Here is a 72,089-nt window from a genome sequence, read left to right as displayed (position 1 = left end):
CCCCACTGATAGCTCCAGTTTGTCTGGAAGAGGTTACACTTTGTGATAGTCTGGCAGAATCATAGATTTGTCTCCTCAGACCAGTTGGAATCTGTACAATGTATCAGGTTTTAGCAGCATGTGGTTTAAATTTAATCCCTCACAAAACTGCTTTCATTTCTCTTGATCAATGTCAAACACTACTGATGCTATTATTCTATGCGTTATCAAAGTAACAACAGATGATAAAAGTGGTTGACTTCCAGCCGAGCGCACGCCTGTGAGTTGAATGTGCATGGATAATGCCGCATCACATTCTGGCTCTCTGACTGTTTTCGTGCTGCTATCTTTTTGTCTGCACCACATTTGAAGACATTCATCATTTTCACATATAATAACAGAAAGCATTGAATTTCCCTTTCTTATTTTTACAAAGCTACCCCTGAGCTTAGTGCACAGTAGGCATCAGTCTACACGTCCATCTCACCAACTGCGGTGCTGATGGCTGGTCTAATTCAAGCAATATTTTGAGTTTCCAAAAAGCTGTGGGGGAGAGTCTGTGGCTGATGGCTCCACCCTGGGCTGATCACCATCCATCTCCCCCCCTTACCGTCGCCCGACGCCCCTCTGCCGAGCGCCGCCCCACTTGAGATCCATTCAGAGAGCATATTTGCCAGATGACAGCGCGCTCTGTATACCATTCATTATGGCTAAGGCAGATACATTGTCATTGGGAGCCTCTCATGCTGGCATAAATCCATGGTCAACAGTAAGTCTAGGTCAAGTGATTTATACACAGGGGCACGAACGTACATACACTCGCTCCTCTCTTCTACAGACATATACATAGAAGCATGTTCAAACACACATCTGCCATGCACTGCCCAAGGCAAACTATGGAAACCTGTTACTGTACTCACTAGGGCTGTAATGGGAGTCTTGTTTAAAGTACAGAGGAATCTGGTCAAAGTCTGGCGGAGGTCACTTTTTGAGGAAATGCAGAACCCGACGGAGTGAGTGCTAGCAGTTCTCCTCCTCCCTACTCCTCTTCACAGAGGAGTCGGAGGTGGAACAGTGTGAATCGCACAGAGACACTTATACTCACACATTTAACACTTGCATGTAGTGTGGAAGCAGAGAGCTGTGCATGGACAGGGGGAGATGAAGTGCTAAGCACATTGACTGTACTTGACCGTAATCTCTGGATGAGAATTGAGTAGATGCAGTGTGTGTCCCAAAGGCTCACTTGTAACATGTCTGTAGAGGCCCCGGTAATACTTGTGCATTATAATATTCCAGAGAGGGACATCTCACTTAAGTCAATTGGTTTGTGCTCAAGGCCACAGGCGTGTTAGATGAGCACAAAACCACTGTAACAACATGCTTGAAGAATTGATACAACACTCAAGTCAATAAAAGGGTGTACTCCTGTGTCATAATTCACATATGAATCTTATCAACTAAAATAACAGCACAGAATGTTAGCGCTGTAGCCTAAATGTGGATTTAAAGGGGTTTCTAAAATAGCAAAATAACTTCATTTCCATCATACCAAAGAGACAAGTGGTATGGCAGAACTATTGGCGCTCTGTCAAAGTCACACCACAGCAGGAGGATGGACTGATCCTTCTGATATTGCCCACTGTCTGGTCTTTGAAAAATACAACTGACAGTTGCTTGTCTTAGCCCTAGTCCTCACAACCCCGCTGTTGTACATCATCAGACTTCAACAATATTGACTTCTGTTGAAGAGATTAGCTGTCAAGCTTTTATTTTGTTAAGGGATCAAAGTCCTTCATGTTCTTACCTAAATATAACTTTACTCCGTTGCAGGTTTGAAATTGCTGCTGCAGGTGGTATTTCATTTATGGGAGCGCTCGAGACCCAGAATGCCTCGGCTTGACCGCTGGGCTTTGGAGGGATTATCTGTTGAATTCGTGTTTTACAGCAGCTGTTAGTGAGAAGTCACCAGGGGTCTAAAAGTGGATGCGAAAGCCCTCCACCAATTGTGCCGTATGGTCACTTTCATTTTTCACTTGTCTGAAAACTAGCCATTACCCCATTCATTTTAGAGTGTTGCATTGCCTGCTTGATATATCCATTGGAAAAAAAAACACGTGACACCAGCGCAGCACTGTGTGATATGGGTCATATCAAACTACACCCAAAATTAAACGTCCTTAACCCTGTCTCTGAGAGCATCAAGTTAATCTTGTGCATGTCTACATTGATAAGGATCTCCTCAAGACAACTATGCAGCACCTCTTAGGTCATTGGAGATTTTGATTTATGAGGCAGGAGGGGCCATGACTGACGACCTGCTAATGCCCACTCGGATACTTGGATTGCCATTGCCATTCAGAAGAGGCCAGCTGACCAAAACTAAATGAGACCGGGCTGGAAATGTCACCTGCGTGCACAACCTTTTACACCCCAGAGTCCTTCTTAGAACTGTAAACTCTATCTTACACACCTCTGACCACTTCCATTGATGGCTTATGGCAGAATCCCACTAGCGACACCAGCCTTCCTCCACTTCACTGTAAATCAAACTGCTATCTAAAGCAACAGGACTCAGCCTTACACCGCTGGACAGTGACAAATGGGAAATCTCCAGTGCTGCAATATACCACAGGAGGTCAACAAGACCATAAAGGTCACAGGCTACACTTGGCAAAATGTGTTTGGATTTTTGTTACATGGTGTGCAAGCAAAGAGAAAGCCAAGTACCAGTCCCCATTCAGCAAGAAAGGCCTTGTTGACAGAGTTTGAATAATTGAAAGCCAATCAGCTCTGTAAATGAATATTGGGTTTAACAAAGAATAAACCCAAGTATATCAGAAACCCTGCTTCCAATCATACTTCCGAAATTGCTTAACCTGTAAATCAATTGTGTTTAGTGCCCTTAATCCAATGTAAGATGAATCGAATTGATAACTGGCCTATACTACAAGAAAATAAAAGCTCATTAGCTCATTGGTATTAGGTGTATTATATATAGAGATTTAAGTATTTATACATTTGTGATTTACATTGTAAAATATCTTAGCCAGCTCAAACTGCTTTCTCAAAAGGAATCAAAAGTTCTGTAGGAATTTCAAAAGACTTGTCTATTGTATCTCTTATCTTTTGTGCTGGGACACCAAGGCGGCCCTGGTTTTTGGTTTAATGTGAAGTTTATGTTGATGGATATCACTGTCTCTTACTGACTTCAAGGCATTTTTGTGTCTGGAGTTGCTGGCTTTATACTCTGCTTTGGCTCACCACAGGCTAATGTATCTCCAGACTACTGCATCTTTTAAATGATCTGTTACCATTTTCACAGAAAAATGCCAAAAGTACAACTCTTCACACAGTGTCCATGGCTATTGAGTGCACAGCTTATGTAGAGTGCTGCCTGAGCCTTGTGACCAATGTGCTCCTGATTTTGTGTTAAATGTGTGAAGCCAAACAATATATATATATATATATATATATATATATGTAATATATAAGACAAACATTATATTTGTATCTATCATAAATCACCTGCACTCTTGTCTTCAAACCTTAACTTATCACTCTATGAACACAATTTCAAGATATTAAACTGAAAAGATCAGATGGCACACTGGTGTTAGGGTGTGGTGATGGGACAGTGGATAAGATGCCTGCCTTTGGTTGGAGAGACATGGGTTCAGTTCCCCACAGTAACACATCCACCATTCTGTCCCTGAGCAAAATGCTTAACCCCTCCTTGCTGCAGAGGCGTGCAGGCTCTCACATAGATAGCAATTGTAAGTCACTAAATAAAAGCATTAGCTAAATGAGGAAATGTATTACTTCAGTATTTTGTGTTGAGAAAACATGTCTGTTGTATCTCTTTCCTCAAATTATTATTAAAATTAGTAACATTATGCGATATGATATTGATAATTGTTTCAATTTCAGACCATAATAAGCTGTACAAGAGACCTCTCAGTGCTGCTGCACGTTATCTGTATTTTCAGCCTACAGCAGTGATGTGTCTGCAGCAGCTGGCCTCTGTACTGTGCCTGGCTTGTCACATGCAAACTGTTCCACCACCATCACCACACACACACTCCCCCAGGAAAGCTCCCTCTAAGTAATGAGACATATCTGGGCCTATGTTCAACGTCCCATCACTTAATGTGACATGAATCTTGCTTGCTATGTGTGATCGATCTATTTATTACCCTATTTATGTAAAGCCAAGTAAAGTCTCCTGACGCGGGATTTCTTCAGTCTGAAATATCAATGGCCATCACTCACTTTTTATTGCTTTTTCCTTGTCCTTTCTGGTCTTGTGGCATTTGTTTTGTGGTGTATTGGGGAAAGGATATAAGATATAGAACAACACTGCCGAAGATCTACAGGTATATGTGCATGTATAGCTATTAAATTCATGGAATTTGCAGAAAGCAAACAATAGAAGTGTCATAATTGGAGCATTTTGGTATAAGCCACAAGACGAGAATATACAGCTAATGAATCCTGGTGACCACATAGCACATCAAGAATCTAAAAGACCTGTAAAAACTGTCATGTAGTGTTTGATCTAATGAAGTAGTTTTTGTCAAATTAAACCTGAAAAAGTTTTAAATAGCAATAAATGACCACTTGCTTCACTTGATTTGATTTAACTTGATTCATATTTCTTAAGAAAAGTAATTTGTACTTGATTATTTTAGGCTCATAAGTTCTTGTTGCAAATGTATGGAAACAGGTAGATGTTTATAGTTTTGTAGTCTCAATACCGTACATGTAGAAAAGAAGCAAATTCTTTGCTTTGTCTAACATGCGGTCTTTCTAGCCCAGATCATCTTCAGAGGGGTGCTGTGTGCTTCAGTCCAAACCAACCTCCAGACCTGCCGTGTGCAACTGTTGTGTGAGCGCCGGGGCTTTTGCTATCGTGCAGATGCCGGGCCTTTCTAAGAGGGCTTCTCGGGGCAATCCCATTTACAAGCTCTGGTGTTAACCCGCTGGAGGACTCTTATCAGCCACATGTCATGTTCGCATTTTCCCCGCAGTTCCGCCAACTCACTCAACATCATCTCAACACTCTCCTAAGCTCCACCCTTGAAGGCCACTTTTATCTGAAGCGCAAAAGTGGCAAACATATTTGTCCACAGCTTTCCCACAGTCTCTGGAGTTGGGAAGTGGATGCATCAACCGACTTGTAACACAGAACAGGAGTCAGTATTTCCACATGGAAACCTAGGTTTCAAGTGTGCCCATGGGCCCCTTAGTGTTGATGCCCCAGTTTCTTTATAGGACCATATAGATAGTTCTGCATGTTTTAGCACATTAAAGTGCAGTCTACTTTACAGTTCTCCAGAATATTTTCCATTAGATACATTTTCATATTAGTTTAGATTCTACCTTCCAGATTGCTTTCCATTCACTGTAGAACAATACAAGAATCCATCACAGTGAACACTGAATCAAATTTTAAGACACTTTATTGTTGTATGGTTTCAGTTGCTTTTGTGCAGTGAACATTCTTCTCAAATGAGACATAACTGTTTTGTTTTTTTGATATTGAGACACCATGAAATTTTTGGCATCTACATGGTATTTTATAAAAGAACATGTTTTATTCTTGGTTGCGTACAAGAAACAATTTGATTAATGTATAATTTTATCTAGAAATCTACTGATAATGCTTGATGGACACAGACAAAGTGGGGTTTTGACTTTTTTCCTCTGTTGTTAACAACAAACCCAGACCCCCACCCACTACAGGCACCCCCCAGAATGTGCTTATTACTGGGAACAATTAAAGAGAGGGAGGGGGAAAAAAACCCATGCTGGTAAAGTTTTATTACTTGTGTTGTCATGTCCACTCACAAGTTCTGGAAACTTTCGTTTTTTTTGATGATGAGGGTGGGGGGTTTAGTTCGCCTCCCTTTTCCTTTGACTACTGTCAGGCCTTTTATGTTCTTCCTGTGGATTTTGGGTCACTGTCAGAGAGACCGAGAGAGGGTGTGAGGGAAATTTAAATGTGGCTCTCCAAAGGCTGGGAGAGAATATTGAGTAGCTGGTTGTCTTTTGGGGAAAATACAGAATTTGTGTCCTAATTACTGGAGATCAACCCATCCTTTCATGCTTCTGGAAAGCACGTGAGTATCTATTTTTGGTATGCATGTTTACTCCATTATTTACTTTAAAAATATTTATTTTTCCTCCTAGTTGTTAAATTGTAATTTCCTATCCTGGGAAAAGTAGTGAGTTTTATTGGTCTTATGAGATATTTTGAAATATCTTGAGTAATAAGATGCAGTAGTGTAGTTTCCCCCAATTTCTACTATTTCATGTCATGCAAAACTCCCCTGGTGGCTCTAGTTTGCTATTGTAGGGATACCCATCTCTGGCTCATGTTGGCACCTTTTTCCCTCCTTGGGGATTAGGAGCTGTCAATGGGCCCCTCTGCGCCACCTACACACTCATACCCTGCAAACACACTGCAGTAGCTGCTCAAATCTCTAGTTCTTAGGGTACTGTGTATGATAGTGACTGGGCGAGCTTGGGGCTTGATTAGTGCAGTTAGCCCTTCTAAGGCTCTTGCTGTTTACAGTGGATTACAGGGAGGGAGGCAGGGGTTAAGTCTACCCAGGCACCATGTCTCCCCCTCCTCCTCCCCCCCCCAACCCACAGGAGTCACTGCAGCAGGGCTGGCAGCTCGTCTGGGCTCCCCATCGCAAGGCCAGGCTGACAGGTAGCAGGATTTGGCAGAGCAGTTTGCATGAGAGCCAACAAGAAAAACTGAACATGGCGGATTAGTTCGGGATTATGTTGTCAGAGTTAGCCTTGACGGACAAACTGCAGAGGAATAAATTGCAATCTGTTTGAGGAGCGCGCTGCCACGCAAACAGGAGAGGCATCGGCTCGTCTCACAGCCTGTCCAAAATGACAGGGAGAGGAGAAAATCATTAATTATTTATAAACAAAGTCCACGGCCATAACTGACGTCTGCCCACTCTGGCTGGACAAGATGTCTGGTTGTCTAACCCCTAACATCAGGGGCTGGTTCATGTTAAATCTTTAAACCAAGAGTGACAGGGCATGTATAGAGATAAGACAAGGTTATACTGGGAAGGGCTGGTAAAAAACATATTGGCCACTTCTGTGATTTAAAGTCTATCATCCTATTTCTGATAAGGCAGTGAGTAAGTAGCTGGCAGGAAGGTCTAGATCTACCTGTGGCATTTTTTTAACTGTTAAACTGATATTCATTAGCTTACAGTTGTTACTAATTTTAGCACCTGCCATCTTAGAATGAGATTTTAGTAAAGCACCGGAAATTGCTTAAGCTTTTATGAAGCCAGAGTAAACAAAGACCAGTGTTTAAGTTGTGGTCTCTTATTACAAGGAACACTGTAGCGTACTGTGTTTGGTGAAAATGTAAATCTCAAAGTTTCTAGGCAGCTCATAGTTTCTGTGTAGGGCTGGTTTATGTTCTATTTTACAGTATTTTTACTTATATTATGATCAAGTTCATTTGGTGTGTGCTCAAGCACTGTTAATGGTCAACTGTAGACTGTTGAAGCATCATTTCACAAGCAGGATCCTTATACCAGCTTTATTTGTATTTACTATATTCATTCAGTGCCATGCAGATATCCAGAATAAAAACAGAAGTATTTTCACCCCAGGTAAACCACGAGATTAACCATATATTAAATAGCAACGCCATCTTGACATAGTGCTGTTTTTTCAAAAATGTCCTTACTTACATCAAACATTCAACCTTGATTCATATGCTTAAAATGTCAAATAACTTAGGGCTTTCAAAAAGATTTTGGGACCTTTGAATCAAATATCAGGTTAGTTGGAAATCGGTGAAAGGGCAAAATGTCTGATTGTTAATGTCTCAGGAGAAGAGTAAAGGAAGTAATAGCTTTTAATATGAGAAATCTCGCCTACATCCACAGTAAATTAATAATAAAAAAGTACATATTCCCTACTGAAAGAGTAAACACAGTGCACCAGCTACATTTAATTTCTCTCTGTTTTCATCTCACATTTGAGTTGTTGGAGAATTGAATAAGCTTGATTTGCCGCCGTGCAGCAGCATGCTTATACCGAGGACTGACTGGCATGGTAAAATGTATTAATGAGCTTTATTGCATTCTATCCTCTCCCACATCATTATAATGCATGTCTGTATGTTAAACATATGAATATGCATCGGCATAGACCATTTGCTCTCAGAGTTAGCAGTGAGCCAGCGTTGTGCCTTGAATAATAATCTGGCAGAGAAATGAACTGCATTTTCTTTGCCTTCATCTTGTTAATGAAAAAAGATAATGAGACCACTTTTTTTTTTTGTTTTTATTTTATCACACTATTACAATTTTATCACACACTATTCAGAATTGATTCTGAATGTCTAATTGTGTTCTGATTGAGGGAATACATAATTTTATATAAGGTGAAATTTGTTTAAATGATAAAAAAAACTTCAGTGTTACATGTTTAGATTAATTTAATTATGTGTGTTTGTGATCACAGTAGGCATACTTTATCTTGTAATACATTATTGTATATTGTATATTGTAAAACAGTAGACAGAATTAGCCAATTTTAGTGTGTTGATTAAAAATATAAGTTAGAGCAAATACATTAAACCGAGATATATTTAATTTCTGTCTGTTTTCCTGAACAAACCCAGTCCATTGTTTCCAGTCACACTGTCAGACTGAGGTCAGCAGGGCACTGGAGAAAGGTTAACAAATTACCACGAGGCCTCTCACACACCTGATTGATGATGAGTGGGGGAGGGAAATGTGTACAGAGGGTTAGGTCAAGATAAGGTAAGCTTGGAAATAAGGTGTTTCTGTAAAAAATAAAGACAAAAAATTTAAAAACATTTATAAATCCAGACTTTTCTGTGTGTAAATGTGTGTAGTTGTATATATGTGCACTGCAGCAACTTCTACACAGCCTTCTGACCAAGTGCATTCAAGCTCAAAAGAAAAACTGGAAGTGCAACCCTCCCAAACAAGTAGCCAATGTCTGTTAGCTACATTGTAACTGCTTTTTTTCTAAATAATTAAGAAGGAAGTAACATATAGATAGATGTTGTATATAGCCGTAGTATATTTATTTGTATTATGTAAATGAGACATCAATACCCACAAGTGAAAACCGCAGCACTGTCTATTTCTAATTTAATTGGTACCCTCCTGCTTTTGGCCTGCAGAAGACTTGCTATTCATTCACCATACACAAGTCGCCAACCAAAACAGCCAGCGCTCCTCAAGAACAAAGACACAATCTGCACACATTAGGCAGCTATGTTAAAAGACCGGGTGACATGGAACAGTGAAGCGAGGCTACTGATTTACTGACAGGACAATTAGAGGGAACAAATCTGCTATCAGGGCTAAATATTCTAGATAGGGTGGGCATGCAGCAAGGTGACGGATGCACCAGGGGCTTGGAGAGAAGGGAACACTCCCCCAGTGGGGCGCCATGGGAGCGTTCATGCTGATGATTTATCTAGGTGAAGGTGAGAGACTTAAATGGGTGTGACTTCTTACTCTGGTTTCTATGGAGCTGTTGCTACTCATTATGATCCAAGAAATGACAACATATGAATATGAGTAAATTGTTTAATTCCAAAGGGAGATGTCTCCTGTATTGAAAAAAAGATGACAAAATATATATTCACAAGTATTTGCACCAAAAATATCAACAATAGCGAGGGTCAGCCAATCCATTTTTTTTAAATCCAGAGATAAGAATGATAAACTCCAGAAACCAAATATTTCCAGGACAGACATTGAGTATTTTAGAAGAAAACTAAAACCCCAGGATCATGTTATATTCATATTCCATACATATTCCATCCTCTCTCAGTTCCCATTGCAAATTTTAAAAAAACCCAGCAATGTCCATACACTCAACTTTTGACCTGTAGTGACTTCCCTCACTGGAAATTTACAGTTTCCACTTTCCCTTTGATTTCCAAATGGTATTATCTTTGCTCTCCAGTGGAGGGAGGGTAAACAGTAGCAGGGGAGAGTCATATGTCTCTTTAAATATACTGCATTGTCTGATGATGTTTTAATGGGCAAACCTCCATCCCCTGGGCATTGACCTTTTCTGAGTGTGCTTCAGCTATGTACTCTGCACAGGGTGCTGAGATGTAATTGCTATGTACATACCAGGCAATTCTCTGGTTTCTACACTGCAAGAAATGTCCAACTGAATGACGCTACTGTAATGTATAGAGAGTTTTAAGCACTTTGTCCTTCAATACATTGAAGAAGGACAAAATACATGTCCTTCAAAAAATTGTCAAATTTATTTTTCCTCTTCTTACTCATTTCAGGAATATTTACAAAGCAGATCAAGATCTTGCTTCACCGCAGGTTTTGACAGCGGTGTTGCTTGCAGTGTTGTCCCACATCCCATATTAGTGTTGCTTGACTTTTTGGTTCTGAGTAACCATACTGTAATTGTATTGATTCAGGATCTGTGGGCGGGCATTAGAAATAGTCGTCTTTAATATCAGTTCAGTTGCAACAGCCACACAGGCAGTCAACCAGTTGGGAGGCTCACATTAGACTTGGTTTAATAGTCCCGTCTGTCATTTGAGCACTCCCTGTGTTTCTCCATGAATCTGCAGTTACTCTGACATAACTGGGCTAACTGTTGCTGTGAGTCTCATCATTTGTCATCACCGCATGGAAGAGAGACAGCTAATGCTAGCAAGACCCCCTCTGTTGTTCAATGTACGACAAACAACACAGAGAGGGAGCTGCCAATGACTCAACAGGTTTTAAAATAACTTTAACAAAAAGTTACATCAAGCTGTAATCAGTGCAACAGTTAACAAGCTAGGCTAGCTTACACTAAGTGAAATACAACTTTAAATGTAACAGATGTATTAAATGGTACATAGCCAACACTATGCAGGTTTGTTGAAGGGGGGGGGGGTCTTTTATCAATGTTTATAGCACGTACAGGACTAAGACATGCCCCAGTCAGTTAATGCAACACAGAAAACGTGTCCTAGCAACTGTGCAAATGTCAGTCAGCCATTGCCATGGTAAATGCCCTTACAAAGCTTTTAACCTGACAGCATTTGCTGGTTTTGTCCTCTCATGAAAAAAGGAAAATAAACACAATAGCTGCAGTATTATCGTTAATATTAGTTGGGAGAATTCAAGTTTCGGTTTGAGTCGAACTGTTCGACTAATGGTACTTGTTGAAGTGAATATTTTTTGCAGTGGATGTGTGCCTATGGCGTTCTTCCCACATGGGGTCCATTTCCAGTCAAAACAGAGAGGGTGTCAACAGAACAATTCAATTTCAATTAAATTGTATTTATATAGCGCCAATTCATAATTGAACAGACAACACAGTTGATTTTTTTTCACCAGAGACTCCCACACTCTGTGTTTCACTGATGTTTCCCTGGAAAGAATCAAAGACATGCGCAGGAATGAGGGGACCACAAAGAGGACAAGAAACTTTAAGAGGAAAAAGAACAGAGGATGTTATCAGATGGAAGGAATGAGTAGGAGAGGGAAAAAATGAGTAACTCAACTCAATATGTGCATGACTCCCACGTTTTCCTTTTCTAACTGAAACTAATGAATTTTTGTGGGAAGAGGAAATGCTTTGGGAATAGGTAAAATTTTCATCAAACACCGGATGTGTGCACTTGATTAGTAATTCAGACCAAAGCTAACTTTGGTAAGACAATATTACAAGAGGGCTCAAGGAAATGGCTAATGAGCAGCTAAGTTAACTTTTATCTTGCTCCAGAGCATACAGTCATCTGATTTTCTAGGAATCGAATCCTAATTGGATTGTGGAGAAGTGAAGAGGACAAAGAACATTTATCTTTTACAATTATCAGGAATTCATATCTTGGGCAAATTTACTAGCTTGCATTACAATTGGATTGAATTAACTATTGATGAGCAGCAGAAACCAATATCATTTCAATCTTCCGACCCTTAGCAGTAAATAGATTATTCTGATTCTGATTATTCTGGATATTACAGAAGAAACTTTAAAAACCTTTTGTGATTTTTTACCATCTTTTTAGTCATCTGTAATTTTTGGTCTCAGTCTCTCTCTCCCTCTCAACACCTGTCTTTCGTTAGGCTTTGGTACCAGCTTTGTGCAATGCACAGGATGTGATGCAGTGACGCACTAGACAGGCTCGAATCATTCACAAGCTGACACTGAGGGCGCGGCCTGATGAAAATGTAAAGTAATATCCCAGCAGAGCATGAGGTCAGTCATCCCCTTTTTACAGGCATGAAAAGAGGTTCGAGTGCCGGTCACGAGACAGGGCTGTGTCCTTTTGTCTCAAGGGCTCATCAGTACAGGGCGAGGTGGTTGCTGCAGGACATTTCTAATATACTGATGTAATTAGATAATATTGCATGCATTCTTTGAGATTTGCAGACATAAACAACTTTCACAGGTGAGAGATATATCATGGGTTCTATGTGAAATCTCACTAGCATTTCAGGAATTAAAACCTTCATTTAAAATTGACCATAAAGCATTTTTGATATTGTCGACGGGTCATGAAAGGCTTTTTATAAGGCTAGAAGTTCAAGTAGTTTTCTCAGACTGCAGACCTTGGGATCTAAACCATTTTCATCTTGGCATTTTTTCTAGCTGTTTATTTATGTTTTATATCTTTCACAGGTGAAGTTCAGTGGTCACAGTGATGTTTTGTCTACCCTCAAAGTAGAAAAAAACTTATAAATTGAGATTTTGTTTTCTTTCTGTTTTTTTGACATTGTCCACTGGTTAGGGTGCCAATTAACCCCAGATGGATGGAGTCGCCCATACGAGAGGTGACGTGAGGTGATTCGCCATCATTTTGGTATTAGTCCCATATTGCAAGATGACTGTGGGGATTTCAGAAGCAGGGGAGGGAAAGTGGGGGGTCCAGAGGGTTCGTGTTCAGGCCTCTTCTGTGAATCATTCAGCCTAGCGTGCGATCGGCACACTGCCCTCCTCTTGACTCCCTCATAAGCTTTGTTACAATAACACACTTGCCTTTCACTCCGGCCCCAACCCGAACCTCCCCCGTCCAAAACTCCCCCCCACCCACCACCACCAACGCTGCACTTCTCTGAAAAACATAAGAGGAAAAAGAAACTGCCCTGTACCTACAGTTTTCTGTAAGATAAAAGCAGGAGGGTATTTATTTCAGCCGCTGGCTCCCCTCAAATCTCCATTACTATTGGCATAACTGTGATGACGAAGATAATCTATGTTATTATTATTGTTATTCATCCCCACTTTAATTAATTTCTCCCCGGGGCTCAAAGCGGTAATAAGGAGCAGACGCCGACTGTCTCTATGTACCCCACTCTACTTCCTCAACACTGAAGTCCCAACCAAGTGCAAGTTAAGGTTAACAGTGCCATCTACAGTAGAGAGAAAACTAGTCCATCATGTGCTTTGATGATATTGATGATATGAGAGGCACAGACGTCGACATATCTGAGGTATCAACTATCTTGTATTGATGGATTTTTACCTCTGGTATTAGGGTGATTTCAACAAAGAACATTTTGGCAAATGCTAAAGGGTGCTATAACAAAAATTATTCAGTCAGACCAATCATGCTCTTGTGAAATAGTACAACCACTTAACATTCTCATGTAACATTTTGAAATAAGTAATTCAAATGTAAAGACTAAGTAGAAGAGCAATTCATTTAAAATGTTGACATCTGTCATTCTGACATGATCAGACTAACAAACCCTAAATTAGAGTACAAAAGCTTAAACAACATGAACCACTTCATCGTTCTTGTCCAATATTGAATAAAAATGTATAATATTGCAGGAATGCTGCTTAGAAAAGAGTCGGACTATTTGAACACACAGTACCAGTTTTGCTAACAGCTTAAGCAAACATAGGACAGTGCTAAAATATTTATATGGCTAATGTGATAATTATTTTAAAATGTGAGCAGTGACAACGTGACTTTATTAAAATATAGTGTTAGCAATAACTGGTCAGTTTATGGCATATTTACCCAAAGCCCCTATCTCTTTGAATTTCAACCATGCCACCCATGATTATGTTACAAAAATACAAATAAAACTGCAAATCTTTGAGTGTTTGGCAAGATTTTCTGCTGATGCCCCACTGTTGCTGTACCCACCCTAAAATCAAGGAGTTACAGTTTAAACCCTGATGCTGTCTAATCTATAATATATTTATCTCATTTACAAAGACATACAGTAGATATTGAATATTTTATTTCATAGGTCTGGGATTTAACTAGAGTTGTTCAATGATGGATAGCATGTCAGAAGTGCAGTCTGTTTAAGAGGCCTTTTCTTTCTATTTGTAAGATCAGACATTTCAATCCCTATGACAATCTGACACCGAGTCTAATTGTAAACACTCTTCAACATAAAGATGATTCCAAAGTTGTTTTGCAACAAAACTCCAAGTGTGCTTCAAATGTCTCATGGGATTCATCATTGTATTGTTTAAAATATCACAAAATATACAGAGAAATCCATTCCATTCTTAAGCAGGAATAAGGCTAGGTGAGTGACATGAACTAATTCACAGCTGACTAATTTAGCACATCAATGTCAGAGACTAAACACAGGGATTCAGAGATTTAACCATTTGTCTTGACAAGGAGAGAAAAAAAGGCTAAAGACGGACCATTACTGTTTATCCTCAGCCTTATCACTACTGGCAATGGGTTTGTAAATATTATCCCATTGTCCTTAATCCACTGCACAACGCCATGCTCACCCACTTACCGGAAGCTCCGACATTTACCTCGGGATTTGCCGGGGCTTGGGCTAGAGTGGTTGCGAGTCGGAAAGTGCTAATCTACAAGGCAGATTTAGGATTAGTTTGGTGAGCCAGGTGACCTGAGGGCCTGAGATCTTTTTGGCCGGAGGAGATGCAGGCCTGTGGTCCTTGGCGGGGGGTGACTGAAAAAAGAAAACTATAGGCAAGGGGGGTAACCCCAATTCTGTTTTTTTGTTGTTTCTTCCATTCTCCTTTTTTCTCTCTTTCTCTCCCCTTTCTCTCTTCCACACTCTCTCTTGCTCTCTCTGAAGGAGCCCTGATGAGAATTCCACTAATCAGCTGAGGATTAACAGGGACTCAGACAACACTACATCTAATTCCCCCTTCACCGCCACTGGTGCAACAAGAGGCCCCGCACAGCACACCAGCACTGAACAGATCATGTTCATGTGTATGTGCGTGTGTATGCAACCGTTTCTATTAGACTCAGATAGGAGGTAGAAATTCACTTGTTGATTTTGTTGTATAATTGATGACTATGATCCAAATGTACTCATTAAGTTGATCCATCATGCCAACCCTGCCTAAACACTATGTTTATATACTGCTTATGTGTTTTGGCAAATGCACTGTGAGGTAAATGTAAATTGTGCCTGGATTACAGTCAGCGTCATCATTTTGTTGAATGAATGAAGTGCTAAGTTTTTGTATCACTTAAAAGTCATAGGGATATGGTTGGGTTGTGTAGTGCATACAAGTGCAAGATTTTGACACTTGAAATAATATATAATATATTAGCTCATAATGTAAACAGTTCTGACATTTGGCAATATGGCAGTATTGACAAGTTGTAATTATGTTGATAAAACTATGTTTTCCTCAAAACTTATTTGCATTTGCAAATTAAAATGTATCATTATTATTATTGTTGTTGTTGTTGTTGTTGTTGTCGTTGTTATCTTGGTTTTACCTCCAAAAAAATTTTTGGGCATTTACACACATGAAGAGACAGAGAGGGATATGACACGTGACCCCCATGGCAAAGAATTTATCAAAACATCTATAATGAAACAAACATTAATTTGAAGTATTTTAAGTGACTAAGTCATTCCTTGTGTGAATGTTTGCAGCTGCACTATTACGTTGATGCAGAAATATGTGTGAAAAAAAAATTTACAAAGAAAAAGATAAAAACATGTGCCTGAATAAATGACTCAATTTGGCTAAAATACCCAAATTGGCAAAGAATGTGGCGTTGAAACACAGTTGGAGGCCTTAATGTTTTGGCCTCCATTTTTTCATTTCTATTTTCTCCCTTTCTTATTTTTCTGTCCGAGATGAGTGCATAAGTCTACATGACTGCTCTGAGTGTAATCCTGTGTGCTTGAATAAGAACACGATGGTCAGCTCGTGTTTTTCAAAGTGACGTTGGCATCAGGAACTCATTCATTTTAATGCAAAGGCTCATTCACTTGCCTGGTCATGCTGGGCCACCCACAAAGCAAAACTATTTCTAAAAACATCAAGAGTGTGCAGTTTCACACAATGTGATGTTGGATATGTGATATTTTAAAGTCAGTATTTCAGCATCTGGCTAATATTAATGCAAACCGTACATTATGCCCGGTGCACAATTCATGATAATATATTAGAGACATCAAGGGTAAGTGGGTTGCATTTTCAGACTGGTTAAGTACATTTTGGCAGTAGTCCCGTGCTATCTCGGAGACAGGTTGGCTTCCCAGCCTCCCACAGTTTTGCAGTAATGAAGGAGCTGTCTTACCCAAACAAACAGGCTCTCTGGAGATGTACCTCAACCACCTCCTTAATCCAGGAAGTCTCTCTTATCTCCCCACAAATGGCCCTATAGTGAGGCACAGAACACTGCAGTGTCATTCATCAGCTAAACCCCAGAACGATGAGCAGGTACAATTGCTTCATGTTGGGAAAGTGAAAAGTGACAGCAGGCACACTGGTGGCGTAGATTAGGGCTCCAGGCTCGGTTTTGTCCATCAGACATCAGTCTATGTGTTACAATGCTGAATCCACACAGAATGATGTGCCTTTTTTTATTGGCAGATATCAATACTTCTATTACTCAAGTCCCCCTGGTGTGGCGGTGCTGTTATGTTGGTCATTGGGGATTTTAAGCTTATTCTAATGTGGCATTTGTCATAAATCTTTCAACACAAGAGTCTTGGTCAATACAGTTAAAATATTTTGAAGCATGCTGTTGTCAGATTTTATCTATCACCAAAAATCACATTTTTGGATACTTGTATTTCTCATCACAAGTCTTGGCAGGCCAGTTCTGTCTCATAATATTTTTCTGCACGTTCCAGCTTCATTTTTTTTTTAGATTTATTTGTTTTTTTCCCCATTTATTAATTATTTAAGTTTGCTAGGAATCAGTTAAAAACTTAAAATCCCATGTTTGTAACTATTTTCTAATTGTCCTTTATGTCTTTTAAAAACTCAATTAAAAGTTGAAGGTAAAATAAACTACAAACAGCCAAAGTAATATATAAATATATAATTATATTTCTGTTGACCAGTACTCTTTGCCCACACTTTCCTCGTTTTGTTTTTAAGTATATTTGACCTAATCTTTCCTCCACCACCACTGAGGTGGTCATAAAATTTCCCAACACCACATTTCTTCATCATGTATGCAGCATACACAATAAAATGTGTACGTCTATGAATGTACAGTTTGATGACTTGTCCAAAGAGGAAGTGCCTGAAGGTGTTGACAAGAAGAAAATAGGGGCAAAATAGTAGGGGAGTGAGGACTGGCATCAGAGAAAAGTAATTTGCGGAGGAGTTGTGACACCCGGCACCACTCATTAGACAACTTCACAGAGAGCTAAAAGCTTTGCTTCTCCCACTGAAGACACTCCCACACAAAGCTGACTGGACCATGTCAGACACAGTGCTGTTGAATGAAAACCAGGATTCCACAAAAGAAAGTTTTTCAAAAATGGAAAAACAATGTTTATATTGTGCACATGTGTATTTTTTAAGATAATGCTGTTAGAATTTTAAAGGAGTAAGAGTGAGCAAATTACAGCTTAGTAACAATGATGTGAATTGTAGACTTTTGATAATATACAATAAATACTACTACTACTACTGCTACTACTACTGCTACTACTACTACTAATACTTTTAATGATAATTATTGAAAATGTCATACCAGCCAGAAAACACACCCACACTTCCACAATGTGAAATTTGTCAGGAAAAACAACAACATAACTTTATGTTTATGAGATACATGCATGTCTGCAAAGACAAATATGGTATTTTAGGTCTTAGTTACACAGTTATAAAGTAATTAATTAACTAATCTATAAAATAAACAAGAATGTAAAATAATATAACTAACTGACTATTACTAACCTGTAGAACTGTTTTTCTACTTTTTTCTAAGGCTTGTACTTTGTTATTATTCAACATTTAAATATTTTTCTTTTGCTGCTACACATATTTCCTGTGGGTAACAGTTGTCACTTATATGTCTAGAATGTTAATTAAATGTAAAAGATTTAGGGTTTACATTGCTGTGATACTTTACATGCAAGAATAAAGCATTTCATTTATTTGATCATTTTTAAATATTAATGCCAAACCAAACTAGTCATTTTCTAAATATGTACTCTTCTGTGTTTTAAAGTTGTTTTGTCATTTGTTTCTGTGCTATATTATGTATTATACTATAGTATACTTTAATATCTTTATAAAATACCTGTTTTCCTTTAGCTCAGCAATGACTGTATTGTTCTTTCCCATACCGTGTTAATATGCTTGTGTGTTAAATAGCCGAGAAGTTTCCCATTACTATCAGTTACTCTGAGGCAGGTTTTGACCCAATTGCTAAGAGCTTTCATCCAAAAGTGTTGATCGTTAATACTTATCTGTACATTTTTTCCAACTAAAGCTCTTATAAAGAGCTAAGACCATAAGACTGTGTTTGCGAGTTTAGTGACTACGCCAACAAGGCAACAAGGAGCTGGAGAGAATTGGAAACCGAGTGCACAGCCGGTTCAGAAAGCTGAAAACAGCTGTGTTTTTACAACCACTGAAACACAACGCTAGAAAGGACTTTTTTTCTCGCCACTGGCTACCCATACTGCACCTGCCATTTCCATCACAGCCATGTGGTCACAAAGGGAGCAGTATATCTGTCAACAGGATCAAGTGCTCAATAGACCCTGTGAGCCACTCAATCCTACAAGACACCCTCTCCACTGGCCTCAACAAAGCCCCAAAAAACCCTCAACCTGGTCATTTCAGCCCAATTGATTTAGGATATCCTTCCTTTCTGTAAGGAAGATACTTTCTTCACCTGTCCAAACTGTCTAATCTACATAGGGAGCAGACTGTTAACCAATACAGAGGCCATCTAGTAGTTGTTCTCCAAAATTGGACATTGTAGACTGCATTTGAACCTCACACTGAGACGTACATTTTAGAAAACTTCAAATAAACGTCATGCTTCTTGACATGACAACAACATTTGTAAGTGTCATTTCATGGAGGAGGAACACGGAAAATAAAAACTCACTGCCCTGCCCTGTCATCGTGGCTCATCTCTAAACTCAACGTGAGCATTAAATAGCCCAGGTCTTATATGGTCCTCAGGTCCGACATGAGTGTTAGTATGTGGTAGGTGCCCTCCTGGTAAAAACCCAAAAGAAGAGGGAAGGAAACTGAGAGACTGGCTCAACCCTCCGAGGATTAAGGAGGGGTCACAGTGGTTCAGCTGGGTCTTCCTCTCCCACAGAGGAGGGAAAACAAATATTAATCACCTCTAGCACTTCACACACAAAGGGCCGCGAGACGCAAGGGCAAGAGGGCCGACGGAGAAGCCGACACAAGCCTCAATAACTAATGAAAAACCCCTGCAGGGGCTGTGCTGTTGTGAGGCCTGACGCTCTCAGGACACCTTAGTGTGAATGTATGTCTCTAGTGTTTACAAATTCTGTTGCACTTATACATACATGTGATGTTGGGTACATTAGAGCTCTACTGATTAATGTAGAGTTGATAAGTCTGCATTAAGGGCATGTTTACATTTATTAAGTGTATATGTTTATAATTATGTGTGAAAGGCAAAGAGTTATCGAGAAAAACAATTCAGTGAAAATGTGTGTATGTGTGTATGTCTGTGTATGTGTTTGTGTGTGTGTGTGTGTGTGTGTGTGTGTGTGTGCGTGTGTGTGCAACAGTGAAGGTAACTGCAATGTGTGTTTGTTTAGTCTCTTCCTTGTTGGCAACATGCTCCATCCATGCTCCTCTTCCTCTCAAACCGCCCCCCATCCTTCGTCCATGAGGCGTCTCACGAGTGGCAACGACGAACCCCACCTGGCATACTGGTGACAGCGCCATCTGGTCGTGGCCAAGGCTCGCCATCGGGCCCTCAGTCAGTACCCACACTGCCAGTGTGTTGTTGTTTAATGAGTGCATATGAGCAAACATTTGACTGCCAGGTGGCGTTGCCACCACGCCATGCCGACCAGGCAGGGATCTGCCATTGCTGTTCAAACCCGGGGGCATCAAAGGGGGGCCTTGGATTTCCAAAGTAACTAAGCCATAATCCACCCCCTTATTGGTCCCATTCATATTGAAATACATGATCAGAGGAGCTGAGGAGGCCCTAATCTTGCCAATGAGCGGTCCGGCACAGCTGCAGGGATAAAGTCAGAGTATGAGACCACCAGTATATTAGAAAAACTCTGGCCTTGCTGATTGGATTAGGGGAGACGGAGGGGGGGGGTCTTGGAGGTGAGGAAATGTCATCTTCCAGTGTTATGTGTGGCGTGGTGGTCTCAGTGTTGGCGTCCGCGGATCAGAAGGTGGGGCAGACACATTTTGTCCCAGGGTTCTGTGACCCACAAAAGAGAAATTGGAGGGCGTGAGATGTGGAATGGCGACAACAAAATGGAAAGCAAAGGCAAAGGCTGAGTGTGTGGAGGCCTTGATAGTACTTCCCAGCCACCCAGCATGAGCTCGTCTCGTATTAAGTTGTAGCATAGCAGTTTTGTGGTTGGAAAGAAAGAGAAAGAGAGAGAAAGAGAGAGAGAGAGGACTAAACCGGGCATTAGCTGTCGACTTAAAGGTTTGTGCTGGTTCCTCTGGTAGGAAGAGCCGCCCCGTTTAAGTGTGATTGAGCGTGGCTTAGATGGGGATCAATGGTTATCCTCTCGACTGTTTTGTTTTGAGGTTTCTTTTCTGTATTTACTGTGAGGAAAAGAAGAAGTCATTTTGTTTCACAAAGCAGGAGCCAAATATTTCCATAGTTATATGTCTGGCACTGGCAATGTGATTTATTGATTTAGACTGACAAGTACGTCTCAAACACGAGCTTCACTATCTATTACTATAACACACTTTAGTTTCACCTTTAACAACATAAAAACATTTAAACTTAAAATACTGTAAAATCTGACTGGATCATCCCATGGTGATTTTTTGGAAGTGGTTGTGTACATAGCAATGAATGATAAAAGAAAATATCATACATACCTCCTATCAAGTTGGACTGAAGTCAGTACAAAGCTACATACTATTCATGTTACTTTTTTACAGGATGTTTTAAGACCAAATATGCTTTAAAATGTTCTGTCAGTAAGATGTTCTGTTAAAATAACATTAAGTTTGTTGTCTCATAGAACACACATATCTCTTAAAAAGTGCTGATAATTAATTTGAGTAGAAATTATCAGTGCTGAACTTGATTCCTTTCTCTTTTTTATGTCACGTTTATGTTAGCAATCTGCTCAAAGGAGTCTGGGCTGTTTTTGTGGGGAGAGTTAGCACTTGACCCCAGCCTATCTGCACTCTGCAGTATATTTAATGACTTTTAATGACATAAAGTAACTTTTCCTGTCTTCACTTTCTATCAGATTTCTACAAATGTATGTTTTTGTATACAATCAAAATTCAACAAAAAATCGCTTCTGGTTGATATAAAGTTATCATTAAAATAAATTGTGATTGTGGGTATTCCAGAAAGTTTGTTTTTTTACTAAACAAAATGGATAGAATTGCTAATATTTTCTACTACACTTCTCTGACCTCTCTGCTCTTTGCAGTAATGCCTCCAAGACAAATTCATCTTGGCCATTTACAAAAATAAAAATATGTAAAAAGGTTTTTAAATTGAAATAATTTTATATATATATATATATATGTGTGTGTGTGTTGTATATATAAATAATTTTATTTGTTGTAACATGTACAATTATGTCCTTTGTGTATGAACAAAGACTGATATTTATACATTTTTAATAGATACTGAAGGACACTTATATATAGTGTATACTTTACACTTAAATATAGTGTATTAATCAAACACACACTAAATATATACCCATGTATATTGTACAGTATTACGTCAAAACAAATAAATACAAACAAAATATATTTTTGTATAATATCCATATCTTACAACAATATGTTCATTTTATTCTCTGGGCACTTTGTGATTCCGCCTCCATTTCTCTTCCAGACTCTACAGTTGAGTAGCAGTGCAGAGCCACACAGCCTCCGCTGAGCTGACAATGGATTTTTGGCTCTTGGTACACCTGCCCAAGATGTTTACTCTGAACTGACACTTGGATTGAGCCTGCTGTTAGGATAGAGTTATAGAGAGACTTGAGTCTATTTCACATTCCCACATCTTAGCTGAAGATATAAAAATTTAGATAATGGAAGATAGTTTGTCTTAGCCGACATAAAATACAAAATATTAATATTATCAGTGTTAGTATACATTTCAAATATTATAAACAAAAGTGTTCCATTTATTTTAGGCAGGCCATTAAAAATTATTTAAAACACAAATTATGCATAGACACGTGTATATGCCTCCACAGACAGATCTGCACAAATGTGCGCATGTGCACATACACTTACATACACACAAACACACACTCACACACACACACACAGGTGGGATGTCTCATCTCAGTCATTCTTTCAGATTGTAGACAGCAGACTTTCATGGAATCCATCTGTAAATTCATACTGCCGCACTGGAAAAACTTCACCACTTCTGCATTCGACTCTGTATGGTATGCCAAGCACATTTCTCTGTAACATGTTAAAGATAAACTATTAGATCCAGGAAGACAACATTTTAATCTGACAGACCCACCACAAATAGAAACTTTTATTCCAGTGGAATCAAGGTACATTGTATCTTTGATTTAGTTTTAGAGACTCATTTTGAAACCATCTCTTAGCTAGAGAGTCCAAAGTTTGAACTCCTCTTTCCCCAAATTCCCCACTGGGTCCAAATGGACTGTTGTGTAGCTGACCTTAACCTAGAAAATAATGCAGTCCACAGTACAAATAATTAGTTTTATATTTTTTCAATTCAAAATTGATTCCCATGTATAAAATGTGACATGTACATTTTTTTCTTGTATAGCAACTACCAAATAATAATAAAATAGTTATAATAAAAATAGTTTTAATGTAAATACAGTATTGAGACACAGTTTAGGAATTAGAATTGTTCCCTTTTGTGTTTGGTGTTTCTTATAATCTTACAAATTATACATTGCCTTTTTATTTTTGCACATACCAGTAAATTAAAACAGACTAAAACATGGTAATTAATTGATCCTTTCAATACACTAATGGATCTTTATAGAGAATATGTATACAGTGGTTATGGTTATGCCTAAAAGACTAACTGAATATTTCAAATTTTGAGTCAGAGGCTTTTCCCGGTTACAAAAAACATAAACGCAAAATAAAACAAACAAAAGACATTGGTAAGTATTTGAATACTCGCCTTCAAAAAATAACATTATTAGAGGGCTACATAACTGCAGGATCTATCATCTCATATTATCTCTGTAAGTGTGCTGTAAGGGTCACTCCAGTCTAAAACAAATGTCAATTTTGGTCCCTGTGGACTACCAGAGCTAGCTCAACAATGCTATTGTTCCTCATAGGGATCTACAGTTGACTAAGTACCCCGTTGAGAGAGTGGAGCAGTTGCCGAGCAAATACTAAAATGTCCAGAGCAACAATGGTTGGTCAAGTGCCAGAGCTCATTATCCACCGTGCAGAGCATTACATTTAAAATTTTAAAAATTAACATTTACAGGAAGCATTTTAAAATGTGTTCATCAAGTTACCTACAAGTCATGCAGTGATCCAAGATGTGTGTTACATGCAGGCTGTAATACAGTAAATTCACTGTGAACTGTTGTTCGGGGTCAAATCTCTTTTACTGAGTTCAAAAGAAAATAACAGGACAGATTGAATGGTCTGTTTTGATCCATTTGGTGAAGGAAGATGCTAACTCCAATAACGAATTGATCAAGTTCTTGATACAAATTATATTTTTTGTTCAATTGTTCACATATAATTGAGTGGTAAAGTTTATTTTTGTTTAAAGTTCATTCTATTTAGAGGCTCACTGGTGAGAAAAGTGTTATCTTTCACTCCATGGTTTCCCCAAAAAGGAAGGTCTGTTAATCAAAAAATCCTTAATGATGAAGAAAAATGAATTGACTGGCAGTTTGCCAAAGCAGTTAGGCATGGTCTTGGCTGATGACAGCGCACCACACAAGCATACTGATTCGCATTGCTTACAGAGTAAAGAACATGTTGATAGCCGTTTATACTTTCTGGAGTTCACTTAATTCCAGCCACATGTATTTCCCTTTTCAGCATTGCAGAGGTTTTGGTAAATGCCCAGCCTATGCCACTTTGGCAGACTGCAAATCTCAGTGCGCCCAGGGGCTTGGGTGACAGTTTGTGTAAGTTGCTTCGCTTACCTGTCGTGATGGAGGGGCAGATAACTTTCTCCCCCGTTCCTCTACTAATGTGGCAGAGGACAGGGTTCGTCAGAAGGCTCCACGCTGGGCGACATTCCTCTGTAATGCTGAGGAGGCCCACAGCTATTTATCTCTATCTCTGCACCTTTTGGAATTGGCAACATCTCGTTTCGCTGGTGATCCCTCAATCAACAGCTGAGTGCCTGGGTGTCTGGCTGTAGCTGTGACAGTTGTATATTCTTACATGCTGAAATAGCAGCAAGTGAGTGAGTAGGTGAGTGAGTGAGTGTTGAATTTGTCAGGGTACCACCATGTTTAGTCAGCGTTGAGACCTTCAAGGGTACAAAATGGCAAGCAGGAGTGTAATGCCACAAATTTCACAAATCTCCAAACAGCTAGTGATCACTATGGAGTTTTAAAGTGGATGTGTTCAGTAATGTTGACCATGAGATACTGTAGTTTGGTGACCAATGATGGTAACAGCCACAGTAATTAGGCCTAAATTCAAAACAATATGAACTGCAGCTTGAGAACAATCAGCTAAATTCCAATTGTTTTTTGGCTTTGTTAGCTAACTGTATAGGCAGCTGCCTGTTTGCATCTATATTTGCCTTTAGGAAATTGTACATAAGTTTTCAAAGTAAAAACTGTGACAGCATTGACTGAATTTTAAAAAAATGTCAATCAAGACTCACAATATGGCTGACAGAGGGTGCATTATGTCACCACAAAGCTAATACCTTTTTTAAGCTGGGTATTCAGCTAGCTTACGCTATAATAGTACACCCATCAGATGATGTCTGTTTAAAATTTTCATTTTAAAATTTTCATTTCAGTCAACTTTAGATTTCTTTAAGTGCCTGCTTAGTTCGATTTAAAAAAGGCAGAATGCTTTACTCTGCTTTGTTTCCAGTAGCCTACATTACCTGAAACATACAGACGGCAGAGTTAACATTAAAAGTGTCTATCTAAAATCTTTAAATTGCTCAGTTTTATCACACCAGCTTTAGAAAGGAAATTTAATTGGCTGTTGTTGTATGTTGACTTAGCCACCTCCATATAACAAAAAAGGACACTGGAAAGGCAAAAACTTCAACTGTAACCTCTCAGATTATCCTAATTATGTACAATAACAGGCTAAGTCCTTTGAAGGGTAATCCTCTTACCTCTCCATGTAATGACACGTACCAGTAAAATATCACTGGAAACCCCCTGGATACGTGTCAGCATGTACAAAATCTGCAGTAGGCTATGTACAAACAGTGAACACAAAAATGAATACTAACTTCAAGGAATGCTTTGAAGTCCACTTGTCCAAACTAGGGGGTTTCTCAACCTATTAACGGGGTACAATAGATGCCTGTTTAATACTTGGATTGTGACGACACATGTTAACCTCAACTTTACGAGCATCCTTGATATTTTGAGCATTCAGTGCACAATAAAAAAGCATTTTTTAAAGCAAACTAAATAAAGATTTATGTATATTTTGTTTATTGAAGATCTATTCAGATTTGTCACCTGCCAGCTTGTTGTTGCTTGCTGAGGACTCAGAAATCTTCAACTCAGTGCTTATGTGATTTTGATTGCAATTCTGTTAGGCCTCTCTTGTAAATGAGAACGACAATAAGGTAATCTCCATGGGTTTACCTGAAATAAAGTTGAAACACACTCACATGCACACACTCTCTCACTCAGTCACTCCTGGTGTGAAATAATAATATTAATGATAATATTAATAATAATAATTGTTATTGTTATTATAATTTTTTATTTCTTTCTCTGGATGTCAACCCCTGAACCATCCTCAGTGTGGCCCGCCATAAATATTTATGGTGCTCCTTGAAACTTAATTGTTTAATTCAGAGGTTACTTTGGATAAACATATTTTTTAGGTGTACCCACGCACCTGCTGTGAGATCACATTTACTGCAAACTCCTCCACCTGACAGAAGAATCATATGGTAAACGAATGGAGAAGGAGATTGGAGATTTATAGTGCTTTCCTTGCACCCATGGCTTGATATCATAAAAGTTTATGATCTGTTTTCCACTGACTACTTTTAAGCACATCTTTAACAGACAGCAGCGACATAATTCACTCATGGTCATAACTTAGTCAAGGCAGCTTTTCTAAGCCTGGTATGAACCTGCTTCTAGTTAGAACTAAAGCAGATGTATAAGAGCTGGTTTTAGCTTCTGTGTTGTAAAGTTTAAGGACAGCCAAATGAAATATTTCTGTGGGTCAACTGGAGAGCAGGACAATGCATACAGATTAGGTTCAAAGTAGTCTGACTCACAGGAAGTAGGTTGTGGGTATAAGCCTACCACTGGCTGACCTACTCGGACTATTTCAGGTGGAATTCTCCTCCCCTCCCCTGATGTTTTGCAAGGGCACCATCACTGCATCCTAAGCTTAGCGCCACTCAAGACACTTGTGATTGGTTAAAAGAAACAGAAACAAGCCAGAACCTTTTTACCCCATACCAGAATGATAATGGGTAAGGTCTGGCTATGCAAGACTAGGGTAAATATATTAATATCAGATATTGGTCAGTCTGTGGCATGCACTGCCAATGTGATGGCCCTATCTGTACTTAAGCTTCAAAGATAGTTCCTTCTGTAATAGGAAGATATCTTCTTAATACAGAAGGAATTCCTAAACTCAGGTCTGCGTCCTGGACCTTGAATCTTATCATAACTTAAGAAATCCTAACTAAAACTGTCAACTCGATTCTTCAATCCGCACTCGTCTTGTCATGCCTGATTCTGTGTTTAGAATGTACAAGACTGCTCGTATCCATGTTGTCTCACTCCACGTGAGACAAGAAAAGATGTTGTTCAATTGTAGCTTCAGTTTTAGTTTTGATGAGTCAGACGCATTACTCCTTTTTGGGACATTTTCTTTCCAATCATTGTCCCAGGATAAAGATTTGAATGGAAGTAGCACATCGGTCAAATTCAAACTGTGACACATTCCCCAATGTGTCCCTGAGCAAGACACTTAACCCCTAGTTGCTCCAGAGGCATGCGACCTCTGACATATACAGGAATTGTGAGTCGCATTGGATAAAAGCGAATGAATAAATGTCAAATGTCAAATAATTTACCTTGGCTATTGATATGTAGGCCATCCATTAACACATGCTCCAGGAAAGTGTTATCATACTGTTTGAGTAGTCTTTCAATCATAATATTTCAGTGTTGATGTTGTACAACATCTTCATTGTAACTGCCATACAGACAGTCATTTTTGGCAGTAACTGTCTTTGGCAGTAACTATCCGTTATTTTGGATTTAAAACAGGGTGTACGCTATCCTAACTTTCTAACTTAGGAAATTATTAAGTTAGGATGGTTCTGTAATAGCTAATCCTATTTAAAGATAAGATATGATTTTATTCCCCCTAAATGCAGTTGTTGTTGATGTTTTGTAATGCAAAAAATCCTCAATTTCATCCTAAACTGAGATGGGAAGTTTCTGTAATGAGGCCCCTGGAGAATAAAAGGTCTTCATAACCAACTGGAATGGTAGCCAAAACTATACATATACTTAATATAATATTATATGTATGTATATGCGTAATATATAATATAAAAGCATAGTAAAATAGTAATATAATTATTCATAAAAATTATTTGTAAAACCCCATATTTTCCCACATAGCTGACATGAAGAGTTTTATCGCTATATTATGGTCTAAATGCTTTTTTAGAGGCATTCTGATACTGACAAAAAGAAATTTCTGAATGACACACTGTCCCTTTTACCAAAAATATGGTCCAATTTAAAAACATCCAATATTTACAATAAACAGTAATCATAGCACTCATATGACATCAGAATATAGTAATACCCTTACCATGCACACACACGTCTGATGCAGACACACACACAGTTTTCAGTTTTCAAAAATGTTACACCAAAAAGAGTTTTGGCACTACGGATGTTTTAATTAAGCTTATATGTTTTGGTTCCCAGTTTAAACTTACTCATTTTCATTTGGATTTGGAGAGCTGTAGGGGTTCAAACTTGTCCTCTGAGTGATACGATTGGAGGACACTAAATCCTCTTTCTGTTAATTAAGGCTCAAAGAAATATTGTGGATGAGAGAAAATATCTTGGCATAAAGCATTAGTGAGGGATGCTCATGGGAAATTATTGTTTTTAAGTTAATAAGTTGTTTTACTCTTAGCAGAGCGAGAAGGGATTTTAGGGATTCAAATCAAAACAAACAAAATGTCCAAATGAACTAAAGAGCAAGGGAAGAATCTTTGAAAGGAAACCAATTTCACACATGGTGATGAACAAAACAAAGTTCAGATGTAGTCATGAAATTCTACTACAACAGTGTTTATGCACATGCAATACCTCACAAAAACACACACATACAAATGCAAAAGCGCCTTTCAAAGATAAAACATTATGAAGGAGCCCACAATCTCTTCATGTTAATCAAGATAAATAGCTTCTACTGTAGCAAATTGAACAGGCTCCATTTAATACTGCTCTAATTTTCATTTCTTATCTGAGCATAGCATTCAAACAAATTGTGAACATGAAGGTTTGGATAATATTTAAAAGCTTGAATGCAGCCACATGATAAATGTGGTTACAGTTGGCTGATAAGAGAAAGACTAATGGCTCTAAAAGGTTGCCGATTTTATAGCACCCTGACTGGTGATGTTAATCATGTGGTATTCTAACCTGCTTTGAATGAAAAGAGTTTGATTAAAAAACACGACAAGTCATTGACATGAAAAAAAACCCTCAAAGAACACAATGACACAAGAAAGGAATTTATAAAATACAAACCATAGATTTCAAATAAATAAATATGTAAGTAAAAACATGGAATGAACATTGAATTAGTTGTTTGTACAAATCTGATTTTAAAAGATTAACTACATTAACACATTAGACAAAACTTCCAGATTCACATTTTCATTTAAGTGTTGAGCAAACACCTTTAACCAGTATTGGTGAAACATGATTAACATGATCATACATAACAATGAGCTAATAATAAGGAACAGTAAAAAGAAACAAAAACACATTTTGTTAGTAAACCTATACACCTAATGGGAGATCTCCTTAATTTTCCCAACACCAGACCTAATTCAGATTTATCTGAATGAACTATCGTGTAAAAAGATATCTTTTCTACCCTATTTTGCATGTTGCAGAAAATGACTGCTGATGATAAAGTAACAATTGCAGTGCAATGGTGTAAACTAAACAATTCTCTACCATATAATTACCAATAACCAATATAATGTATAGTACTTTTTGAAATACATTTCATATGTTGTGTCCTGTGTAATATGGGAGAAACACATCAAGCTAAATACTTAAATAAATTGTGTTTGCACAACATAAAATCAACTTGTTTAATACGCAACAACAAACTGACAATGATCAATGCAGCAATTCTATGTATTATATTAATGCTTTATTCCACTATAGAAGTAACCATAAAACCCATAATTCATATTCAGTGAATTGCAATAAAATGCATAGCACTGAAACATAATATCTTATTATATTTTTTTATCAAGAATTATGGAGAAAAAGTGCATATAGCTTTCATTTCAACTCACTACTAATTTGATTGACTTTTTGGTTGTAAGGCAGTATGAAGCTAAAATTTTTAAATCTAATAAAGCTCCATGATAGATTCTACAGTATACATAATATGGTTTCATTATTCTTACATAATTCATACTAATGTGTGATAATGTAATTTATCTACTATAAGAAGTACAGCTATCTATAATACAAATGGCAAGTGGGACAAAATCATTCACAGTAATTGTTAATATAATAGTAAAAGATATCTAAAAAATTTATTAATATTATGATATGCAGGTCAATCCCAGCATATTTATTTGACACTTGAAAAATGCTTCTTTGTACGATTTGTCCCAGTCAGTGGATGTCAGCTTAACCAGATTCTTTGTCTTTGAAACTCATGGCAGTGACACGCGATTTTGTGCAACAGTGCTCCCCCTACTGGAGCTACACCTCCACTGCATTTACAAGAAACCAGACACACAACTCATCACAAGATAAATTGTAAACTTAAGAGTTTGCACAAACAGAACTGGTTGTTTCTTGATATTCCTGTTGTTGGATTTGTAGAACACAAACACATTGTGATGGTGTGATGATGAACAAGTCTGCAGAGCTGAACTAAGGCAACAAAAAGAGCCAGATCAGGCAAATCTCTCCTTTTATGTCTCCAAACATCAACTATGTTTCAAAGAGCAATGCTGCAACTGATCATTAAGCAACATTTTCCAGTTCAAGCTCTCCTTGAAACAGCCCAATTAGCGGTTAGAGTGCTGATCCCTCTGCCACTGGGCGTTAAACCCTCTTTCTTAATGAGCCAAGAGGTGAGGCCTTGTCTGAACACACAGAGGCAATAAAATCAATTGGCTCCCCATCTCTCCACTCAGTCATATTTCTCTTTCACATACATCCATGCCACCCACAAATTAATGCTAAATTTGTAGTATAGTTACCCCTTTATGTAATAAGACTTTTTTCTGGTCCAGGCCAAGAACAATGTACATGCACTCAAATACTGTATTTATGTTACATTTTGAGGTACTATTTTTTTTTACCAAGAAATAAAAATAAAAATAATTAAAACTTTACCTGCAAAACGTTCAGTTCAAAATATGATGATTAAACTACCAAAAAGTATTAAAAAAGTAGTTCAAATTAGCTCCACCATTAAATCAATAGTAATGATTAACTGGGGTTATTCAGCATACTGTAGTAGTACTTTAGATACTCAAGTTGTTTCCAATACTTCTGTAGTTTTAATCATAAGTACAGGACTTGTAATAATGTATTTTTATAGTGTGATATTGCTATTTAACTTGCAGTAAGTCACCGATCTGGATACTTCCTCCACTTGTGGATTTTGTCATTATCAAGCGTCTGTGCTGGTTACCCAAGTAGACATTGCTGTTTATTGCTTTTAATATGCTGCCATTATAGTTTATTCTCTTTTTGAGAACTTTTAAAGACATTTGGGTTAAGCTAAATGCCCTACAATGAACATAGAGTGGTGGCTGTGGGTGTTCCAAGGGCCCCTGCAGTACACTAACTTGTCAGGGCAGGACAGAGCTCTGGGGTGGGTAAATCTGCCTCCAGTGCCCCAGGGATGAGGGATTACCCTGGGCTATTTGGTTGCTTCCAAACAGGTGAGGAGCCAGGTTAGACATGACAGACTTTGTTGGGGTGTCCAGGGCTTAGGGATATTATTTTAAAAGCAACTTGGTGGGTGTTCCCGGTGTTCTTTCCCTGTCTTCTCTTGGTTGTTTGTTTGTCAGTATTTAGGGATCAGGCATTTTGTGTGGGTAGTAGTTCTTAATCTGAATGGTAGTGATTATAGGGGCGGTCAATTGAAGCTAATTGTGTGCACTGTGGAGTTAATAACAAACATAATCAGCCGGCTTTAAATGATGAAGTTATCTAGTGTAGAGTTGCAGGGCTGTCTTGGCTTATTTCTCATGAGTGAAAACACTGCATAAGACTGTCACTGAAACAGTCTTCTGATAAAAGAGTGTTTTATAATCATTTTTGACCAGTGAGGGTGATGAAAGTACTCAACTAGCATTGATTCTGGGCCAGCTCCCCAAATATAAACTCTATCAAGGCTTGGGACTTTGTGTGCCTTAATAAAGTCCTAATCACTGGGAATCATTGTTTATTTTCTGTTACACTGGCCCTGGGGCCACACAAATTTAAACCCTCTGGCACTGTGGCTTTCCCTCAAAGCCTCACATATCCGCTAAATACCATCAGAGATCTGAGACTTTTCCTCGACCGTCCCTTTCATTAATGTTTGTGTAGGTGACCTGACTCAGCCTCTCTGGCACTAGAGAATGGTGAATCAGCTATGCTTTTGCTATGCAAAAATGATGAGTCTATTCCACAAGGACAGGAATTATTTGTTATTGTCAAGATGCTTTGATTCTGACGCTTGCACTCTTTGCTTTAGTGTTAGAAATTTAGGATTTGTAGCTTGTTTTGCTTTTACTCAACTACACAACTAGTCTGGTTAAGAGCAGTAATTTAATGCTGAAAAATACAAGAGGAATATCTGGAAAATGGCAATGTAAAGCTAGAGTTCTGTCAAATACAGAGTACATAAGCACTTGAATAATAGACAAAGAATAGTTTTGATTAACAAGCTAAATTCAAGTAAACATGGCAATCTGGTCTTTTTTGTTGTACTAACTCTAAAAAGTTCTGTGTGTTTGCACTGACAAACAAATGTTTTAAAAAGATTTGATAGTATTAGCTTGGAGTATTTATACTGTGAATGTGTGGATCTTGGTCATTGGCATTGTGGATATCACATCACCACCTAGTGGATTTTTTATATCACAGCCACAGCAGATGCTTTTCTGCCCTAAATATAGGGCGGTCAGCATGGTCCCTGAAAAATACCAAATAACGTTTGTTTTTTAAACTTTAAGGCCATGTATGTCACTTTTAAGGTCTCTGTACATTAGACATCTCAATAAGGAGCACAAACATCCCATTGCAATTATCATTGACTGTCACTGATATTCATATCAAGGCCAGATTTTCCACGTTTGCTCAGGAAACATCCCATTCAAGCAAATGTGTTTGCTCATACTCTCAAGACATGTGGGCTGAGGAATGAAATATCAAACGGGACAACTGTTTAATAGGATGCACGCACACTCACACAGGCACAGGTGCACGCACACACACACACACACACACACACACACACACACACACACACACACACACACACAGGTATGCATATATTCAAATACACACACACATGCTGCATTTCTCACACACAAGCAAGTGAATCTGTGACACACACTAACTGACACTCCATACCTCAGTCTCCTAAATGATAATTAGTTCTCTATCATGCCTGCTGAATGATCAATGACAGCACCGTAGGTTTTACATTAATAATTTGAGTGACAAAGAGAGTGAGAGAAGCGGGAGATGTGTCCTGTTGTGTTCTGGGACAGGGGAAGGCTAGATTACCCATGTGCCAGGGGAATCTAATGCAATTACGAGTGTTTGCTTACACCATGTGTCCCCTTCCGTCTGCGCAGCGGCATCAGGACTGCACCCGCCGCCATCCTTCCATTCAGCTCTCTTGTTTGTTTTCAGTATTTACGCCACCCCACCCCCCCATCACCACCACTCCTCATTTGCCCCTGCCTTCAATATCACTAATTAAAGTAAACCAATAAGGTTGGGCGAGGGACCAGATTGAACTCCACTGGCAACTCAGAAGTCAAAAGAGACATTGAGGAGGAGTGATGTGTGTGTGTGTGTGTGTGTGTGTGTGTGTGTCTTTGTGCGTTGAGGTGGTAAATATACATTATTTATAATGCAAGAAAGAAGGCCACATAGGGAGAGAGAAGGTTTGTTTAAGAGATTAGCGATGGCCTGCTTATTAGCTTTACCTCTCATTCCCAGTCATTTGCCTTTTCTTCAAGACTCACATGGCATCCACAAAGAGGTAGCCAGATTAGTTCTTAAAATCCATTTTAACTTTTCTTCTTTTAGTTTTAATCTCATTATGGCTCCACATGAATGCATCTGTCAGCAGTAGAGAGGGTGCATGTAAAAGGAAGAAAAACCTGATGGATGGATGGATGGATGGATGGATAGATAGATAGATAGATAGATAGATAGATAGATAGATAGATAGATAGATAGATAGATAGATAGATAGATAGATAGATAGATAGATAGCAAGCAACTTCAGACATCAATATGTAATTATTTTTGGATTGAAATTATGCCCTTTGCACAATATCAAGCAGGGCAGCCCTGGTTTGACTTTCTTATTTCGACTCTACCCTGGGACATGGATGACATTTCAATTTTGTGTATTTAGTGCCAAGGATGATATTAAGATAATCTGCCCATGGCCCTGTTTGCTCTTAGGGATTTGAGAAGTATAGGCAAACACGAAGCACACAGAGACTCCAGCTAAGATGAGGGGCGACGGAGAGACTTTTGGTAAAGCGACATAGCCAAGGTGGTGGCAGCAAACTGTTGGCTTTCTCAGTGTGAGGTTGTGGGAACATTGTCCTTGTCCAAACCTCCCTGGTTAGGATTACATATTTGATGTTAAATCCGTTGCTAAAGTTTAAATCTGTGTGTTTTGCCAGCAGTGAAGTTGACCTTACAATGTGAACATTCTTAAAAACTTAAGTTCCCAAAGACATTCAGGATTTTTGCTGCTCTGCTTATACAAGTCAAGATCAACGAGAGGGGGTCATATTTTGGGGAAATAAACATTTGGATTACAAAAAGACAAATAACTACAGGCACATGGTACAAAATCACCATGACAGAGCATTTTTAATGTCAGCTTCAGGTGTATTATTTAATTTTGTAATTGTGCGAATTCAATATCTTTAAGCCAGTAAATTGCCGTCTTTTGGTCAAATTAAAAACATCCTGCAGCAACTACTGTATTGTATCCTTTATCCTTTATTGTAACCCCACAAGTCACTATAGATCCTATGACTATTGTAAATAAAAATTGGCACTTCACAAACATGACTGCACCTTGCACTGGATTATACAATATGATACTATAATATATAATTTATTATATTATTTAGTGCGTGTTAAATTTCATATTTATAAAGTGTATACAATACAGAACTCTTCTGTTTATTTGTGATATCTTATTTACTATAATACCTATATAACTATAACTATATATTTATATTATGTATATAATATACACTACAGATACAAACTACCACCAACTTCAGTATGACTTGCATCTAGTTACAATTGTACTTCAGTGGGGCCAATGTGTTGCTCATTACACCTGCACATAGACTGAATATTACTATGACCAAATATTGTAATGTATATAGCTTTTAAATTACATTTCCTTGACTTCTTAATTTGTTTTATTTATTATTTAGAAGTATATCTGATTATCTGAAGATAATACCATAGTGGCAAAGAATAACTGAATACGTCTTTATTACTCTGACTAAGAGCTCAAGCTATAAACTTAAAATATACATAAGTGTAAATTCAGCATTACTCAAGTCAGTCCTGCCAGCAAAATGTGGGATGCTTGAGAATGAGTAATGGACACAGGCACCAATAATGGATCATTTCAGGTGTCTTTCTCTAGTTATTTATTTTTTTTACCACAATTACCAACCAAAGACAACTGTATCAAACGTGTTCAGTTAGAAGTGTACGTTTTGGAATCGGCCAAATCCTTTTGTGGCCTGGCAGCAGGCCAAGGAACGAGGACTTGGGAGCCTCACCGTGGACAACAGTGAGTTGTCAGGAGAAGGAGAAAAACAGAACGATGTACTTTACTGTGGTGGTATAACAAGGTAACTATGACTCACCACACACTCATTTAATTTTTTCTTGTCCTACCACAACCTTGAGACTCATTTGAAACAACGCTGGAAAATATATCAAGCATGACAGAAATGTAACGAACCAGATGTACTATAACAACAAGATTCATCAGTCTTTTTCAGCACCAAGCACAACAAGTGCAAAAACATTTTTCTCAGTGGTTCAAGGAGACTCTTACATTTATTTATTATTATAAGAAACATTTTTAGATCACATTAGCATTTTAACTGTGTCACTCTCATCCAAAGAAATATAAAGTCAGAAGAACAGGAGAATAGATTCCTAATCCAAACACATTTGTACATCTGCAATCAATCAAAAAATAGTTCTTTTTTGTTGTGGCTTCATATGGTAATAGTAAAACTATGGTAACCAATCCTGTGTTTATTCATTATTATCATTATTATTTTTATACTACTGTTATTGTTGTTGGAGGTGGTAGTTGTAGTAAAATCAAACCATTTCTGTCTTGATTATTGTCACTCTCTTTATAGAAGTAACAATTCAACTGAAAATAAAAATAGAAATAACAGTAGTAGAAGAAATGCTTTATGAATGGTATCACTGAACATGCCCACAAAGAGTACAGACTATTGTAGACTGTTCCGTATAGGAACACCACTGGCAATTTCACAACAATTATATTCTTACAACCACACACACACACACGCACACAAAACCCTTCCCAAACATTCCCAGCAATTACCTGAGCCCCATGTCGCTGTGGAAAACAGGGGAGCAGTAAACTGAGCAGTTTTGGGAGGTAGCTAAATCTCCCAGTACTTGCACGCTTGTGAACTTCTTCTCAGGGATTAGGGGGTAAACACACAGGGTCTGAGAGAAATATCTCCCCCTACCTCCAGCCCATAACCACATGAAATAACTGTATACTCAATGTTGGCACATTAAAAAAAGCATTGTGGCAGAGGGGATAAGGCTGAGTCCAAGGTCAAATTTTAGATATAGTTATTGCACCTTTTTAAGGGTACTATATTCAATCTTTAACTTTTATGACAATAATGATTAAAGACGGGGTCTGAACACATGTATACATACACGCAATCTGATTCTGCAATATAATCAAGGTATGGAATTTACCTATAAGCCCCCTGAGGCAAATTAGAATTTGCGATATTGGGCTATATTAATAAAATTGACTTGACTTGACCTGCAATCAAAACATTATATTGGACATTGTCTTTGCAATGTGTGCTGTCTTTGGACCAGGTAATTTATGACAGATTCAAAAGAACTAAAATAAGGCAAACTACTCAAACAATCTCAGTGTATGACTCCTTCCCACACATGCTAGTAATGTTCTGTGTGACCAATAAGGGAGAGACCAAACAAAGGAGTGCCATGATGGCACCTTAGAGCTAATCTCTCAATTACTACTTTACTGCTGCTGTCAGACAAAGCACAACAAAAGCTTAGAGCTGTCACGCACATAGCCCTTTATGCGTGTGTGAGTGTGTGTGTGTGTGTGTGTGTGTGTGTGTGTCACTTTGGTAATAGTCATGTGTGGTCTATCTAATCCTGTTCTTTTTTGTCTATTTCTGTTGCAACTTTACTATAAAAAAATGACACAATATGACTGACAGGTTACAAAATACAAAACATGTGGTGTTGCATGGCTTAATGAAAAAAGCATGATATAGTCATTATCAGGGTTTGGGGTTTTGTTTTACAAAAAGGCCTCTGAAGTGTGGGATCGTAGACTGTTATATTGTATGTATGGGGACTGCCAACAAAATGTCTTCTTTTAAAATATTTTAAAAGTAGCCTACGTGTCTGCCACTATTTGTGTTTTTTTTTTTCCCCTTGCAAGATGTTTGCGCGTCTGGATGGATGACATTTAAAACCGCAGACCACTGTCCTGTAAAAAAAGGACTTTAGTACTGCCGATTAAAACTTAACTTTTACTAAGTTTTAAGTGCTTGAAACACATTTAAGGCCTTTATAATGTCAAATAATATAATATATTGGACATAAAACAGGGTTTCAGTCAATAACAATACCTAATTGTGTCAGATTTGATTCTGCACAGTGCACTTATGCAACGGAAATCTAGTTGCCCCTCCAAAACATTAAGTACAGTATTGGTCTGTCCTCTAGTGAAGCTGGGTATACTCTACTGACACAGAAGCTAAAGCTAACTATGTCAGAGAAAGACTGGGGATGTCACAGGCAATGCCTGGCATTAGCCGTATAATGGCCAGGATTTGCTGATAAAACAGGGGCCTCACATTGGCAGTCTTTAGTGACTTAAGTGTGCCGTTCTTCCATAGCCGTTGGGGCTATACAGTATATCCATCCCTCTATGTCTCTGTCTAACTCTGAGGCTGACTGATGTCTCTTTCAGACATGCTTTCCCCTCTGGCTTATTCCTCAGAGATAATACAGTAGTTTTTTTTTTAAATGATTTACTGATTAATATGATTTCATGTTTTACACTCACAGTATGGCACACATACGGTATTTACACCGAAAGGTGTACAAAAAGTGTGTGACAGCACAGTAATGTCATTTTACACATTTATAGAATATAAGCAGGGTAATGGAGGAAATAACAATACAATCTAATTAAAACAGCCAATGTTCCTATATCTAGAAATGTAATATGATTTATTTCACAGCAGACATTTTGACCTGAAAAAGTGCAGGTGTAACTAATGTAACAAATGTCTCAATATGCTGACAGGATGCCAGCACACACAGCACCAAGTCCTCGAAACAGAAGTCACTAAATGAAATTCAGCAATCATTCATTTTATTATATACACCACCTACTTTCCCTACTGTGATGTGTACTGTGAAAATGGCTTATTATGTAGGATGTTAGAGTTTAGAGATAGATAGAGAGATAGATAAGATGCTTTCCTTTGGTGTGGGAGACCTGGGTTCAATTCCCACTGTGTCCCTGAGCAAGACACTTAACCCCTAGTTGCTCCAGAGGCGTGCGACCTCTGACATGTATAGCAATTGTAAGTCGCTTTGGATAAAAGCGTCAGCTAAATGAATAAATGGAATGTCTTTCTTCATGTTTGCTCTGAATTCTCACCACGTCACAGTTGTTTTCACTGAGGGAAACATCCAGAATGTGAAAGTGGGCACGGCTAACAGTAGGTAATGCTAAATAAATACAAAATAGATGTCCTAAATCATTCATGGACATAATACTGAGGAACATAATACTACTCTTTTTCTCCATGTACTGAAATAACTAGTACGCAAGAACACATACATATAGTACAATCTGTGGTTTATACAACTGGATATACTGTATGTATTTGCCATGATATTAATTACCAGTTAAATCAATGTGTGTAAACAGGTATTAGTTTACTGTATTCTGTGTTGTTTTTTTTACAATAAAAACATGGCCTTTGTTCAAATAGGGTGTGTCCCACTTAATATTTTTATGTTCTCATCATCACCATCAACTGTCTGTCACACAGGAATAAAGTTTAATAAATAAGAGGAAAATCTCTTGATCCCTATCTAAATATTGTGAAAGGCAAGGCAGCACTTTCTGACATTTTTCCCCCAGACATTTGTGTGATGGCATTTACGTCATCTGGCATTTCTGTTGTTTGTCAATTACCTTCATGAAGACTCATGTCTGAAAGAGTTGTTGCAGTGAAGTGGTGACAGCAAGAGGTAACAAAATGAGCAGAAATCAAAATCTAAACATGATTTTCCTGTTTGCAAGGGTTAGCTGCTGTTAGCTCTATCACTTTTCAGCTCTGTGCCACTTTATGTCAAAGTTTCTTATCCAGAAAATATCTGCAGAGAGGTTGCACAGATGTTTGTGAAACATGACCAGATGGACAGTTAAGGCATTCAGAAATGTGTACAGTGCTGAGGTTGTAATTCAAATAACATGCCCTCCCAGTTTCAGTTGAATAATGCTTTGACTATTTCAGAGGTTGTAGAGTTCAAACAGAAAGAGACAAAAAGGTAGAAGACTTATTGTCGTCACTTTGCAGTTTTCCCATAGATGAGGCAAACATTCAGACACATGTCCCCAAGAAAGCCTTAAATCTTGAATCTGTGAGCATGTCCAACATTTATAGATGAGGGTGCTCAGTCACATAACCACCTGTCAAAACTTGTCTTTTGATCTCCCTCTCTTATCTCCCTCTACTGCTCCATTTTCTGCATTATTCTGCTTTTGATTTCTTTCTTTCTTTCTTTCTTTACTTTAAGATTCTTTGGGGCGAGGAGGAGGACAAGGAGGAGGGGGGGTCTAAGATATATAATCTGTGATTGATAGCAGAGGAGACCAACATAAGAGGAGTATCAACAATTTATTTTCCATTTTAAATAAAGATGGAAAAACAGAGGAAACTGCCAAGGGTATTCATTTAATCTGAATGGAACTTCAATAAAACAAATTCCTATGACAGCTATTTCAGTTCTTCACTGAGAAGCATTCCCCAAAAAACCTTTTGTCTTCTGTCTTGACAGCCCACTACTGTCACGCTAGCCCATCTTGTCGGCTCCCTATTAAATCAATATATAATGTTACCAAGGACAAAATTTGGTAAGCCTGACCACATGAGGCATATACTTCTCCATGCCTGATGACAGATTCTGCCATTTGGTTCCTGTGTCCCTACCTTCTATACAAGGGTATTTAATTCCAACTACCACTTCACATTGATATCAGAACCAGAATCGCTGTAGCTGCCAAGTATGACAGATGTAGAGAGAATCTTGTTACTGCAGATTATATAATATATATATTCTGAATAAAAACACAACATTCTTTGCAGATACAAAAGCAATGTCTTCATAAAGTTAGATGGCATTCAAACACATAAGCTTTTACATGGCATAAGACTGCCATCTAGTGGCCAATGAGATGCTTTACTACAAAGTCAAGAATAACATTTTAAAAAATACACTACAGAATTGTATTCAAAATATCATTACAATGACATTGAATGTCAATCCATCATATTAGAAGGTAGCCACTCCAGGTTTAGTCTTCTCTTGCCACAGACTGATTACAGTACGGATGCTAAAAAAGAAGAATACAAATATCAGTAGCTATATAATAGTATTAAATCTCAGGGGATAACAATTTTGACAGTGTTTTGCACACACACAGATTTTCTTTTTGTCACTCCCTGACATTCCTCACCACAGCCATAATCAATACATGCTTAATCCAACTCTGGTGAGCTTTGTGGGGTCCACCTTTTCAAATAGGACTATGAGTCACAATAATGTGACTGTGAACTGATTTTGCCCCCTTAATGTCAGAGTAATAAAAGGAGAGATAAACACACACAGACTTAAAAAACTAGCAGCCATAGATCATTTAGGGTTTACCTTTTCCCACTTTTCAAAAGTTCAAAGGCCACATTGATTTGATCCAGCGGTAGGTTGTGGGTGATAAACTCATCAAGTTTCAGCTTTCTGTCCATGTAGCTGTCCACCAATTTAGGCACATCCTGCACACTCTTCCAACCTTTAGAAAAGGATAAGGAGTCCTCATGAACCAAAACAAGTGACTGGGTCATCTTAAGATATTATAGATTGTTGACGTTCAGAGCATATCAGATATTAGTTTTGTGATTAAGTGTTTTGCACTTTTCCTCAGCCTGCATCATTTTCTAAGTTCAATTAGTGATTTCCTTTGTTTCAAATTTGACAATCCCGATAATGGAGGCAAACTTGTTACTTTAATCATATGTGAACATATGATGAGCCTCTTGGCTTACTGAAAGAGTAACATTTTGTGTTGCGACACTGCATTCTGGTGAAGCTGGCTTGAAGATAGAATTAGCTACTTGCCTCTTCTCAGTGAATTTGTCTTTATATGCCTGAACAGTAACCCAAGAAAAACGTCTTTACTCTTTAATCTAAATTCTAGCTGAAAACATCAACTGGTAGATCCTTAGATGACCAATAATTGTTTGTCATTAATTGAGCAAAACATTTACTGACTCTTGCTTTTCTCTGGTTTATACAATTGTAAATTCAATACTAATTTTGGTTTGGGACTGTTGAACATCTTAGGCTCTGAAACCTTGTGATACATTAATTTTTATGATCTTTTAACTACTTGAAGCCATAATCAAAAAATGTTTACCAGTGTTTTAGTAAAAATATAGTCTAACATCAGATCTGAAATGCAACAGCTGACTTTACACAGGGCTTCTTATTTTAGGATGGATCTTTAATTGGATGATGATACACTTAATTTAAAGTTTCACTTATCACTCAATTTTTCCATCTTGCCAATTACCATATATTGTGTTGGAAGCATTGTGGAAGGCCATTTTTTGAAACTAAAAGGCCTGGTAACTTGTTTTAAGTTCACCTCCAAAATAAGTGCCCTTCAAAGTGCGTCCCATCAGGATCTTTTCAACCATGACGTTCATTACTTCTGTCTCTGTCCACCCAGCGATGACACAGACGCCCCAGGCATCTGTTGTAGACTCCAGCGCAGCACTCTAGGACAACACATAGCACCAGTTGTCTTAATTAATACTACTTTTTGAATAAATATATAAAATCACAGACTCCAATGAAACTAGAATACGAAAAAAAAAACAATTGCACCATTAAAAATTTATCTGTGTGCACATACTGCATTATACTGTAGACCTACTCAATAGTTAAACTGTATAGACTAGAGGATTCCTACTGTAACCATAGGACTGAATTTTCATAAAGATGAAATGTTAAAAACGTCAAAAAGATGAAACACCCTAAAGATTGAGACACCCACCATGACAGGTGGACTTCCAACACATTCCAGAGCAAAGTCTACTCCTCCCTCTGTCATATCCACCAGAACCTCCTGGATGGGCTTGCTATGATCATTGGGGTTGACACATTCAGTGGCTCCAAACACTTTGGCTTTCTCAAACTTGTCAGGGTTGATGTCAACCCCAATGATCCTTTTCGCCTCAGCAGCCTTGCAGCCCATGATGGCAGCCAGTCCGACAGCTCCAAGCCCAAACACGGCACACAAGGAATCTTTTTCAACCTGGATGCGAACAATTTCGGAGCAAGTCAACCAAGAACTGTGATCACTTCATCAACATATATAGTACATTTTGAATTTTCATAAACAAATCCATTATGCACATATTTTATTTTATATTTAACTTGTATTCTTTTGTAAGCTTGCTTTTAATTAATCAGGCTTTTAAGCCTCACGGCTTTTGATGTGTTATTTGTCACGGATTATGCAAGCATGGTTTTAAAGTGTTCTACTGTACATATCAAATATATAAATTCAACTTCACTTTAAACTCACTTCAGCTAAATATTCCATTAGCTATTTTGAAAGAAGGCATGCAATACTGCTTTGTCATTGTTTTAGTTTCAATCATAGTTTCACTTTGTTTTCAGCTAAGTGTTTACCCTTACATTATTAATCAAATTTATTTCCAGGATAAATCCCCTTGAGATGTACCATCTTGTTTTCCAGGGTGTCCTGAACAAAAACATAATAATAATAATAAAAATAATATAAGACTACGCAAACACCAAACACACTTACAATAGTAAACATTTTAAGAATACAAAAAGAAAACACACTCACTCACGTACCATGCACATGCCACAAAATCTAGACACCAACACTAATAATAAAACAGTACAGTATAAGAGTAAGTAACAATAATTAATAGGAGCAGTCTGTTGTAAGGTGAATAATAAGAGCATTTTTAAATGAACCTAGATACTACAGAGATGTCAAGAAAGTTGGCAGATTGTTCCAGTCTCTAGGAGCCTTGCTATTGAGAAGTCCTAAGTTTGTTCAACATTCAAAACAAGTAATATTTTATATGTTGTGTTTCGGGGGATGCTTTCCATATCTTTATATTTACACCTTTAGTTTTTTCCACAGACTTAGGTTTATATGCAAAAAATATGACAAAAAAAATACAAAAGGGGTTGAATTTGGGACCCCTAAGATCTTTTTTAACAATTAAGTACATGCAGTGCTCATGTGCTCATCTACTGACATCTTGTGGCGGAAATAAATAACTACATTCCTGCCATATACTCTTAACATCACCGGACAGCAACTTAGGAATATGTCAAATACATAAATTAAAACTTTCCCTTCAAATAGTAAATCAATTTTGTTATAATAAGCTCAAATGTTTATTAATGGTCATATGTGTGAATAAATCTTTGTGAATGTATTGCACCTGCATCTGTCTTGTTGGCAAGGCAGGGTTCTGCAAGCAACAACCACTGGTCCACATCAGAGTTGACGAAAATTAGTTATTATTCGAATGCAAGTGTCAGGCAGCTCTGCATCCCCTTACCTTGCCTGTATTAATAGCAGCACCATAACCAGTGGAGACACCACAGCCTAGCAGACACACTTTATTCAGCGGTGCATCACTTCTTATCTTTGCAAGTGAGGTATCAGGAACCACAGTGTACTGGGAGAAAGAACTGACACCAAGGAACTGGTATACATGCTGCCCCTTGCAAGAGATCCTGCTTGTGCCATCAGCCAATACACCCAATTGAGTATTTGACCTAAAAGTCACAAACAAAGAAACAATGAGTACTTTAACAGCATGAAAGCAATAGTGTGGACAAATATGGAGTGTGTGTGTGTGCGTTTAAACATGTGGTAATAAAATCACCAGTTTCTCCTGCACAGATTTGTTTTAGGACTCTGACATCGTTCACAGTTCTCACACTGTGGCAGAAAAAGAGGAATAACTTTGTCACCTAAGAAAAACAACAAAAAGCAGACAAACTATTTCAGTATATATAAAGACCAAAAAATGTGTTTGTAGTGAGCTGTGCAATTTACCCGGTGAGAATTTTGTGACTTCTGGACCAATACTCTCCACTACACCTGCTGCTTCATGGCCGAGAACTAGAGGGAATGGTCTAAATTTCATCCCTTTTCCAGTCTCATACAGGTATTCCCAGTCTGTGTGGCACACGCCTGTGGCAACAATCTGTACAAATAGGTTGGTTGCTGATTCATGGAACAGTTTTAAGAAGTGAATGTGGTTGGTACACAAATTTCATTCTAACAGGAAACCAACTGAGACAAAGGAAGTGAAATTTAATAAAAGGTTTTCTGTCAGCATGGTCAAATTGAAAGTAACATCCTCTTGAAATATAGTATTTTCTTGTCAGTGATGGTAATCCAACATTATGCCATTGTTTTTGTTAGTTAATTACATTATATAACATAATATCTGTTTGCACTAGTAGGTTTGCTGTGTCTTCACAGGTGCTTGAATGTACAACTAACGTTGGAAACAAAATGTTCATATTTTCTTGGATTACATAGTCTGGTTGAGCAGCTGACCTTGATGCGGACTTCATGGACCTTAGGGGGAGCCACTTCCACATCCTCAATTGACAGAGTTTTCCCAGGCTCCCATGCAACAGCTGCCTTGCATTTGATCACCTGACAAAGAAAAATACATGTGTTTGTGGAATCACACAGTGCTTTGAGAATGAGCAGAGACGTACTGGCTGGGCGTGGCCTCCGTTTGCGTCTTGGGTCTTGTCTCCAAATCAGAGGCTCAAAATGGGGTTAAACTGGGCGTTGAGCGTCATGAAACAAACACTGAATATATCAGAGATATATGTTTTTTCTTACCTGGCCTGTTGTTGACATTTTTCAGTGATGTTTGCTAATTAAGTTGCCTGCATTTGAACAAAATAAGTATATTATTATTCGAATATTTACACATGTGTAACGTTACACCGCCAAGCCACACAGAGAAAACTTTGTGCCAATGTATGTTAACAATGAAGTTTGTAAAGTCATACTGACCGAGTCTCTTATGCTTGTCTGGATGAGTCACCCAGGAGGGTGTGATCCAAATAAACTGTCTCTCGTATGATGCGTTTAATATACATGCCGCATTTACGACATTTCCCGACACTGGTGGATACCTTTACGGCAGCCTTTGGTCACACGTGTTGTCATCGCATGGGAGTCCCTCGGAGTAAATAGCTGAAGTTGGCCGCGGTCGAATTTGTGAGTAATTTGCTTTAACAGTGTTGCAGACTTTTCAACGTTTGTATTTTGGAGCGAATACATAACTAATTTGTTTGTGTTAGAACATACGGGTGGATTGTGTAGTTCTTTTTATTTATGAAGTGAGCTAGCATGTTAGCTAAGTTGGAACGGCTATTTCTGCTGAATCCATGGTGTGAGCACGTTAAATGCATTTAATTCGCTTCACAGAGTTTATATCACATTCGTAACTGAAGGCCAAACATTAATTCACGTGTTTTATGTTTGTTTTGTTCTGATTTATTTCCTTTCTCTCTTTTTACGTGTTTCTCACACAGAATTTGAAGAAAAATGTCTTTCAGAGGAGGAGGTGGACGAGGTGGTGGAAGAGGGGGAGGATTTAACCGAGGTGGAGGAGGCAGAGGAGGTTATGGAGGAGGCAGAGGAGGATATGGAGGAGGCAGAGGTGGTGGAGGATTCGGCAGAGGTGGTTTTAATAGACAAGACTATGGTCCTCCGGAATATGTTGTCGGTAAGATCATTACATCACAAACGAGTAATGTTGAGAGATGTTGCAGAAACTAACATCGGAGCCTGTGTGTTATTTGATCATCCTGAATAAGTTTAAGGCTTGAGTAATAAAGTGATAATACTAAAGTATAGAGAGGGACAATAATACAGTCAGTAGGGGGGTAACTTGTAAATGCCCGAAACAGTTGGGCCCAATTCCTATGTCAACCCTTAGCCCTAAGCCATAACAGACTTTAAATAATGCCACTTGTGTGTTTAGTGTCACAGGAAAGTTACCATAATTACCAGTTTCTGCTTTGCAAATACCGTTCATGCCAACATCTAAGTTGTAGTCACGACTGTGGGCTGAACAATATGGCCCTGTCTGATGAGCAAACAAGTACACAAGAACTTGGGCCCCTTTGTCATGATGGCTAGAACGCCTTTTGCACAACTAACTGTGACTTCACTGTGTTTTCACTCTGCAGCACTGGGAGAGTTCTTGCATCCATGTGAAGATGACATTGTGTGCAAGTGTACAACAGAGGAAAACAAAGTTCCCTACTTCAACGCTCCAGTGTACTTGGAAAACAAGGAGCAGATTGGGAAGGTGGATGAGATATTCGGCCAGCTACGGGACTTTGTATCCTTTCTGTTGTCTTTATTTCAGTTTCTGTGCCTCTAAAACAACATGTTGTGACCAAAAGTACTGGTCAGCTTCTGGGGGTTAAATATCATTGTTGTTGCTCAAACATCTGTTCCATTCCTTAACCTGTCCTTGCAGTATTTTTCAGTCAAACTTTCTGAAAATATGAAGGCGTCTTCATTTAAGAAACTTCAGAAGGTACAAAAGATGTCTTACATTCTTACAAGTAGTTCATTGGCATACTTAAATGCATTTCAGTGCCTGTGCGTACTACACCGTATGTAATTTACAACGTCTCATTAAGTTCTATATAGATCCAATGAAGCTCCTCCCACTGCAAAGATTCCTCCCCAGGCCACCAGGAGAGAAGGGTCCCCCGAGAGGAGGCAGAGGTGGAGGAAGAGGTGGTGGACGTGGAGGTAAGGCATCCAAACCTTGTCTCATTTGAATTAATCTTGTGTAGAAAAATGTAGAATCTGTAGTTTTTTTCTCCCGCATGGGCACTAAGATTATCTCTCAGCCTTGTTGCCGTTTATCTAAAGTGGAAAAGAAAACTTTCTGCCTATTTACAGCACGTCTTGTAAGATTGGTCTGACTAATTCTGCTTTGCTTTTGTTTATGTTTCAGGGGGTTTTCGAGGTGGCAGGGGTGGAGGCGGCCGTGGTGGAGGATTTGGAGGCGGCCGTGGTGGAGGATTTGGAGGCGGCCGTGGCGGAGGAGGCTTCAGAGGAAGAGGCGGCGGTGGTGGACGTGGATTCAGAGGTTGGTCGCTTTTCAGTGTTCTACAATTTGTTATTGTCCCTCTTCGTACGAAGATACTCATTTTCTTTATTGTTTACTTGTAGGTGGCAAATGATACGACAGTGATGGTCTGGTGTGACTGTCTCATCTCAGTCTTTTGCTACACAAGCAAAACGCTGCATCATATGCCAGTATTTGGCCTGTTGGACTCAGAATATGGACATTGCCTCGATTTGTAGAACTTGAATGCATTTTCTCTTTTTGTTTTATTTTTTATTTTTTTACCAGTTTTGAATGTGTGATGGATCTTGATGATTTTTATTTAAAAGGTTCATATGTATGCTTGTGTGTAACAAGGACCATTTTAGCCTGTTGGGGATTATTGGTTCCTTTTGTGAACAGGCATGTCATTATTCTGTGCTGATTGTAGGACATGACATGTTTGTACTTGTAAATTTCAAGAGATACATTCACAAACCTCCATGTGTTCATTTCCTCAGGGGTGGAAAAATGTGTGGGGAATCGGCCTTTGTATGTTGTTAGTTGAAAATCTTTTAACACACATCATTTGTAAAATCTTGAGCAGAATATTGTCACATTTCTGTCAAAGGTCTCAATTAAAAGGTGCTTTGTAACTGTCTTTTAATTTGAATTTTCATGTCTTAGTAGTGGAGTGCCATCCTGAAGTGGAAGTATGTGTTTTTCTCTGAAATAATGTTATCCTGAATAGGAAAAAACTTGTATTGCAAGTGGCAGAAAGTAGGCAGAGAATATTAAGTTCCCCCTCACTCAAAAATTAGCTCATTTACTTCACTTTGAGGTGAAACCTTTACTGTGCAGAATAATGTATGTATGTGGAAACTTGAAACCTACAGTGCACATACAGTTAGGTCCGAAATATTTGGACAGTAACACAATTTTCAGAATTTTGGCTCTGTATGCCACCACAATGGGTTTGAAATTAAAGAACTGAGATGCAATTGAAGTGCAGACTTTCAGCTTTAATTTATAATATCATGTGAAACATTTTTATACATAGTTCCCTTATTTAGGGGCTCAAATGTAATTGAACAAATTAACATACATAAAATGTTTTTAATACTTTATTGAGAATCCTTGACTGGAATGACTGGAACCCATGGAAATTACCAAACGCTGGGTTTCCTCCTTTGTGATGCTTTGCTAGGCCTTTACTGCAGCCTTCTTTAGCTGTTGTATGTTCGAGGGTCTTTCAGCCTTAAGTTTTGTCTTCAGCAAGTGAAATGGATGTTAGATCGGGTTGAGATCAGGTTACTGACTCGGCCACTGCTGAATATTCCACTTTTTTACCTTATAAGACTCCTGGGCTGCTTTCGCAGAATGTTTTGGGTCATTGTCCATCTGTAAAGTGAAGCGTCGTCCAATCAACTTTGCTGAATTTGGCTGAATCTGAGCAGACAATACATTCCTATACACTTGAGAATTAATCCATCTGCTTCTGTCTTCTGTCACATAATATACAGTGACCCAGTGCCATCACACTTCCTCCACCATGTTTTAGAGAGGATGTGGTATGCTTTGGATCATGAGCGGTTCCAAACCTTCTTCATACTTTTTTCTTCCCATCATTCTGGTAGAGGTAGATCTTAGTTTCATATGTCCAAAGAATGCTGTTCCAGAACTGAGCTGGCTTTTATAGATGTTTTTTGGCAAAGCCTAATCTGGCCTTTCTATTTTTGAGGTTTATGAATGGTTTAGAAGCCTGTGACTTAGATATTGATATTCCTACCTCCTGGAGAGCCTTCATTTGGCTGGATGTTGTAAAGGGGTTTTTCTTTTCCATGGAAAGGATCCTACAATCATCCACCACTGTTGCCTTCCGTGTATATTCAGGTCTTTTGGTGTGGCAATCTCACCAGTGTGTTGTTTTTTCCCCTAGAATGTACCAAACTGTTGATTTGGCCACTCCTAATGTTCCTGCTTTCTCTCTTGATGGATTTTTTAATTTTTTCACTTTAACCGCATGCTGTGCATTCCCAGCAATAGCTTCCAAATGCAAATTCAACTCGAGACCGTTTACCTGCTTAATTAATGAAGTAACGAAGGAGTAGCTCACACCTGTCCATAAAACAGCTTTCGAGGATTGTGACAATTACTTCTGGTCCCTTGAAAAAGAGGGGACTACATATTAAAGATCTCTAATTCCTAAACCCTTCCTCCAATGTGGATGTTAATACCCCCAAATTAAAGGTGCGAGACTACACGTTAAGACCATATTGATTATTTAATTGTAGCTTCAATATGTTTTTATAAACAGCCAAAATAACAAAACTTGTGTCAATGTCCAAATATATATGGAGCTGACTGTATGGATACTGAGACATCTTGTGTCAGGTAGTTGAAATTTTGACATGAACAATAGAAGAAGGAATAGGTTTTAATTTTAACTAGGTTATTTGACCTATTTGTGAAATACAATAGTAATTAAATATTCATCAAATAATTATTTTTATGTCTGCATTGAAATAAACAAAATAGCAAATTTGACTTATTTTTATACAAATCAGTGCAGTAGATATATTGCATTGCACGGGTGGTGAAGGCGCAATGGATAAGACTATGCCTTTGGTGTGGGTTCAATCCCCCATTCTGACCTATCCCCCATTGTGTCCCTGAGCAAGACACTCCTAATTGCTCCAGAGGCGTGCATCAGATAAATGTAAATATATATATACCCTCACCAGTCCATATTAAGAAATGAAGACATCAATTTGGTGTTGTTTGATTTCCACTTAATAGCGGCTTTATCAGTAGACTGAATTAGCTCATTCATTTTGTCTTAAGTACTATTTCCAAGGCCAACAATGTAACGTTATCTGTGTATGAAAAAAATCCTCCGTGCCTACGTCATGCTTACCCTTGTCGTTTCTGATTGGTCTGGGCTTTAACTCCTTTACGGCTGCGTACCGCCCCAACCTCTTGTGCTGAGGACCGAACATGGAGACAGCTGGAAAAGTAAGTATAATTCTGCCAAAATGTGCAAAATATATATTAAATGCATCCTTTCCTTATGTATGTGTCGTAAGGGTGGCATCAGTGTCACTTACAGCATAAAAAATGAGGTTATTACAAGTAACGTGCACGCATTTACTTGCGCTGAATGAACAAGTACAAAGAATCTCTGTTTCATTACTTAACGTTAACAGGGATCTTTGGTCAGTCAGTCGCAAATGGTGGTTGCAAATTGTCGCAACGCGTGCCCCGAGAGAATTGTTATAAGAAAGCGTTTACGACCAGAATGATAAATCTTAGCCACTTCTCATTTAGCTTTACAAATCATAAGGCAACTGATAAAGCTATATTGGGTTATTGTTAAAGCAGGACCTTACTCCCAACAGCGAACTACTGGAACTCGGTTGGCTGTGCGTAAGTTTGAACACAGTCCAAAGGACAACTACACTGCACCTAGCTCGACTTGGCATCACTGTAAAGCCCCAGTCATCACATGGCTGCAGTTACTCAGTTAATTGTAGAAGCAGCGTTTGGGGAAAAAACGTACTGTACTTTGCCTTCAGGTTATCAAGTGCAAAGCAGCTGTTGCCTGGGAACCGGGGAAGCCTCTTTCCATTGAAGAGGTGGAGGTAGCCCCACCTAAGGCCCATGAAGTTCGCATCAAGGTAAACCAAACATTAGCATACCATTGCCACTTTTCTTTGACATGACATGAATGCAACTGATATGAGTCCTGCCTAAAAGTTTAGAAGAACAATTCAGTAAAGATGCTCTTTCCGGATCCTATCTAGTTTTTGTATTCTTTTTTTATCAGCATGACAAGTAGAAAAGGGAATCTACAATCTCCTCTGGAAGAATCACACCTAGCCCAAAGTTTAAAGCTTTAGAAACAGACTCGTATGACTTCGATGTGTCATAACTGAGGAATGCCCTAGTTAGACATAAATTAAAATAATGTTAATATCAGGCCTAACGGCTTACGTTTTCCTGTCTTGCATCTAGCAACATGACATGAACTTTAAATGACCCTGTGCCTGTCAGATTTTTGCTACAGGGGTGTGTCATACAGATGCCTACACTCTGAGTGGCAGTGACCCTGAAGGACTTTTCCCTGTCATCTTGGGCCACGAAGGTGCTGGAACAGTTGAGAGCATTGGTGAGGGCGTCACCAAATTCAAGCCAGGTACGGAGCTGCCAGACAAGATATTGTGTTTTGAATAAGTATGTCTTATGTCGTATGATTTTTAATTGTATACAATTCTTTTTCACCAAGGTGATACTGTCGTCCCATTGTATGTGCCCCAGTGTGGTGAATGCAAATTCTGCAAAAACCCCAAGACCAACCTTTGCCAGAAAATTAGGTAATGCTGTAAGACAAATTTATGCAACCTTGAGTTGGTGAAGCTTGTCTGTTTTTAGCGATAATACCGAACAAGAAAATGTCTTTTTTTTGCAACCTCAATCGTGGAACTCAGAGCCTCAGGTTCCCCACCTCAGGGCAACCAAATCAAAGTGCAGTCATCATCAGTTTGAGCTTGCGTCGTACAAAGCAATTGAATTTCATCATACATTCATGAAAAAAAATCATCTTTTCCCTGTCCTTCCACCCTGCAGAGTAACCCAGGGTCAGGGCCTACTCCCCGACAACACATCACGCTTCACTTGCAAGGGAAAGCAAGTGTTTCACTTCATGGGGACCAGCACCTTCTCGGAGTACACTGTAGTGGCTGACATCTCTCTGGCCAAGGTGAACGAGAAAGCTCCACTGGATAAAGTGTGCCTTCTTGGATGTGGCATCTCTACAGGTTATGGTGCTGCTCTTAACACTGCCAAGGTGGGTACCACAGCATGAGATTGCCTGCTTACAAAAAAGAAGCACAAGTACAAGTTTATTTCTAAAGTGAGGTAACTGCCGTTGGAAAATTGTGACACAGTGTATTATTTAAAGCTCGTTATGCAGAACAAGTTTGCCCAAAGGACACAATGAAAAGAGATGAACACTTTGTTTGCAGGTTTTACTCTGAAGTGGGTCACCCACATTAATTATGCAGATTTGATGTGAAAATGAATTGTTGCCATGGGGTCTGTTTCCAAGTTGTTGTTTTTTCTTATTTTCATAGTGACATTATTTTGAACCATCTATTTTTTAGGTGTTTGTTGTAATTATTTTTTATTTATTAGTGGGAAAAAGATTGGTATATTTTACAGAAAGCATGACATAGGACCACACAGTTATGATGTATGTTTCCATGTTTTTCTCCTTTTTTTTCTCCCTGGTACTTGCATCCATCAAAAAGAGAGAAATTGCAATATAGCACCATATTAAAAAGTAAGCCAATCCAGCTTTGATGTTTGTAAAAACAAATATCTTAAATAGGCTACATCAGTCAAACAACTTTAGGGTTCATACATAGATTCACTATATGCAAAATTATTAAGTAATGCTTTCATTTTCATAGTGCTCTTCTTCAACATTCACATCCTCAGGTTGAGCCTGGTTCCACTTGTGCTGTATTTGGCCTTGGAGCTGTTGGCTTGGCTGTTATTATGGGATGTAAGGTTGCTGGGGCAACCAGGATCATTGGTGTGGACATCAACCTTGCAAAGTTTGAGAAAGCTAAGGAGTTTGGCGCCACTGAGTGTGTGAACCCCAAGGACCACAGCAAGCCCATTCAGGAGGTTCTGGTGGAGATGACTGACGGGGGTGTGGACTATTCTTTTGAGTGCATTGGAAACGTGCAAATCATGGTGAGATTTACTTTGTGTTCAAAATGTATTTTGAACTTTCTGGACATCATATAGAAATGGAAGTAAGCAACATATAAAACATTTACAGTAACTGTGTTCATTTATCATTCTGGTTGGTTTTAGATGTACATGGTAGAGCTGGTATACATAGTGTTCAGTGTACTCAAAAGGTAGCACAAAAAACAGTTTTCATAAGTTGGCAATTCATAGAAACCAGGAAAAGTACCATTGTATTATTTCAGAGAGCTGCTCTGGAGGCATGCCATAAAGGATGGGGGGAAAGTGTCATCATTGGTGTAGCCGGAGCTGGACAGGAGATCTCGACCAGACCATTCCAGCTGGTGACAGGCCGAGTGTGGAGGGGCACAGCCTTTGGAGGTGACTGACTGTGTTAGAGAATTAATTGCAAACTCCAAATTTCTGCGAGTTCAAACCTTTTGCGCACTTTAATTATGGGTAATTAAGCCTTTTAGGATCCACTTTATTAGGTAAAGGTTTTAGCTGAGAAAGACCAAAAGATAACAAATTACTTTCTAATGAAAATATCTGTATTTGTAAGTCTTTTTTTAGCATTTAGGTAGTCATGGAACAACTGTAGAAGGCATGCTGTTTTTATAACACTAAGTTGAGCATATAAAATACTGTAATTTATCATAATTTGTCGTTTTAAATAATTATCTGTTATCTCTCCCCTCTTTTTGGTTGGGGAAGAGGCACCTTGCCCTAGTATTTTTACCTTGCCCTTTCAAACTGTTTGGCTTTGGCTAAATGAAAATTCCAGTTAAACTAGTTTTGATATTAACTCTCAGGCTGGAAGAGTGTGGAGAGCGTTCCTAAACTGGTGGAAGACTACATGAATAAGAAGCTGAAGGTGGATGAGTTTGTGACCCACACTCTGCCCTTTGAAAAGATCAATGAGGGATTTGACCTCATGCATGCTGGAAAGAGGTGAGAAGATTGTGCAGTTAGTGCATAAAATTGTGTTTGCTGTTGTTTTTCTACTTTGTAAAGCCCCCTTCACTTTTTGCTGTCTGTAACTTTTGGTGTTGACTCTAGCTTTTTATGTCCTACCTAATTATTTTGTTTTTTCTCATTGCAGCATCCGCACAGTGCTAACCTTCTGAGGTGCCTGAAACATTAACATCCTTCACATCCGGCCTTTAAACAGTCTCCTTCCATAGTTGCAGCACTTAATGTATTGCACTTGTTTTGTTGACGTAAGTTTCAGTATTAGAAAATCATTTAACAGCAGAATATCAGTTTGAAACAAAGTCATAAAATTTTTTTGAAAATGCATTTATTCTCTGATTTTCCATTTGTTGCTTATTTACTGACTGGTGTGATGTTTTATAAGAAAACATTACATTTATACATAAATGCATTTGGCTGCTGTTCATATAAAGATCATTCAACAATGGGTCTCTTTCAGCCTCATTTAGTCAGCCTTAGTTCATAATAATTTTATTTTTTATTTAATTTAACAGTTCATACTTAATAATCGACAACACCTATCATTTCCTTTTGGTAAGACAATCACAGACTGAGAAAGCATACCACATCCTGAAAGGAACACAAGCTTAATCCTGAGTAAAAGATAACTGTAATCACATGATCAGAAGTATTTGCTGTTAATTTCCTGTGTGTTTCCTGCCCAGATGAACATGTTTTATCAGTGCACATTCCTGCTAAGCCTGCACATTGTCGTGTGCAATATTCATGGTTATAATATACTAAGTATAATATACTTCAAGAAGGGTGGGAAACTATTTTTTGCAAAATTACCCCAATATGCAGTACAGTAATGAAGCTCATTTTAATGTTTGTGCTGCCTGCACTCCAAACTAGACTCCTACATACAGATGATGTGCAATCCAAGACAAGCAGTTACATAACAAATCAATGTATTTTGCACAAATGTACTACCACAGGGACTTTTTAATGTTTCATCTCTATTGTACATTTTTAAAAAGTGACTTGTCTGTTTGAGGGGATGTCCTAATTTTGTATCTCCTGTGATTACCTTGTAGACTTATTTTGATAAGGACTATATAAAGAAACCTAATATCCTGGCATTGCAGGATTCCCCTTTGCTCTGTGGGTCACCCTGCCACCCATACAACATGTCAACGCCTTGACATTTATGTTGACAGTAACACATTGACATCACCATCAGCAATATTGCTAAAGCATATTTCTCTAGTCAACAGGCTTTGTAAACCCCCTTGTGACCACCTTATCTTGACAAACTCAGTTTTATTGTTCTGTATACACAGCATTTTTACTGATCACGTCTTTTCTTATATGGTTTGTAAATACAGCAGGAGAATGGTCACATTATACTACTTGAAGTACATATATGGCACAATTCTCCACTAATATCTGATCTATTCTTTTTACTTCAAAGACAATTGATTGCACTACTACCTCAGATACATTTGGAATGTTTTATAATCCAGCCATGGTGCATATTCTCAATAATTGAAGGAGGATGACTTGTGACCCACACCCTGAATCAACATGTTTTTTTCTCCCCAAAATCTTTATTTGGTTCACAACAAATAACAGCAGGAAGAGGAACATACTATGAAGTGGCTATATAAAAATGTAGGTAAGTTAAATGAAAACATAAAGGTAAAGAAAAATAAGGTGCAATAAATAAAGTAATGGCATAATACTTAAGGCAGTATAAACATTATATTTCTATAGATAGTTCCTGTAACATATTAATTGTATAAGCACATTTATTATCATTTATAAATCCCTGGATCAACATGTACCTTTTGTCCTTCTTGCGCATGCGTTGTATAGAGTACCAGATGGCCCAATCAGCTATTTTAACACGCTAAAAAACTGAATGTGATTTCCAGAAGATGGCGACCGCTCTGGTGGTGAGTGTAGTACAACAAACTGGGCTTCCATTCCACAAGCCATGCTTTTATCCACTGTTAAAACACAGCGACGGTGTTTAATACAGTTTTAATTCTTTAAACTTCCTGTTATTACCTTTGACAGGTGACAGAACTCGCTAGCCAATTAAGTTAGCAGCACACTAGGTTAACACTGACGTTAGTCACTTTTTATTTAACATTATTCTTTAACGTTAACGTTCGTATGGACGTTGATTTTAGTCACAATAACTGCTACCGAAGTGCAACGTTAACTTAATCAACGCAGGGACACCGGGTTAAAACGCACTGCTGACCGAGTGGATATCTTAGTCGGTAAACCTGCGATGAACTTGTATGAATGAGAGGACGCACGCCTCGCTAACATTAACTTACTCTGTCAACAGTGATGTGTTCCTTGTCTTAGAGGTAACACAGACAGCTAAGTTAGCTAAATGTTTGTAATGGGCATTATGAACAAAGTAATTATAGTAAACAAAGTAATTATAGTCGTAAAACGGTAAACTTGCTATATTGCTATGCTATATTTTTTTGAAGACATCTCCCAAGTCCTCTACAAGTACACCTTCATTTTGAGTTGACGTTATTCTACTCACTGCTGGATTAATATTATGAAGGATGGTTCTTTTAGCCCCCGTTACGTTTGGTAGATGGAAAGGGGTGGGACATTCAGGCAATTGTACATGTAAGAAGAGCAAAAGTGAAAATTTATTTAACATTCGTCGCAGGGACAAGGACATTCCACCCTCATACACATACCTACCACACAAAGTGTCTCATCTATGACTATAAAATAAAATAAGAACTTTGTTTTTATTATTTCCTAGGTGTCAACCTCAGTTCCTGCAAAACCTGAAAAAGAAAAATGCGAAACAACCATTTCAAATGTTGCAAGTCCTGAATCATACATCAAGCATCCGTTACAAAACAGGTAAGACCACGGCTATATTGCCATCTATTCATTCTTAAACCCAACAAAGCCAAGAAGTTATAATTACATTTGCAGAAAATTTTGCTAACAAGTAGGCCTACATCAGTACAGTCTAGAATTTAGAAGGACCGGGACATTAAAGTTAATTTCTGCCAATTAGTACTTAATGGCCATGTGGCATTGCTGTAATCAGTCAAGATACTGAAAGGTGGCTATGATTTGAGCAGGTATTTTGCATCCTAATATTGGATACAGTTGTTTCATTGGATAATTTGTGCATCTTGTCTAGTAAAACAAGTTGTTAATGAGCAACATGACAGATGAGGGAACACACACAGGTTGTCTATAGTAACTGTTCTTTGATTTGCAGGTGGGCTCTTTGGTTTTTCAAGAATGACAAAAGCAAAACATGGCAGGCCAACCTTCGTCTCATCTCCAAATTTGACACTGTAGAAGACTTCTGGGCGTAAGTATATTATATTATTGCTATATAGCCTACTGTACAAAATTGATTCATCCATCCAGGTATTATATAATATGTCAGCTTAATTCAGCTTAATTTGTATGTTGCTGAACATAAAATATCCTTTTTCCTTCCCAGATTATACAATCACATTCAACTATCAAGTAACTTGATGTCTGGCTGTGACTACTCGCTGTTTAAGGTAGAACTGCTTTAATCACGGTCTTTTGACATAGTACAATATACACACTTCAAATTGGATTTTCTTTGCTTCCACTGTTAATAGGTATTCACTATATTTAGGGGGACTGGACAGGGGTATAGTTTCAGTTTGTCAAAGCCTGTAGGATCAGGTGCACTTGTTCAGGACCATTTTAATTCTGGTCCATTTAGAGCACACAATCTTATTATAAAGGAACCGAGAGTATTAAACCTCAAGTCCCATGGTCTGATGGATAATTCACACATTTGAGTTTTGCTGACTTGTGATTCTCCATCATCAGTGATACATGTACCCATAGGGTGGGGGAACACAGTGTATTTGAGATATTAGCAGCAAGTCTGGCTGCACTTCACTGCACTTTACTTATCTGAGGCAACAACAAGGCTTATGAAAGGGGTTCAGTCAAGACTGAAACATAAATAATCTTGGAAAGTTAGAAACAGAATGGAAAGCTGGCAAATCGTACTGCAATATGATGAGATATCGTTGCTACTTAAGATTTACTCATTGTTTATAAGGGATTGCTGCAGTACCTTGTAGGAAAATCCTTGCATTTACATGCTGACATGGTTACCAAATGCATATCTAACTAGACAAGAGATGTTTCTTGAGAGTTGCCATGATCAGCAGATGATTCGTCTTTAGTTCAGCTTTTGAATTCAAGTGTCACGTCCAGGCTGTCTTGTTGCATTCTCAAAGAACTGAAGGGAAAACGCTGGCTTGCAGGTAGACATCAAAAGAGAGCGGAGCAAGCTACATCCCTGTAACTCTGATGCAGTCTTTTGATATGTGATCGTCTTCATTTTAATTAAAATACAGCGTTTTGTTCGTATTGCTTTCTTCAGAATCCATGGCATTCTGACCACACTATTCTCACCACAAACTCTCTAAAGTTAGCATGGAAGTATGATTAAAATATGATTGAGGCACATCAGAGTTTTATTTGCATCTTAACTGCTAAATGTACCACATGGTGTTAAAACCTAACCAGACAAGTTAGACGTAAACACATCCTGAGGACAGACACCTTAATTCACCACACCCAGATTAACAGAGCACAATGTTGTTGGTGGTTTACTTATCTGGTGCTGCTTGGGAAGTCATATTTGCAGAGTACAAGACTCTTTTTTTTTTTTTTTTTTTTTTTTTTTTTTTTTTGTTCCTGCATGGAAACTTTGTAGCACAAAACATGTTTAGAGAATTCAGTTGGCAATAACTTCCTGAAAAGCACATCTAAGTTTTGGGGTGGGGGGTTTCTGTTTCTTATAATGGTCAATAATTAGATTTACTTCCTTTTGAACCATGAAAGCATTGAAACCACTGCCAAGCTGTGGCTTAGTGGCCTATTTGCACTAATGTTACTGTATTTGTAAACGGCACAATACTGTTTTTAGGTTTAAACTCAATTTAATTTTGAACTACAGTAAGATGGTTTTTTTTTTTTTTATGTAGTATAAACTATTTTAATTAAGCACACTACAGTAACTGAATTTGTACAGTAATTTGAAAAGTGGTATTCTTGAAACAGTTTATGAAATTCAGTATATAGCGAAGCTGTCCATTTTATATTTATATAATGTACAAATGTCAATTAGATGGTAATCTGCATGAGAAATAAAGAAAAGGAGAAATGATTTATTATAATCATCCACCTAAAGTGAAGCTGATAAATTAAAGCCTTTTATTTATTAATCATATGTTGGGATATTTGTGTTGTCTGACCTTTTTATTTGGATCCAGGATGGGATTGAGCCAATGTGGGAGGATGAGCGGAATCGACGAGGTGGCCGCTGGCTGATAACACTGTCCAAGCAGCAGCGCAGATCAGACCTGGATCGGTTCTGGTTGGAGACGGTATGCTCAGTCCTGTCGAGGACTGGTTAGTTTAACTAGTCTTATCTTGTAGGCCTTTTCCAGCGAAGACGTCGCATCAAAGCAGAACCCTTGAATAGAACTGAGCCATTGTTAATGTTAGTAACACCTGTGCTTTCCTTCTGTGAAAGGTCAGTGTTTGCTGTGGGTAAAAAGCCCATCAGCTAGTAACTTGAAAAGGAACTGCTCCCCAATAACAAGGTAATTGGAAATAACTGTTTTTCCTGCAGCTCTTGTGTCTTGTGGGTGAAGCTTTTGATGACCACAGTGATGATGTGTGTGGAGCAGTCATTAACGTCCGAGCCAAAGGAGATAAAATAGCAGTATGGACCACAGACTACGAAAACAAAGAGGCCATCACACACATAGGGTAACATGAAGTAGTCACAATTATTGATGACAAATAGATGTCAAAAAGAAATCAACAATACATTAAATCATAGTAAAGGGAATATTTTTCCTTTTATACTTGTTAATATGCAACACCTGTTTGTTCTTCCTGTCCCTTTTTGTTTGTCTTTTAGGCGTGTGTATAAAGAGAGATTGGGCGTTCCACCAAAAGTGATCATCGGATACCAGTCACATGCAGACACGGCCACAAAGAGTGGTTCCACAACCAAGAACAAGTTTGTTGCCTGAGGACCGTAAACCAGAATCTTCAACCATGTTTCCGTGTTTTCTTTTGTTCCCAGCATATATTTTCTGTACTTTTTCCATGAATGTAGCGGACATGTTTATCCACGAACAAACATTAGAAGTGGAGATAAAATTGCTTTGTTTTTGTGTTGCTTATTTGTTGCTACTTTACCAAAGCTTTTGTTTATGGTGATAGTATGTGAAGTTAAAATGTAGCACTTTTATTTGAGAACTTTATTGTGGTGGTGGGTCTAAGATGAGTAAAAGATGTGTTAATGCCCTGATTTCATTTATAAATGCAGTTTGTGGAGAATTTATTTCATTTTTCCAGGTGTGTGTGTGTGTGTGTGTGAACAATTTTTGTCTTAAAGTACATAACATTAAAGGCAGTAAAATATTTTCTACTTCAGTATAAACTGTAGCTTTTTGTTAGCACTGCACATGTCACTCAGTCAGTCTACAGTATAAATGTAGTGCTATATTGCACATTTAGTTGCACAGTGGAATTTTTAACCATACATTGTGATTTAACCCACATATTCTGAACTTGAACTGAACCAACAAATTGATAGGGGGGGGGATATATTAAACTGGTTTTCATGTAGTCAAAGAACGTTTTGCCATCTTTATGCAGTTGTTTTTTCAATTTGACAAATTAGTTATTTTATTGCCAGTGTTGGAAATGGGTCTTAGTTTGAACTGTTTCATTTCTTGTCAAGCAGCTTGTGCAATACATGAAGAGTTAAAACCATATGTTCAAAGATACTTACGTTGCTTCATTATTGTCTAAATATTTTCAAGTTGACTTCTTTGACACTCGAGTATAAACTTCAGATTTCCCATCAAAATCCAGCAGGACGCATGGGTAATCCCATGTGGTACCTCAGATTTATTACTGAGCAAATGTAATTTATAAATGCTAGAGTTTTGCATTTCAGAGCACTGAAAGGTCAGTGATGAAAATTGCATTTTGTATCACAGTATGTCTTCAATGAGGATATTTTCCAAATGTAAATTTTGCCGTCTATTTCTTTGCTTGCACAAGCCATTGGACAGGGTAAAATGTTGAGTTAAAAAGTTTACATAATTAAGTTATTTTTTTCCACTGCAGTTTACATAGTAGGATTATTTCCTTTCCAGATTTTGTTTTGTATGTGGAATAACTGACTTGAAAAAGACATCCTGCCCCCATTTTTTGAGCAGTAAATTAAAGGAGTGATGTAAAAAAAATATGTACAGTGAAGTGTGTTCTCTGAAAATGTGTTTTAATTAGGAACTGATTATATTGACTGTTAAATGATAATTGCATGCTATGTGTTTGATTTGGAAAAAAATCCATCTTGGCAGTGGTTTAGAGACAGAAAAGTCCTTTTATGCAATTTTGGAAACCAAATATGGAAAAGTATTTGCTTTTCTTTGTACCAACAAAGCTGAGGGGAATGATCTTAAGTAATCTATGGCATTTACTATTGCCAAGAGACAAGAGACACACCTGTTAATCTTCTCTTATTGTTAGACTGACATTGTAGTTAAGTTGGTATTCAGCCTAATGTTTGCTTTCTGACTATTTAAGGTAGATAAATAGATTTCTGTTGTAGCTGTAGCTACAGTAATTTATGTCTCAGTTGGTCTTCATCTTTATTAGGCTATATTGCAGTTGGACTCAAATGGGCTTTAAGTAATCTATGACTTCCATTGACTGCTACTTGAGAGCGACACAGCCTCTCCCGTTCCTTTCAAATAAGCTTCCCTTTAATTGACACAATCAATCAAGGCACATTTTCACGCAAGAGACAACTAAGAGGAAATTAGAAGAGAGATCCACAGAAATGTCTCAAGAAGTTGAAAGGTGAGGTGTTTAACCCGTGATGAAATACAACATGTAGCCTTTGTTGAAAGCTTTGGAGCCTAGTCTTTAGTTGTTTTTCTGCTGCTAACTGAAATCACTACTTGCAAGTTTTGAACATCTTAAGATAATTGAACAGTTTACTTGGGTCTAACTCTGCAAACTGTGGGAAGAAACTATGGTAGATATAACACAAGACAATGCAATTCTAGATGCTATTTGACAACTACCCAGAGTCCAAGCCCAGATGGTTGCCTAGCTGATTTACTGTCACTCAAGATGACTGATGTGGTCTAACTCAGGAGAAGCTCCCTGCCACAATGACACTGGCACTTTAAGGCTTAAAAAATAAAGACATAGCGATAGTAATGCCTTTGTTGAACAAAGATGCAAAATGTCTGACTAACAAACTCTTCACTAAAAAGGTTGACTGAGGTCTATCCTAGTTCCATTCAGGTTGGCTTTATTCAGCAAATTAACTCCACAGATAACATAAAATTAGTTTTGACTCAATTTCTAAGAAAGTCCCTGATGGAGGTAATACAGGTTTTTTTTCAATTCATGATTGTGTCAAAGAGGTTTGAAGGTGTACTATATGCAAAGGCTTACTACTTTATATTTGTAATGCGATTCAAGCCATTATGATGGTTGGATGCAGACAGCACTGTGATCAGCCGGAGACAATATGGCAAAGACATGACTAAATATTTCTTAGTCATAGCAGCAAGCTCAGATTCCTTAAGTTTTAATTTCCTTTGATTTATTTGCCATTTTTCAGTAATAAACTTAGCGTTATCTTAAAGTTACCTAATATACCTCCTCTGTGTGTTTATATGTAAAGATGAATTGGTACTGGGCAATTCATTAACAAATGGCAAACTATAAATACAATCCAACATTGTGTGGATATTTGAAGAGCAGTAAACCTTGCCTGGTGGATTTATTTTTGCTGGTATTTTTATTCTGCTGTTACTCAACTCACTGCAGGTACAGTAAATCCTTCAGGCCTCAGATGTTTTCAGATGTCCTCCTGGTACAGGTCAGTGAGATTATTTGTCCATTTATTGTATGGAGGTGTGTGTGTGTTATATAAAATGATTATGTGTCAGAATTCTGCTGTAAAGTCTTAATTACAGTAAGTAGCCTTGGGTTCACTGCCCATCTAATCTTAGAGAAGGCATCTGTTTTATCAGCATGTTGCAGGAAGCAAAGCCCAGGTTCTTAGGATATTCTGTATATGAAATGTTTTTTTCCCCACATGTGCATGCTAAGTGAGTTATAATAGGCTGACATGCATGCATTACCTTACACAGCATACACCCTTATATAACTAATGTACATCTTATTCCAAAACCCACAGGCATTAGTAGGCTTACATAACAGCCTTTACTCCCCTGATTTCAGGCTTTACACAAGATTTTGGAACCTGACCGCAGGAATTTGCTCCCATTCAGCCACAAGAACATTACTATAGTCAGGAACTCATGTTGGGCGATAAGGCCTGGCTCGCAGTCTGCATTTTGAATTCATCCCAAAGGCGTTGGATGGTTGAGGTCAGAGCTCTCTGTGGACCATTCAATTTCTTTCACAACAAACTTGGAAAGCCAACTTTTTTTCTATCTATGTATCTGTCTCTATCTATCTGTTCCTTTTCATAAATTGTCCACTGGGAGGCAGTATAGCTTCATGCTTAACTCCAGCCTCCAATCTTGCAATCCTCCACAAATGTTTTGGGGAAATTGGGATTCCACTGACTGTGTCTGCACACACTAGGGAAAGAGGATATCTGTAAATAGCAGCTGGGTCTTATTTATTTATATACCCGCCTACCTTCCACAATAAATATAAATAAATAAATCCACATTAAATTCCCCCCCTATTGCCGTAGGCCACTGTCAACTTCCTGCTCAACAGCCCCTGTACAGCACATAAAAGGGGACAAGGAGAGTCAAGCCATGCACCCTTGACTTGACTGATGTTTTTGTACCACCTCCTATGCACAAGTGGAGTCTCAACCCATTGACATGACGCCACTTTGGATGAGGCTCCAGCATAAGAGGTTAGGAGATAGTCCCTTGCATCTGCAGGAGGGGCTGATTCTCTCTGTGTTTCATGACAGAAATGTCACTAAACTATTCCTCGTTCGCAGTACCTTACCAGAGGCTGCTTCTGAAGACTCTCAGCTAGGGTCAGTAGGTAGGCGCTCTTCTTTCTGTCTAAATCAGAGGAGTCCTTTAATTTGCCAAGTAGTATATAGGGCTTCACATCACCCATACACATACCTGTGTGAAGAAACACAAAGTTCACACTCATATACTGTACTCTAATAATCAGTCTCTATGGTCCACTGCAGCATATGTTATTAACACAAAATCTGGATTTTGACTTCTGGTGACCTTCGACATGTGAGTCTAAAAATCCAAACAAAATCTGAATTACATGCCAATAACTGAAAATGTAAGCAGTTCTGAATCATGCTTTTAAAACAGTTATATATCTATTTTAATATTCAGGATTTTAATTGGGAAAAGGCTGAGTCTAGTGTGCATGTAATGAACTGTGAAATGATTTAGGGATGAAAACATCTAATTTGGAACAGTGTGACAGTGAACTTCTTGTTCCCCGTGTTTGTCTTCTGTTTAAACATCCTTTGTTATGTAAATCACTTTGTGACAAACATGTTTGATAGAAAAGGTTTTGTAAATAAATGTAACTTTTCTTTACTCACTGGAGATGGAAAGGCTGTAGAGCTAAACACAGCCAACACTGGGATGACTAGCTCATATATACACTCATAATTGCTTCAAACAGAGCCATGTTCAAATATTCAGAAGACACATTCATTCAAGTACTTATCAATGCTCACTTCATTGTTACTTTTGCCAAGGAGGTTATGTCTTGCAATTTATCACAAAAATGTAAAACTGGATTTCCATGGAATATGATGGACAGACAAGTTTTAACCTAAGGCACATATGGTGATTTATTAGTTATTGCTTTATACTATTTGCCAAAACAGAGATAGAGAATCTGACAATTCTTGGTCACAAACGCTGGATATTATTTTATCACAATGTGTTAAAACAGGGTAAAATTTGCCATGTTGTCTCACAGATTTGACTGCAAAAAGCTGCCTGTACCCTGCCCCCCCCCAAAAATACACAGTGCTTGCAAAATGACATTGCTCAATGAAGTGAACAACCACTGTATGCTAATTTATTTAGCAGTTCACTGAGTTGTATTGTGAGAGTACAGTATGCTTGTCCTCAATTCGCCGCCCTCTACTATGGTGATGTAATCTTCACACTTTATTATGTACACCTGTTCAATTGCTTGTCAACACAAATAGCTTATCAGTCAATCACATGGCAGCAACTCAGTATTTGTCATGTAGACGTGGTCAAGATAACTTGCAAGTTCAAACCGAGCATCAGAATGGGGGAGAAAAGGGATTTAAGTGACTTTGAACGTGGCATGGTTGCAAGTGCCAGACGGGCTGGTCTGAGTATTTCAGAAACTTCTGATCTACTGTGACACCTGGTGTGAACACCACACCAGGTGCCACTCCTGTCAGCTAGGAACAAGAAACTGAGGGTAAAATTCACACAGGCTCACCAAAATTGGACAACAGAAGACTGCAAAAACGTTGCCTGGTCTGATGAGTCTCGATTTCAGCTGTTCAGATGGTAGGATCAGGATTTGCCGTAAACAACATGAAAACATGGATCCATCCTGTCTTGTATCAACAGTTCAAGCTGGTGGTGGTGTAATGAAGTGGGGATATTTTCTTGACACACTTTGGGCGCCTTCGTACCAATTGAGGATTGTTTAAACACGACCTGAGTATTGTTGCTGACCATGTGCGTCCTTTTATGACCACAGGGTACCCATCTTCTGATGGCTACATCCAGCTGTATAATGCACCATGTCACAAATCTCAAATCATCTCAAACTGGTTTCTTGAACATGACAATGAGTTCACAGTACTCCAATGGCCTCCACAGTCACCAGATCTCAATCCAATAGAGCACATTTGGGATGTGGTTGAACGCGAGATTCGCCTCATAGATGTGCAACTGATAAATCTGCAGCAACTGCGTGATGCTATCATGTCAATATGGATCAAAGTCTCTGAGGAATGTCACCAAAAAAGGGGGTCCAACCAGGTACTAGCAAGGTGTACCTAATAAAGTGGCCAGTGAGTGTAAAGTGTGGACAGTTATAAGATGATTTGCCATTACTGTACATATATTTGAATAGCTCAACAAACCATTTTTGGTAGAAGGTGTATTTTTTTATGTACCACTGCTTGCCCAGGCAGTTGCATTGATTTAAAAATGCATTTGTTTAGAGTGTTGCCCAAGAAAGCAGCTTCATAATCAGCAGGCTACAGACAAACATCATGCTACAGCCAACATGATGATACAATCTTTTTAGACCTTTGTAAAGCATTCGATACAGTTAACCATTCAGTTTTACTGCACAAACTTCATGCATTTAATTTTTCCTCCAAATTCATTAGCCTCATTAATTCCTACCTTTCATCTCGTTCACAAAGTGTAAGAATTGACCAATATAATTCTGCCCCCTTACTATTATCACCTGGTGTTCCACAGGGTTCAATTATAGGTCCAATTCTTTTCAGTTTATACATTAACGATTTACCATCTGTGTGTAAGAACTGTGACACATTGATGTATGCAGATGACACAGTTATCTTGGCCCATGGAAAATCCACAGAGGAAGTTGCCTCAAAACTAACAGAGGCCATGTTACTGATCTCAACCTGGCTTGAGCAATCCTGTCTGCAATTAAACATATCCAAAACAGTTACCATGTTCTTTTCAAAAAACAATATAAATATAAAACCCGAAATTTTAATATCTGGAGCAAGATTACAGGTCGTCACAGAATACAAATATTTAGGATTACATATAGACTCAAACCTCAATTTCAAAACTCACATCAAAAAAGTTAGTAATAGGATAAAGTTCAGTCTAGCAAACTTCAGATTCATCAGAGATTTCCTTTCAACTGAAGCTGCTAAATCATATTTCTTTTCCATGATTTTATCCCACATAATATATTGTTTAATAAGCTGGTCCAATACTCACTCTACAACAATAAAACCATTAGAAACATTATACAAACAAGCATTAAAATACTGGATAAAAAACCATACCATTACCACCACTGTAGTATTCTGAGGAAATATCAGTTACTTACCTGGGACAGTCTCATTAAATTCAAAAACATCTGTTTAATTTATAAAATCAGACATGGTTTAGCACCTCCTCCACTATGTGATTTTATACATTTTAGATCCAGTGAGGTCAGGGTAACTAGTGGGGCAGTGAGGGAAGACTGCATTATCCCCCGGAGAAAAACAGCTTTTGGTCAGGCTGTCTTCTCCGTAAGAGCAGCTCCGCAACGGAACAAGGTGCCTGAAACCATCAGAGAGTCTTTGTCATTCTTTTCATTCAAAAAGAATGCAAAAAAATGGCTTGTAGAGAGCCACACTTGTGGGCACTAATGCTTTCTATGAGCATTTAAATATTATATAATTATTTTACATGAATTGTATTTCTTAACCATAATGTTTTATATGTAATTTTATCTTGTGATTTTATACCTGTGATTATTTTTAAGGCTGCTTTTTTTACACCTGGCTGGGGGACTACCGATGAAAATTAGCACTTTTTAGCTAACTCGGGTTCATTTACATTGTTTTAATGTTGATTAATGTACACTGTCCCCTTTCAAATAAAGAAAGAAAGAAAGAAAGAAAGAAAGAAAGAAAGAAAGAAAGAAAGAAAGAAAGAAAGAAAGAAAGAAAGAAATCACTATCCATCTCCTGAAAAATACATATAAGGGGCTTCTTTATTAAGAAGCCTCTAAATCATCTTCAACATTTTGAAAGAACCACAAATCATCTTAATTACCAGAAATCTACTTTCATTTTCTTTTCAGTTCAAGGATTTGTTTGCATTTTGTCTATGACATATGAACTACGGCCTGTAATGAAATGTGATTTTTGTTTGCCTGCTGAAAAAGAGCCACTAGTGATAGGAAGCCTCCCTTAGTACAACAGCCAGTAATCAACAGTAACTAAATCTAATTAGAGTCTCTGAGGGAAGGAATGAGACTATGTAAAATGAATAAAAAATAGTTAGAAAATAAACATCCTCAGGTCTTTATTATACAGGAAAAATAAACTGAGATTATTTCATATTCCAAGAAACGTTTCCATCCATGCTGATTTGTCCTTCAGCAAGAAAATGAACTCTTACCTGCTCCTGGCAGCTTTGTACTCATCCGGTGAAATGGCAGTGTTTATGTGTGTAACATAGCGAGTAAGTTGCTTTTCAAAAGCAACCATTCCCCTTCATCAGTTTTAGTACACATGTTCAATTTGGGCAGGAAAAAAGATCCCCCGGCAGTTAAATTAGCTTTCCCTCCTGTTGGTTCAGCAGTAATCACTGGTTTAAGAATCCAGTCTATGTAAAATTTATTTCCCAAAGCTTTGGGTATCATCCATCTCTGAGCCTGCTTCCCTGGACAAGTTGGGTTTTCTGACCCAGTTTAAAAAAATTAAAAAAAAATCTGCAACACATTTACATCAGGTAATACTGGAGCAGGATGAGCTGCTGAAATATGCTTCTTATGCAGAGTTTGATCTTGACTGTGAGGTCAGCTCATCATGCGTAAATGGTGTTTCCCTGGCAACATATTCCATATGAGAAAAACTGATGAACACTGTGGAGTGGAAATCTCTATCTTGAAAATCATTCACTTGCAAGAACTTATGATTATGACCTCAGAGGACTAATATTTTAGAATTTAGGACGCAATTGGCATATGAAGTACCATAATTCAAGACACACTTAGTGAATATATAGGAATGTAGGCATTGAATATGTCAAACCTCCACTGGTTGCCCCTGATCATTTTATGAAGCAGAGAAAGATTCATTTGCTTGACAGGAGTGAACACTTGAAGAGGACGAACCTCTAACCTTTTTTTGTAGAGAAAGGTCTCTCAGACACCAAATACAAATGCAGATAGTCCTAGAAAAACATGTTTATTCCAAGGTACACACGGTGACTCAGTTACTCTTTGCGTTCTGCTCTAAATATTCAGGCCACATCAGATATTGATATGCTATTATATTTTTGCAGTTGCATGTTTGTGATGGATAACAGAGGCACAATATTGTTTGTTAAACAAACAGTGACTCGCTCAGCCATCCTGTTCTTTGGGATGGAGGTTAATGCAACAAAATCCTGCATGTTCGACATTTGTAACTATACAAAACTGCCTCTAATCCAAGTCTCCAGTGGTTAGGGGAGCATGTGTGTTTTCTGTGTCTGTGTGTGTGTGTGCATCGATTTGTTAGCTGTGTAATCCTCGATTGTGACAATGGTCAGCGAGATTAGGGGCTAGAGCCACAGCATCGGCCCTTTTAGGCGGGTAATGGGCAAAAAAGCGTGTTAATTGCCCTTGACTGTTGAAAGTAAATTAATTATCGATCGCTCTCTCGACTCCTCTTCTGTACTTACATACCCTTACAAATCCTTTTATCTTCGACTTGGAGTAAGAACATTTCCTCTTTCCCCATCATTATGCAGCCTGGCGTGTAGGAAGACCACTAGCCAACCTCTTCAAACAAAGCTTTACTGTTTTTTATTCCTGCTTAAAGCTGTGTAGTGTGTTGAAAAGGTCTGTCAGAAAATCTCACCTCAAAAGACGCTTTACCTTTCTTCTTTCTTCTCCCCCTCTCTAATTTTGTAATAGCTTCTTCTTCATATTCTTACAACTTCCTGGCTTCTCCCATTCTTACACACACACACGCGCACGCACACGCGCACTCACACACACACACAAACTATACACACGTGTTCTCTCGCCCCCACACCCACAGCTGTTACAAATAAATAAGAGAGCAGATGAATAAAAACTGAGGTTGAGATCTAAAGGCTGTGTTGTAAATTGATGACAGTGAATGTAAAGGCGTGGAAGCAGTACAGACAACAGCATAATTATTCTGCCTATTGATTTTCTCCCTCTGCTGCTACAAGGAAAAAGCCACCTTGTATTTGAAATGAGATATAAACAAAGTCCAACATGATGTAACTGCATATATGTTTTCTGCACAGATGCCAGAACTCTTTGGAGTAAAGCTTCACCTCGAAAAGAGGCTTGTGTGTGGTGTCTGTGTGCACATAATATTATAGTGTATATGTGTTTGAGATAGAGTGGCAGATGACCTATATCGGTGGCTTCGAATTTGATGCTGTATTCACTATTATCAAACATTACGGTCCTATATTATATCTCACATCAAACTGCATCTCAAGCCAAAACCAGAGGTGTTCTGATCTATCTGTGGTTAGACAGTCAATTGTATTGTCGCTATGTGGTCCTACATCACTAAATAGATTACACTACTTGAAAAACGGGAGAAACACGGGGGGGAAAACTGTGTTGGCAGGTATACCGTATAGCTGTACCTGCCTTTATGTACTTGACTTTGATAATCGTTTATTGAGTGTTCCCACACCAATGTCACAAATAAAATTCAATTCACATTCATTGCTCTTGGTGACTTGAGCTATTCTTATTCTGACATCTTTATCATCGAGGGACCTTGAATCCTCCTGTGGCATTTCTGCTATGATAATTGGAAGAGCAATTTAGACAGATCTTCGGATTTTCAGTGTCCTCAGTGTTGGCAGGGGAGGTGTTCATCTCGTTGAGGCTTGGATCTTTATAGTGATCTAATCTCTTGCATTTAGGCTTTTGGTCAGTTGAATTATATCCTTTCAGTTTCTGAACAAGAAAGCAATTTCTTTTTGGCTGAGGTTTATGCACTGAACCATTTCAGTGACTTGCCCTGAAGAAAGTTAGAAGGAGAAAGTTATCTATTTAATGACCACATTACTTCTACTTCACTTTTTTCATTTCAAGCTATAATTTAATAGATTTGAAAATAGGTATGAACAAAATATGGACCATTGATTGAATGAAGACATAATACAAAATATATCCAAAATCATTAATAGACATTATTATGGGCAGAGAAGCTTAAGTTTATCAACATGTGGATTGATAGAAGAAGACAAATATTGCAGCAATGTAGTAATCATGCTGTCATCTTTTGGATTGAAGAGAATAATTCATTTGAATCCTCCAAACAGATAATAGTCCACAACAATATCTCATATCCAGCATTGTAAGCCATGGCGTTTATTTATGTCTGTTTAGATGTCTACACTATAAATAATCTCAAGCAGGACCTTAAGGATGGACAGTACAAACCACACATGCATTAAACGTACACATGGAAAAAAACAATGGACATGATCACCATGTTTTTTTTCAATCTTGTCTTTCCCATTTGGAAGACAGTTTGAATTAGTATTGCCTGTAATTTGCACTTGAAACACATGTTATTTTTAACCTTTAGCTTGTGTTCTTAATAAAGGCATCTTACAGTGGGTGAGGACAAGTACAGTAGGTCCAGTGACAATGAAGGACTTTTTTATTGGATACATGGGTGATAATCTCCATTGATCCAGCCTACCAATATACTATACATACATACTAATAAACATGTTGGTCAGAG

At 38.2% G+C, this 72,089-nt stretch overlaps 4 protein-coding genes and 1 long non-coding RNA gene across 7 annotated transcripts; 4 read left to right on the top strand and 1 right to left on the bottom strand.

Moving 5' to 3' along the window:
- Window positions 1–40,269: 40,269 nt before the first annotated feature.
- On the bottom strand, window positions 40,270–45,870 carry LOC119888261 (alcohol dehydrogenase class-3-like). Of its 2 annotated transcripts, none has more exons than XM_038698752.1 (10): window positions 45,766–45,870; window positions 45,589–45,635; window positions 45,292–45,393; window positions 44,782–44,932; window positions 44,609–44,696; window positions 44,279–44,498; window positions 42,724–42,984; window positions 42,313–42,445; window positions 41,319–41,457; window positions 40,270–41,004 (listed from the first exon to the last, which is right to left on the bottom strand). In XM_038698752.1, the coding sequence occupies exons 2-10, from the start codon at window positions 45,604–45,606 to the stop codon at window positions 40,944–40,946; spliced, it is 1,173 nt and encodes a 390-aa protein (XP_038554680.1). In that variant the 5' UTR covers window positions 45,607–45,635; window positions 45,766–45,870; the 3' UTR covers window positions 40,270–40,943. The 2 variants fall into 2 exon arrangements, with proteins under 2 accessions (XP_038554680.1, XP_038554681.1); XM_038698753.1 differs by having other exon boundaries at window positions 45,459–45,635; window positions 45,766–45,816.
- Window positions 43,419–61,848, top strand: LOC119888266. The gene is made up of 3 exons (XR_005441875.1): window positions 43,419–43,432; window positions 44,570–44,576; window positions 60,950–61,848. It is a non-coding gene; the product is annotated as an uncharacterized LOC119888266 (long non-coding RNA).
- gar1 (GAR1 homolog, ribonucleoprotein) lies at window positions 46,290–48,483 on the top strand. The gene is made up of 6 exons (XM_038698757.1): window positions 46,290–46,483; window positions 46,950–47,104; window positions 47,246–47,305; window positions 47,412–47,526; window positions 47,735–47,869; window positions 47,953–48,483. The coding sequence occupies exons 1-6, from the start codon at window positions 46,303–46,305 to the stop codon at window positions 47,961–47,963; spliced, it is 657 nt and encodes a 218-aa protein (XP_038554685.1). The 5' UTR covers window positions 46,290–46,302; the 3' UTR covers window positions 47,964–48,483.
- On the top strand, window positions 50,756–55,004 carry LOC119888263 (alcohol dehydrogenase class-3). The gene is made up of 9 exons (XM_038698754.1): window positions 50,756–50,842; window positions 51,403–51,504; window positions 51,881–52,022; window positions 52,113–52,200; window positions 52,454–52,673; window positions 53,327–53,587; window positions 53,830–53,965; window positions 54,397–54,535; window positions 54,687–55,004. The coding sequence occupies exons 1-9, from the start codon at window positions 50,825–50,827 to the stop codon at window positions 54,709–54,711; spliced, it is 1,131 nt and encodes a 376-aa protein (XP_038554682.1). The 5' UTR covers window positions 50,756–50,824; the 3' UTR covers window positions 54,712–55,004.
- eif4ea (eukaryotic translation initiation factor 4ea) lies at window positions 56,431–60,935 on the top strand. 2 transcript variants are annotated; one of them, XM_038698756.1, is made up of 7 exons: window positions 56,431–56,475; window positions 57,321–57,424; window positions 57,795–57,890; window positions 58,026–58,089; window positions 59,851–59,964; window positions 60,213–60,352; window positions 60,507–60,935. In XM_038698756.1, the coding sequence occupies exons 1-7, from the start codon at window positions 56,458–56,460 to the stop codon at window positions 60,619–60,621; spliced, it is 651 nt and encodes a 216-aa protein (XP_038554684.1). In that variant the 5' UTR covers window positions 56,431–56,457; the 3' UTR covers window positions 60,622–60,935. The 2 variants fall into 2 exon arrangements, with proteins under 2 accessions (XP_038554684.1, XP_038554683.1); XM_038698755.1 differs by lacking the exon at window positions 56,431–56,475 and adding an exon at window positions 56,815–56,901.
- Window positions 61,849–72,089: the final 10,241 nt, after the last annotated feature.

This window comes from Micropterus salmoides, unplaced genomic scaffold, assembly GCF_014851395.1.
Source record: "Micropterus salmoides isolate LMB-PRFRI ecotype aquatic unplaced genomic scaffold, ASM1485139v1 Ms_hic_scaffold_5, whole genome shotgun sequence".
In the NCBI taxonomy this organism is placed as follows: Eukaryota; Metazoa; Chordata; class Actinopteri; order Centrarchiformes; family Centrarchidae; genus Micropterus; species Micropterus salmoides.
Note: the sequence above shows the minus strand (reverse complement) of the source record. Positions and strands in the feature narration are given on the sequence as shown.

Excerpts from the sequence above, each read along its gene's own strand:
- gar1 (XM_038698757.1), top strand. The coding sequence starts at position 46,303 with ATGTCTTTCAGAGGAGGAGGTGGACGAGGTGGTGGAAGAGGGGGAGGA. Across the intron at positions 46,484-46,949 it reads TCCTCCGGAATATGTTGTCG|CACTGGGAGAGTTCTTGCAT; the intron begins GTAAGATCATTA and ends TTCACTCTGCAG. Across the intron at positions 47,306-47,411 it reads CATTTAAGAAACTTCAGAAG|TTCTATATAGATCCAATGAA; the intron begins GTACAAAAGATG and ends CGTCTCATTAAG.
- LOC119888263 (XM_038698754.1), top strand. Across the intron at positions 52,674-53,326 it reads CTGCTCTTAACACTGCCAAG|GTTGAGCCTGGTTCCACTTG; the intron begins GTGGGTACCACA and ends TCACATCCTCAG. Across the intron at positions 53,588-53,829 it reads TTGGAAACGTGCAAATCATG|AGAGCTGCTCTGGAGGCATG; the intron begins GTGAGATTTACT and ends GTATTATTTCAG.
- LOC119888261 (XM_038698752.1), bottom strand. Across the intron at positions 42,985-44,278 it reads CTGCTATTAATACAGGCAAG|GTTGAAAAAGATTCCTTGTG; the intron begins GTAAGGGGATGC and ends GTTCGCATCCAG. Across the intron at positions 42,446-42,723 it reads TTGGAAGTCCACCTGTCATG|AGTGCTGCGCTGGAGTCTAC; the intron begins GTGGGTGTCTCA and ends GTGTTGTCCTAG.
- eif4ea (XM_038698755.1), top strand. The coding sequence starts at position 56,830 with ATGAATGAGAGGACGCACGCCTCGCTAACATTAACTTACTCTGTCAAC. Across the intron at positions 58,090-59,850 it reads GTGACTACTCGCTGTTTAAG|GATGGGATTGAGCCAATGTG; the intron begins GTAGAACTGCTT and ends ATTTGGATCCAG. Across the intron at positions 60,353-60,506 it reads GAGGCCATCACACACATAGG|GCGTGTGTATAAAGAGAGAT; the intron begins GTAACATGAAGT and ends TTTGTCTTTTAG.